Below are 72089 nucleotides of genomic sequence, written 5' to 3' on the forward strand. Positions count from 1 at the left end.
TATGAAAGTCAGATCCAGAGTGGATTTTATAAAACTCTAAGAGAACATAAATGCCAGCCCAGGCTACAGTCCCCTGCCAAACTATCAATCAACACAGTTGGAGAAACCATGATATTTTATGATAAACATAATTTACACAGTATATTTTCACAAATCCTGCCCTAAAAAAGATAATGCATGGGAAACTGCAACACAAGGAGGGAAATTACACCCTATAAAAAGCAAGAAAGTAATCCTCTTGCAACAAACCCAAAAGAAGAGAGTCACACAAACATAATTCCACCTTTACCAATACATAATATCAGAAAACCACAATAACTATTGCTTAATATCTCTTAGCATCAATGGTCAATTCTCCAATAAAAAAGACATAGACGAACAGACTGAATACAAAAAGAAGAACTAGAATTTTGTTGCATAAAGGAAACACAGCTCAGTGACAAAGACAGATATTATCTCAGAATAACAGACTAGAAAAAAATTTTCCAAGGAAATGTTCTGTAGAAACATCCTGGATCTCACATTCCAGTATCTAATTCAACCAAAAGTTATCAAAAAAAAAAAGATAATGAAGGACACTTCATTTTCTTCAAAGAAAAAATTCCACCAAGATCAATTCTCTATCCTGAATATCTATACTCTACATCCAAGGGCAGCTAAGTTTATAAAGGAAACCGTACTAAAGCTCAAACCTAATGAAATAGTAGAGGGAGACTTCAACAACCAACACTCAGTAATGGCCAGATCATGGAATGGGAAACCAGAGACAGAGAGAAATTAAAAATTTTGAACCAAATGGATTTAAGAAATATCTATATAATATTTCATCCTAGTACAAAAGAATACACTGTATTCTCAGGAACTCATGGCACTTTCTCCAAAACAGATCATACAGTTGGTCATAAAAGAGGCATCAACAGATACAAAAGAGTGAAATAATTCCATGCATTTTCTCACACTACCATTACCTTTGTTTTCAATAAAAACAAAAATGTCAGAATGCCCAAATACACGTGGATGTTGAACAATATTTTACTCAGTGATAACTTGGTAGAGGATGAACTAAAGAAAAAATTTAAAAGTGTTTTAAAATTTTAGGAAATATAAGGCACAACAAACCCAAACTTATGGTATAATGAAAGTAGAGCTAAGAGGAAAACTCTTAGACTTTAGATAGCTCTGAGAGCATCCAAAGTGAAACTGGAGAGAGCATACATTAGCAGCTTGACGACAAATATAAAATCTCAAAAAACAAAAAGAAGCAGATTCACTCAAGAAGAGCAGAAGGCAGGAAATAATCAAACTCAAGTATGAAATCAACTAAGGAGAAACACAAAGAAGTCGACAAAGAATCAATAGAACCAGGAGCTGGATCCAAGGGTAAATCAATATGGTGGATAAACCTGAGTGAGAATAACAAAAGGGCACAGAGAAAGTATCCAAATAACAAAATCAGAAATGAGAGGGAGACAAAACAACAGAATCTGCACAAATTCAAAACATCATCATACCATATTACTGAAATTTATATTCAAGAAAAGTAGAAAATCTGGATCAAATGATCAATTTTCCATACAGGGAGCAGTTACCAAAGTTTAAATCGGGGTCAGAAAAAATATCTAAACTGTACCATGAATCCTAAAAAAATTGAAACAATTATTAAAATGCTCACAATAGGGAAAAGATCCCAGGACCAATTGATTTTAGTGAAAAACTCTATCCGCACTTCCTAGAACCAAATACCACTATTGTCCAAAATATTCCACAAAATACAATCAGAGGAACACTATCCAATTCCATCAATAAAGCCACAGTTATTCTTATACCTAAAGCACACAAAGACCCAATAAAGAAAGTGAACTTCAGACTAATTTCCCTTATGAATATTGACAAAAAATATTCAATCAAATCATTGCAAAACAAATCCATGGACACATCAAAATGATCATCAGTACGATGAAGGAGACTTCATAACAGGAATGCAAGGATAGTTTAATATGGAATTCCATCAACATAGTCCACTAGAAAATCAAAGTGAAAGAAAAAAATGACACTTTCATCTCATTAGATGCTGCGAAAGCATTAGACAAAATAAAACACCTGTTCCTAGACAAAGCCTTGCCATGATAGGAATTGAAGGCCCATACTCAACAATAGTAAAGGTAATGGACAGCAAACCAGTAGCCAAAAATCAAACTAAATGAAGAAAAACTTGAAACTCTCCCTCTAAAATCAGGGACTAGACAAGGCTATTCATTCTCTCCCTACTTATACATTATCTTACTCAATGTGCTAGTCTGACCATCAGACAACAAAAGGAGGACAAAGGGATACAAATATGAAAGCAAGAGGTCAATATATCACTATTTGCAGGTGATATGATTGTATACTTAAGTGACTCCATAATTTATACCAGAAAACTACTGAACGTGATAAACAACTTCAGCAAATTCCTGGATATAGATTTGACTCAAACTTATCAGTGACCTGCCATGAATAAACAGACCGAGAAATATATTAAGGAAATGACACTCTTCACATTAATCACAAATAACAAAAAATACCTCCGTGTAACTCAAACCAGGCAAGAGAAAGCGCCATATGAAAAGAACTTAATGTCTCTAAAAGAAGAAAATGTCAGAAATTGAAAAGACCTTTCCTGCTCATGGATTGGCAGTATTGATATAGTAAAAATGACCCTTTGCCAAAAGCAATCTACAGATTCAATCCAATCCCCAAGAAAATATGCAAGTTTGTTTAGAATATGAAAAAAAAGGTAGTGAAAATTATTCTCAAAATAAAAGAAATTCTGTGGAAATCAACATCCCTAACCTCAAGATTAATACCCAGCAATAGTGATAAAAATTATATGGTATTGGTACAGAAACAGGCAACTAAATACCTGTGTTGGTTCATATAGATGTCAGTATGTTAATTATTATAAATCAATCCATTCTTATCATGTTATACAAAGCTGAAGTCCAAGTGTATTAAGGGCATCGAGAAAAAAGAGATAAACAAAAACCAATAGAAGAAAAAGTGGGGAAAAGTGTGAACACGTGATAACTATGGAAAATTTCTTGAACAGAACCCCAAACCAGTGGCTTATGCTCTACGATGAAGGGTTGACAGATTGGACCTTGTAAAATTGCAAAGTGTGTGCAAGGCAAATAACACTGTCATTATGACAAAATTTCCACTAATATCTTGAAAAAAGGTCTTTGCCTTCCTATATCTGAAAGAGAACTAATATTCAATATGTACAGAGAACTCAGGAAGTTATGCTCTAGAAAGTCAAATAACCCTTTTAAAAATGGGGTGCAGATCTAAACAAATAATTTTCAGCAGAAGAATTGTGAATGGCTGAGAAATACATAAAGAAATGTTCAATGTCATTATTCATCAGGGTAATGCAAATCAAAGGATACACCAGGCAGAATGGCTAAGATCCACAATTCAGTTAACAACAGATGCTGGTCACAATGTGGAGAAAGGGGAAGACTCCTCCATTATTGGTGGGATTGAAATGAGGTACAATATTCCAGAAATTACTCTTGGCTTTCCTCAGAAAATTGGACAAAGTATATGCTGAGGACTTAGCAACCCCACTCCTGGGCATATTCCCAAATGATGCCCCTACATATAACTAGGGCACATGTTGTACTATGTGTACAGCAGCTGTATTCATGATAGCCAGAAGCTAGGAAGAACCCAGATGATTTGACCACAGGAATGGGTAAAGAATATGTGGTTCATCTACATGATGGAGAGTCACTCAGTAATCAAATACAATCACATCATGAAATTAATAAGAAATGAATGAAACTATAAAATACCATCCAGAATGAGGCAACCAAATCACACACACACACACACACACACACACACACACACACACACATATACACACAAAACGAAAATAACACACACACACACACTACCCCTAAAGCTTGAATTACCCAACATACAATTCACACACCGCAAATAATCACACACACACACACAAAACAAACAAAAATAAAACACAAACACACACACACACACACACACACGTCCCCAAAAGCTTGAATTACTCAACAAACAATTCACATACCGCAACTAATTCACACACACACACACACACAAAATACAAAAATAAAACACACACACACGCACACACACTCAATACCCCAAAAGCTTGAATTACCCAGCATACAATTCACATACCGCAACCAAAACACACACACACACACACACACACACACTCAATACCCCAAAAGCTTGAATTACCCAACATACAATTCACATACCGCAACCAAATAACACGCACAAACACACAAAATACAAAAATAAAACACACGAACACACACACACACAAACACACACACACACACACACACACACACACACATACATCCCCAAAAGCTTGAATTACCCAACATACAATTCACACACCGTTTTAAGTTCAAGAAGAAGGATGAACCAAGGGAGGATTTTCTGTCTTAAAAGTGGAAACAAAAATATTCATAGGACGTGATATGGAGATTAAACTTAGAGCAGAGACTGAAGGAATAAGCCATTCTTAGCCTGCACCACCGGGGGATCCAGTCCACATATATGAAGGCCCTAATCCTAAACAATATTGATGACGCCAAGAAGTCCATGGTCACAGGAGCCTGATAGAGCTGTCTCCTCAGAGGCTTTTCCAGGTCATGACAAATACCGAGGCTGATGCTTCCAGCCAACCACAGGGTCCCCTTTGGAGAAGAGAGAGAAAGTATTAAAGGAGCTGCAGTGCCTTGCAACCCAGGAAGGCAACAGTGGTCACGATTCAGAGCTCCCCAGGTCTAAAGCACTTCCTGAAGACTGCACATGGACAGACTGGCGGCTCCAGCTGCATATGTAGCAGAGCATTACCATGTTCTGCACCAATGGGAGAAGCCCTTGGTCGTGCCAAGGCTGGGTCTTCCAGGAAATAGAATGTCATGCTGGGGAGGCTGCAAGGGGTTGTTTTTGCGGAAGGGGAAACACCTTTGAAGAAAACAGGGCAGCGGAAGAGGATGGGGTAGGGGGCTTATGGATGGAGGTCTCACACATGCAGTCTTTATATTTTATATGCCTTTACACAGCTCAATGGCAAGACCATTTCCTAACCTCCGAGTGGGTAAACTATCCGGCTCTGATATTCCCACGTTATTATTTGCTAAAATCTATGTCCCATCTTTCCCTGGATATCATTGGGCAGCTCTCCTGGGTCTGCTTATTCTCATGCTCTTCTATATCAGCTGCTTCTCTGTGCTGAACCACTCTCCTCTGCTTCTGTCCTGGAGAATCTCCATGTCTTCTTCCTCTCTGGACCTTTGTCCAAGCATCCTGAGCCTCGTACTCTGTTTGCCCTGCCTAGACACTGTCTATCAATATCTCTATTTACCAATCAGACCATCTGAGGCCGGGTCCCTGATTCCTAAGTTCAGGACACTATGAGAAGCATGAGAACAAAATCAGATACAATAACTATTTGTGTGTTTTTCTGAGAACAATATTCCCCAAACTGTAATATTCTGTTAAAGTACTAGAATCTTAGAAAATACCAAGTGGACACATAATAATAATAATAATAATAATAATAATAATAATAATAATAATAATAATAGTTATAATAAAATAATAATAAATATAATATAATATAATAAAAATGATAATAAAATGTTATAAATATAATAAATATAATAATTATAATGATAAATAATAATAAAATAATCATCATCATCATAATCATCATCATCATAATCATCATCATCATCAAAGCCTAAGTGTACAGAGAAATAAAAATACAAAAACTGAGAAGGAAAAAGACCAAGTGTCACGTAAAGCTTATCACATTAGACTAACACCTGAATTTTCAGTGGATATTCTAAAATATTTATGGGCGTGGATCACCTTTCAACACGTTGTCAGAGAATACAGATACCAGCATCGAATTTATTACTGAGCAAAAGTATCATTCACATCAACCCAAGAGGAGAGACTTTACATAGCATAATCACCAGGAAGCCATGTCTCTTCAGCAATCTTAGTCTAAAAATGGGAAACCGCATTCTAAAAATAAGGGACATTCTCAAGAGGACAGAAATGGTAAATAAACTTGTAGTAATTCATCAGAAGAGGGAAAAAGTATGTGGCAACAACAAAATAAAAAAGACCCATAAATACTCCTCATTAATAACGCTAAGCATAGGGGTTGGGGATTTTGCCCAGTGGTTAGAGCGCTTGCCTCACAAACGCAAGGCCCTGAGTTCGGGTCCCCAGCTCCCAAAAAAAACAACAACAACAACAAAAAAAGATAACGCTAAGCATTAACTGTCCCACACCAATAATATACAGGCTTTTAGTTTGTATAGGAAAACAGGTTTCTTTCTCCTGCATCCAGAAAGTACATTTGTTTCAGATACAATTGCATACTCGTGTTTAGAATGCAATTGACCATATTTCTTCTTCTTTTTTTTTCTTAGTATATTTATTATTCATTAGTTTTTTCATAAAAATCTAGCAGATTTTCTTTTTAATAGTAAGTATAGAATTTTCATTTAAATGTATTTCTTTTTCTTTTTTTGGGGGGGGGTGTTCCCCTCCCATCCTCCCCCTATTACCGCCCTCCCCCCAACAATCACGTTCACTGGGGGTTCAGTCTTAGCAGGACCAAGGGCTTCCCCTTCCACTGGTGCTCTTACTAGTATATTCATTGTTCCCTATGAGGTCAGAGTCCAGGGTCAGTCCATGTATAGTCTTTGTTAGTGGCTCATTCCCTGGAAGATCTGGTTGCTTGGCATTGTTGTACATATGGGGTCTCGAGCCCCTTCAAGCTCTTCCAGTTCTTTCTCTGATTCCTTCAACGGGTGTCCTATTCTCAGTTCAGTGGTTTGCTGCTGGAATATGCCTCTGTGTTTGCTTTATTCAGGGTGTGTCTCTCAGGAGAGATCTACATCCAGTTCCTGTCGGCCTGCACTTCTTTGCTTCATCCATCTTATCTAATTGGATAGCTGTATATGCATGGGCCACATGTGGGGCAGGCTCTGAATGGGTGTTCCTTCTGCCGCTGTTTTAATCTTTGCCTCTCTATTCCCTGTCAAGGGTATTCTTGTTCCCCTTTTAAAGAAGGAGTGAAGCATTGACATTTTGGTCATCCTTCTTGAGTTTCATGTGTTCTATGCATCTAGGGAAATTCAAGCATTTGGGCTAATAGCCACTTATCAATGAGTGCATACCATGTATGTTTTTCTGTTATTGGGGTTCCTCACTCAGGATGATATTTTTAAGTTACAACTATTTGCCTATGAATTTCATAGTCATTGTTTTTGACAGTTGTGTAGTATTCCATTGTGTAGATTTACCACATATCATAAGGCAATATTTTATATGCTAGAAAGTATTCTTTTGGGAGAACATCATTTTGGAAATTTAATTCATCCCTTTTCATTAGTTTTATCTGAATGAACATTATTTGCTAATGTGTTTTACACTTTTAGGTAACTGTGTGTGTGTGTGTGTGTGTGTGTGTGTGTGTGTGTGTGTGTGTGTGTGTTTGCTAATTCAACTATATTATGACTAGAGAAATTGCTTGAGTGATAATGATTATTTATGGACACTGAGAATTCTTGTATGTGCTTTATATATAAACTTGAAAATATGTTCTGTATATTTTTTCAAAGCACTGTTTAAATATGTATGCTACATTAAGCCTATTAATTGCAGTTTTAGATTTTTACAACATTAATTTTATCTTATTCGGTGTCTAGAAAGAAATACATGTAATCATGAATCATCTCTTAACTTCAAATGTAGATACACTCAATGATATATCTTCCTTTTAAACATGATTGCTCATCTTTTGTCCATAAAATATATATATATATTTAATTTGTTCTATTTATATTAGAAATATGTGCTACATTGTATATATATATATATATATATATATATATATATATATATATTCGTTGATAACTTCCTTCTCTCAACAAATTTTAAGAATAAATGATTTATGTACATTATTATAAAATCTACGATCATTGAGTTTCTTCCACAATCAAGTACCATAATGCATAAATATAACAAGCATTTCCTGACTGTAGCTATTAACAAAAAGTATTTGATGTACAATTCCTATGAACTTATTTTTATTTTATCCATTAAAGTTTCTTCAAGGAGTTGTCCATCTTTTATTAAAGGGAAGTCATCAATTATGTCAATAAATATTTCATTCTATACTCCTTTAAATTGTAAAATACATTTTATTTAAATATGTCATAACAAAAAGGGACATAGTATATAGACAGCAAAAGAGACCAAATGAAATTAATACCAAACTTAATATTTGTGTCAATATCAGAAATGGCAAATGATAATTACTGTATTATTAATTTAATGAGAAAAGATATCATTTTTATTTAATAATTTTTCCTGAATATTTTAAGCATTTATATTTCAAATGTTATCTGCTTTACTCCCTCTCCAATAAAATCCCTGCCCGTCTTCTGTGTGGATGTTCCAATTCCCACCAATCAACTTCATCCTCAATGCCCAGGCATTACCCTACATCGGGGATACAAGCCTTCACAGGATTAAGGGATTTTCCTTCCGATAATGTTAGACAGTGCAATCCTCTGCCACACACGTGGCTGGAGTCATGGGTCCCTCAATCTGTACTCACTCGTGAGTGGTTCAATCCCTCAAATTTCTGGTGGGTCTGGTTGGGTGATATTGTTGTTCTTCCTGGGTTTTGCAAACCCATTCAGCTCATTAAGTATACTCTTTAACAACTCCATTGAACCCCCCCCCCCCGTTCAATCCAATCTTTAGCTACAACCATCCTCACCAGTGTCAGTAGGGATCTGTCAGAGTCTCCCAGGAGACATCCATATCTGACTCCTGTCCTCAAGGACTTTTTGGCATCAGCAATAGTGACTGGATTTTGTGACTGCATATGGGACAGATCCCCACATGGGGCAGTCTCTGGTTAACCCTTTATTCAGTCCCTGCTTAACTCTTTATCCTTGTATTTCCTCCCATGAATATTTTATTCTCCCTTCTAAGAGGAATGTAACATCTGCATTTTGGTCTTCTTTCTGCTTGGGCTTCATATGACCTGTGAATTCTTTCTTATGTATTCCACTCTTTTGGGCTGATACACACTTCCAATAAATGTATACCATTTGCATTCTTTTGAGACTGGGTTACCTCACACAGAATGATAAATTCTAGTCCATCCTAAGCATTTTATGCAAACATTGTTTTTGATGGCTAGAAGTACAAAAGTGTGTAAATGTACCATATTTTATTTCTCCATTACTATGTTGTGGGACATCTGATTCCTTTTCAGTTTCTGGCTATTATAAAAAAGAAAGGTTGATCTAAACCTGTAGCATCATGTGTCCTTCTTATATGTTGGAGCATCTTTTGTGTATATATCCAAGAAGTGGCATTGTGGTATCTTCAGGTAGTACTATATCCAACTTTGTGAGAAAATTCCAGACTGATTTCCAGAGTGTTTATACCAGCTTGCAATCCCACCAACAATGGAGGAGTGTTCCTCTTTCCCCACATCCTTGCCCGAATCTGTTGTGAATTTCTTATCTTAGCCATTCTGAGTGGTGTGCTGTGTAACCTCAGAATTTGTTGATTTGCATTTACCTGATGGCTAAGGTTGTTGATATTTGTCAGTAGAGAATTCTTTGTTTAGCGCTATAAGCCATTTTTGAAACGATAATTTGATTCTCTGGAATCTAACTCCTTGAGTCTTTGTATAGATTGATTTTAGCCCTCTATCAGATGGAAGATTGGTAAAGACCTTTTCTTAATCTGTTGATTATACCTTTTTCTAAATGCCAGTGCCCTATGCCTTACAAAAGCCTTATGAAGTCCCGTTTGTCAATTCTCGATCTTGGAGCAAAAGCCATTGGTGTTTTGTTCAGCAAATTTTCCCACTTTTTCTTCTATTACTTTAGCATTATATATTTCTGGGTTGGGGATTTAGCTCAGTGGTAGGGCGCGTGCCTGGGAAGCGCAAGGCCCTGGGTTCTGTCCCCAGCTCCGAAAAAAAAAAAAAGAATCAAAAAAGAAAAAAAAAAGAACCAAAAAAAAAAAAGATTATATGTTTCTTGTAGAGATACTTGATCCACGTCGACGTGAGCTATACAGAGTAGTAAGAATTGATTGATTTCCATTCCTCTATACGCTAACCTCCAGTCGAATGAGAACCATTTGTTGAAAATGTTATCTTTCCATTTGATGGTATTGGTTCATTGTCAAACATCAAGTGGCCATAGGTGTGTGCCTTCATTTCTGGGCCTTCAATTATACTCCATTGATTTTCCTGCCTGTCTCTGCGCCATTCCCATTCACTTTTTATTATTATTGTTATGTAATACCGCTTGAAGTCATCGATAGTGATTGACCCAGAAGTTCTTATATTGTTGAGTATACTTTTTATATCATGGAGTTTTTGTTATGCCAAATAAATTTTCAAATTGCTCTTTTTAACTCTATGAAGAATTGAGCTAGAATTTTGATAGTGATTGCCTTGACTCTGTTGACTGCTTTTGGCAAATGGCCATTTTTACAATATTAACCCTTCCATACATAAGCATGGGAAATCATTCCATCATGTGATACCTTTTTCAATTATTTTTCAGAGACTTGAAGTTCCTGTCATACAGAATTTTCACTTGCTTGTTTAGGGTCATCGAGAGTTATTTTTTTATTATTTGTGACTATTGTGAAGGCTGTCATTTCCTTAATTTCCCCTCAAACTGTTTATCCTTGAAGGAGAAGACTACCGATTTGTTTGAGTAAAGTTTACATCCAGCTACTTTGCTGAAGTTGTATATCAGCTGAAGGAGTTTTCTGGTGGAATTTTTGGGGTCACTAAAATATACAAACACACCATCTAAATATCGATATTTTGAGTTCTTGCTCTCTAATTTTTTCCGTTATGCTTCGTGTTTTTGTCTAATTTGTGTGGATAAGACTTCCAGTACCATATTGAAGGAGTAAGTAGAGATTAGGCAACCTTTTCTACTACGTGATTTTTGTAGTATTACTTCAAGTTTCTCTCCAGTAAGGTTTTTTTTTTAATATTTAGTATGTTTATATATGGGCGTTGAATTCCTGATATTTTCCAAGACTTCCAAGATGAAAAAATATTGACTTTTTAAATTCTTATCAGCATCTAATTAGATGATCATTTGTCCCCCCCCGGGAGTTTGTTTACATAATTGATTCTTCTATATGCTGACCCCCAGTTGAACCATAATTTCCTGAAAATTCTGTCTCTTTTCCATTTCATGGTTTTAAAACCTTTGTCAAAGACAAAGTGACCATAGGTGTGTGCATTCATTTCTGGATCTTCTGGCTAGGATATCTGGTGAAACTTTCAATTACCATGGATGGAGAAACCAAGACATTACATGACAAAGCCAAATGTACACAATTTCTTTCCACAAATCCAACCCTACAAATGATAGTAGATGGAAACTTCCAACACAAGGAGGGAAACTGCACCTCAGTAAAAAGTAGGGAATTAATCTTTCAACAACACAAAAGACGATAGCCACACAATTGTAATTCCAATTCTAACAACAAATATAACAGAAAGCAACAGTACATTTCATTTAATATCTCTTACCATCAATGGACACAATTCCCCAAGTAAAAAGACATAAACTAAGAGACTGAATACATAAAGAGGACCCAAGATTTTGCTGCATACAGGAAATACACCTTAGCGACAAAGACAGAGTATCTCAGGGTAAAAGGCTGGAAAAAACTCTTAAGCAAATGTTCCCAAGAAACAAGCAGGAGTAACCTTTCTAATTTTGAATAACATTGACCTTCAACAAAAAGTTATCAAAAATGATAAGGAAGGTAACCATACTTGTCAAAGAAAAAATAATACTAAGATGAATTTTCAATTCTGAACAACCATGTTTCAAATGCAAGGACACCTAAATTCATAAAAGAAACATAAATATAGCTCAAAGCAAATATTGCACCACAACAATAAATTGTTGCGGACTTCAATTCTGCACTCTCATCAACGGACAATTTATGGAAACTGAAACTAAACAGATATGGTTAAAATAACTGAAGTTATTTTAATAACTTAAAAAATAAAAATGGATTTAACAGATATTTAGGTAACATTTCACCCTAAAACAAAAGAATATACCATATCCTCTGTACCTCATTGTAACTTCTCCCAATTTGACATATACTCATTCACATAACAGGCCTCAATAGGTACCAGAATATCGACGTAATCCTATGCATCCTATCAGATCACCATGGAATAGGGCTGCTCTTCTATATATCATTATTTTTGTATTTGTTTAAATTATCAATGATTTCTTTATGTGGTTTGTTTGAAACATCATCTTTCTTGATAGTTTGTCACTATGCAATAAAGACTGGGTTAAACCTAGTGGTAGTCCTTCCATTTTGGCCTCTACAGCAACAAGAGTGAGTGCTCCATTCCAATCTTCGTTTATATACTACATTTTAAGTTAACTCTTTGTACATTGCATTTAATGTTTTGCTTTTTGCTTAAATATATATATATATATATATATATATATATATATATATATATATATATATAATTTGTTTTGTCTAACCTTACAAATTGGTAGTTTTATAATGAAAATTTAATTTCATAATTTCTGGCTATAACTTTTGATCGAATTTTGTTTATATTTTTTCTCCATTTTAAATGCATTTTTCTTTGTGAATACTTTTCCCTCTTTATGTATGTTCGTGCCTTTATGGGATTTTATTATTGTTTATCAATGGAAAAATGCAATTTATTCACAGCAGCAGCCATATATGAAGGATAACACAAGAGTTAATTAGCTATTTCTATAGGATGGATTACTTATTAAAAATAAGAATCTCTGAAACAAAGAACAGTGATGAATTTCACACTACCCTTCCCCAATGATCCCAGCATGCAATAATGCCAGGTAGTGTGCTGTGCTCCTGTGGTGGTGGGAAATAATTTATGGAAGAATAAAACCACATACCACAGAAAACTTAAAGAACCCCTTTCCCCCTACACACACATACAAAATGGGATTATAGGGTGGTCAATACAAGTAATTGAAGAGGAAGTAAAGAATTATGTTGCAAGAGGGTGATGGCAAGGATCAAACCATGGTCAACTATATAATTGTGAACATTTGTTCCCAAAATTGTGATTTGTTCCCCAGGACAATAATAGCTGGACTGAACCCACCTTTTATTTTTATTTTAAGATGGGGAACCATGGCCCTAATGGGAATAATTAAGACAAAAAATCAAAAAACAATAACGAAAGGGTAAATGAATAGAAGCAAACCATTACTACAAACTACCACAAACAACTGCATGTTTCCACCATAAAAGGCACCAAAACTAAAGTACCTTTTAGCACCGTATGTGAAGACAAAAGTGAGTGGACGATGGTCTTTCTCCCTTTCATTTTTTTTTCAAGTACTTTACAGAAACAGGAATCTCAGACTGCTTTTTCCATGATTTATTAAAGGGTTTTATAGGCCTCATGTATTAAAGTACCATTTGAAAGTATTGATAGCTGCTGCCTATGTTTTTTTTCAAGTTCACAAACTTCTTTGACTAAGATTCCAAAGTGTAACTAGGCCCAACCCTGAGCTGTAAAACTATGACAAGGCAATAATAACAGATATTTTCAAGGCCCAATCACTATAGTATTCTATTGAGTACAGTGATCCAAATTAATCCATACTGCTCAAGAGAGAAGGAAGATACATCTAAAAAAGCGTTAGAAAAGTGGTGAAGAATCACTATCTTCCTCGTGTATGCCAGCATTTATGGTTCTGCAGTAAGTAAGTAAGTAAGTAAGTAAGTAAGTAAGTAAGTAAGTAAATCTTAAGAGGAAGTATCCAAGTAGCAATGCGAAGAAAGAACTCAGGACAAGACAGGGAGATAAACTAGCATGGTGGGTGTATGTAAGAGAAAAACTTAGACATGAAAATGTCTTGTAAAATTAAAAAGAGATTTTTTCATTATTTTCTCATTCCAATCAAACCAGACATCCATGAATGATTCTCCTCTAAGGCTTCCATAAAAGAGATAAAACAAAACCAACATAAACATTTAAAAGTTTGAAAATGAAACAAAAGAAAAAAAAAACTTGTGTATGTTTCAGAGCAGGATCACTGGAAAATGAGCTTTATCTGGTCAAGATGAAACCTAGAATGGAAAGCAGGACCTAGAATTAAGAGCTGCATGAGAAAAGTAGGGGATCAGTGACAGGAACATGGCCAGGCTTGAGAGTTAAGGTTGGTCCTTTACAGGGGCACAGAATGAGTTATGAAAACAGTTCAAATAAAGCAGCACCTTTCCTTTCTGCTCACCTCAGTAATCCCATCCTTCAATAACCCCCATTTAGGGACTAAAACAGAATAGTTATGGTATCTATGTCACTCACCTCCCATTTACTTTTAACCCTGCTCCAAAGTCAGGAAATTCCAAACTTTCTAACTTCCCAGAACAAAAATACAGCCCCAGGTATAAGGAGGTCCTGAGGACTAAGTGAAAAACTGCAAAATGTGAGAGTACAGAAGGTGGAGACCTCTCATTCAACATAGCAGAAGTGTGACGGCCCAAGCTAAGAAGGAAAAAGGAAACCATATCAGGAAAACCAGGTCTGCTTCTAATAACATTAAACTCATTTATATTATTCATTCCTTTATAAAAGAAATACTTTATTTGGGCTTATATGCCAGAATATCAGAGTCAGTGATGGATGATATCAGAGCAAAGATACACAGGCAGAGGTTGCCGACAGGTTACATCTCTGTCCACAAGTGGAAGGTGGAGAAAACTAGATTGAAATAGCTTCAGTCCTTTGAAACCTCAAAGCCTACCCCAAACAACATATCTCCTGCAACAAGGGCATACCACCTTGTGAGATTGCCATTTTTGGGCATTTAGATTATTCATAACTATACTTAGTTCAAATCACTTTCCAGCTCAATCTTCATTTTGAATGAAGCTGATTTATCCTGACATGTGGGTGTACCATCTTCTCTTCCTAATATTGGCTTTCATCGTGGGGATAATAGATGATTCTGGATGCATATGGGATGTTTTTATTCCTATATACACTCACTTTACATACTATATGCGTAGTGACACTTCAATGAGTTTCATTTGGAGAAGGTATAAATGGTTCAGCTTACGCATACCTCTATTGACATTTTTTTAGAAAATATCAGGTATCCATTCTTTGTTAATAATTTTTTCACTCCTGTGATAAACAATCAATAAAATTTTACTCTAATCAAAATAATTCTCTATAATTTTAATATCCAAAGATACAGAAAGTTATTAAGATAATGTGGAATATTAAATCCGCTCAACTGCATGTTCATTTAATTAAGAATAACCAGAATCATTGATATGTTTCTGGAACATAATATAGGAACAAATACCAAGCATTGAATAAATAGTTGCAGAAGACGAGGTCATTTTATAAAATGTACCTTACCTTCAGATCCAGTGTTTTCTTTCATGTAGCAAGAATTCAATTTATCTACTCTTCCTCAGTATTTTTCATCCTCTTATTGACTCTAATTTCAAAGCTCTATCCTATAACTCGCATGATTGTTAAATTTCAAACCAAGAACAGTGCACGTGTCAATCATTTTCTTCCTTTCCTTATTTGTCTTTTATTCTGTTCCCAATGGCCATGTTGTGTTGAAGTCATGAACAATTTCTCGCTCATTTGATGAAAATTTTCTGAATGCATATATTATTCGTAGTTCTAAAATACTGTTGATATGTTTAGTAGTACTGTATATTATAGTTAAAATCATCTGGATTAGGAATTTTTGCATGTATATCATAACATACGAAAATACTAAAGAGAAAAAGTAGAAGAACTAGAATTTATTACATATTTTAATTCTTCTAGGGTTTGTAAATTTACAAAATCTGAGCAATTGTCTTCTTTCTGTGAAATTCACATTCATGAGCTATTAAATTCTAATCGAACAGCATGTCATCACCCATAAACTTGGATTAAATTCTAATTGCAATCCAAAATGTTTGTAATAAGTAAATGGGCAAATAATTTGTCTGAATATACTAAATAAGCATATAGTATAATCATAGGTTTGCTGTTAATTAAATAAGAACTCCCAGATATAATTTGAAAAAATACAGATATTAAAGTAATTTTTTTGTTATATAACAGCTAATAATGGTCTGAGTAATGGCTTAATACACCAAAGCATGAACAGTAAGTTGGAATGTCTAGTGAGTTAGACGTTCTTTCAAACATCTTCAAGTAAATCGATCTAAAATAAATTCATTTATAATTCTCCTAAACCCACTTATCATGAAATTTTCCATATCAGAGTAAATAACACCAACATCTTTTCACTTGCTCAAAAAAAAGACATTGGCTTTCTTTTCTTCCTGCCCACCCCACCCTCATTCTACTACAAAACAGTTCAATTTCCAACATAGCTCTCTGACATGACTCTTTTTCATTATCACTGACACTACTTGAAGTTTGACTTCAAAAACATCCTTCAAATCATTCTCTGTATCATTTTATAATTCATAGGTAACAAGAGTCCCTTCCTGGATACAAAGTGAGTTAAACAAACTTATTCAATGATTTCTAATACATTTTGAGTAAATAAAAATTGTATTTCTAATGTTGTTGTTATATACACATATGTGACATTGCCTAAGTTTCAGCTTTATTTGGACCACTCCTCTATCTCTTAATCAATACAAACTACTTTCACATTTACTTTTTGGATATGTCAAGGTCTTCGTCCTTTTATTGACCTTATATTTACTGTGATTTTGCCCAAAATATAGTTCAATTATTTTTCATCTATTTTAACTTAAATGTCACTTCCTTAGGACAAACTCCATGACCTCCTTATTTCTAAAATAGATTCTTCAATTAAATAAATAAAAATTTTTCTGAGAGTGGGTTAAGCTATGTTGGATGATAAGCCAATGATTCTTTAACCAATAAAACCAGCTGTCCATTTTTCTTTCCAATGACTCTGTGTTTTCATATAAGAAAATGGAACTATTACTTTAATAATATTTTTTTAAAAACATGAATCACTATAATCTGCTCACCCTTACATTTCATACATAACAAAGATTCTTGAATCTTTTAACTTAAACCAGCATTTAGAAGCTCCCTCATTCCTTTGAGGTTAGCTGCCTGTTCCTATCTCCCTCAATCCCTTCTTTTTTAATTGGATATTTTATGTATTTACATTTCAAATGTTATACCCTTTCCTGGTTCCCCTCTCTCCCATCCACCCTCCCCATGCTTCTGTGAGTTTGCTACCGATCCTGCCTGCAAACTCACACCTCAACACTCTGGCATTCCCTTCACTAGTGAAACTAGACTTCATAGGACCAAGGCCTTTCATCCTATTGATGCCGGTCAATGCCACCGTCTTCTATATATGAGGTTGAAGCCATGGATGCCTCCATGGGTACTATTTGATTGGTATTTAGTCCCTCACTTCCTTCTTCATTCGCTGCACAACAGCTTATTATGATTCACTGCCCTCAGCACTGTCCTTGCAGCAGGAAAACAATGGTCAGTGAGCCTGGACCTCAGGAAGCTGAATGTTCACACAAATGCCTGAACACATGTAACCAGAGCTAGGTTCCCACTGAAAAAAAAAGGATGCAAATATTTTCCACATACTGTGCAATAAACACCTGCCGTGTAATTCAATGCTGTTTCAAAATACTATTGTCAATATTACGTGGTGGCCAGCTCCATGAGTGAGTGGGTCATCATTTATATTACATTATTTATTTAGTATTGAATATTGAGAGCCTCAGACAAATTTCTTCCATCAGATGTTTATACACACTCATGGTTCTTTATTTTACTTTTTTTTGTTTTCTTTGGTTTGGTATGGTATCAAAATATATACAGCACAAAACTTAGCACTTGATCATTTTGGTATAGTGCTCAGCATCTCTGGAGTGTGCCTGTCACTCCCTCTCTGACCCAGATCTCTTTGAATTTATGGAGATTTGATGCCAGGCATTTTACACATAGTTTCCATCTTCATTCTCTTACCTCCCAGACCCAAACCTCCTGCTTTTTACCACTGTTGATAAAAACTTTTTATACACTGATATATGCAGCACCAGAAAATATCTGTCTTTTTGCTGTTAGCTTGGCATCTTCAGTGTCCTTCCATGCAGCATACGTAAAATGCCTGAGTGATATTACACCCCATGGATGTCCCTCAGCTATAACTCTTCAAACTAAAACTTTATTTTTTTCCAATATCAATATTTGCTGATGACTCTTAAAAGCTTTAACCTCCCTGTAGCCCTCCAGGCACCAGAGGTAAAAGAAAGAATGGGGAGCATTGGGGGGTGGGGATGGAGGCCCTGTTTAGAAAGGTTCATTGGAGCAACTCCCATCTGTGTTGTCTGGAAAGCAGAATTTCAGTTCTCAAGTTGGAATAGGCAGCTTGTTCCATTAGCAAACATTTCATGAATATACTAGTAGTTCAATTCTCTAGAGTTGTCATAACAAACAGCAAACAGCAGCAGTGGCACAATCTAGTAAAACAGCCAGGCTTCTGTCAGTAGCCTGGACAGAGAGAAGTTCTATGCTGTGCTTCTCTCAGGGAATTGAAGATCAGCAGAAACTCAAGTTGCACAAACATTGTTGCTGCTGCTTTATTTGTTTGTCAATGTCTGTATAGCCAGATTGCCCTTGGAAAAAATATAAGATGTTTGAAACGTTTGCTGCTGCTACAAATATATTACTGTAGCTGAGTAATCCTGTACATCATTTTCTCCTCAGAGGGATAGAGATTATTCCAATCATTTACAGCTATTGCCGCTAATGTTGAAATGGTAATCCAAAATGTGATCAGAGGAGAAAAATCAAGAGAGTGTAGATCCTTTGACCATGTTTCCAATATAAAAAGTTTAAAAACACAACCTATGAGCTGTAATGGTATTGCAAATTCTTAAAACCACCTCAATAGCAGTTACTTAATCTTACTCTTGTATGAAATAAAATACAGTTAGTTAGAAAAAGGTGAATGTGTAGCGCTGATGTGCCTTTGGTCAGGATGATAATTATCAAAACTATTATTTCAAGCAAGTTTATAAAATAATGTTTATAAGATATGAAGCTCCTTTGTTAATTTTCCTATTATGTTTGGCTAAAGGGACATGCCATCTAGTTGTAGGGATAAGGAATCACTTATTTTTGGGGAAAGTGTATGAGTGAGTTAGAGAAGCAAAGGACATCATTTCAATCCCCAAATACATAGAAGTCAGATTGGTAGAACCATCATCATGTTAAACAAGCAGAAGTGAGTACTCAGACAGAGCCATTTAGCAATAAAATGATTATTCTTATTTCGCTAAACCATATACATCATGTCTAGGCAAATTCTTTTAAAAGCAATGATTTTGCTCTGTAAAAGTATGTATGTATGTATGTATGTATGTATGTATGCATGCTTGCATGTGTATATATGTCTCTAACTGTATGTGTATGTGTACATAAGGACATATGTTTATATGTTGTATATATGTATATATATGTTATGTATATATGTATATATGTGTATATATGTGTATATATGTGTATTTACCCCATGTATATATGTGTGTATAAATATATATATATACATATATATGTGTGTGTATATTTGTATGTGTATATATGTATATATATATGTGTGTGTGTGTATATGTGTATACATGTAACATACAAATGCACTCTATTTTCTAATTTTAAGAAACAATTCTGATGAATACATTAGTATTCAAGAATATTAAAATCTGCTTTATAAATTTTGATTCATTTTAAATTTACAGATCAGAATACAGATTCCATAAAAATAAGGAAACCAAGAACTTTGTAGGCAAAGGGATGGACCTGGAAATCAGTGAAGTAACAGAGATCGAAAAGGACATAACATGGGATTTACTTAGTGAGAAGTGGATGTTAGCCCCCTAAGATCAGTATACCCAATACACAAATCATTTATCACATGGAGTGTAAAATGTTAGAAGGCCAAACTGTGGATTCTTGCAACCCACTTAATGTGAGAACAAAATGATAATGGGAGACAGAGGTATAGAGGGACCTTCCTTGAAGTAGAGAAGGATGGACAAAATGGGGGGAGTAGAAATAACAAAGAGAAAAGAGAGACACCTAGAGGAAAATTGGAATAAATAACAATAAGCATCAGTGGTGCATGGTGATCTTGGGTATACCCAGATGCCAGGATGCAAGAGTGTCCCTTAAATTTCCTGTGATGGTGGTAGTTGAAATACTAACCATCGAAGAGATAGAACCACAAGAGTCTGCCTCCTGTAGCTAGACATGCCCACCTGTGAAAATCAGGTGATGCCCACACAGTTCAAAATCTTTAACTTATAAGTGTCCAAAGTCTAAAAATATGCAAAGACAAAAAAAATGAGCAGAGACTAAATGAAAGGCAATCCAGAGACCAACCAACCAGAAGAACAATTTCATCCACAATCTCCAAATCCTCAAAATTTTCCTGATGTCAATATGTGCTTACAGATAAGACCCTAATATGTCTGTCCTCTGAGGTGGTCTGTCATCACCTGACTGTGACAGATTTACATACAGATAACCATTGGACAGAACCTGAGAGCCAGAAAAGAATGGTTAGGGGATTGCCTGATGGATCTGAAGGGGATTGGAACCCAATATGAAGAACAACACTATCAATTAAGTTTACCCTTCAGAGGCTCAGGAAATTTATGACAAACAAGTGTATACTTGGGCCAGTCCATGGTTTCTGCTATATAGATCGTAGAGCATATGGAGAAGACAACTGCCTCATCTTCCATCTTTGGGAAGGGAGTCAATTGGTCATGTGGAGACATGGTATCCCAGAGAAGGGGGATGGTAGAGGACTAAAGTGGAAGTGGGCATGTAGATAGGGGAGCACCATCTTGGAAACAAAGAGGATCAGAATGGCTTAGGTGATTCAAGAAAGAAAGAAAAATTTGGGAAATGACATTTGAAATGTAAACAAATGAATAGATTATTGTTCACATATAATGTTTGTAATATAATACATTTATGTTTCCAACAGGGACATTCACATTTCACTCCTTAAGGACTATACAGTCATCATCTGTACTACAGGTTTACTGAAAGCTGAAATTCATTTTTGAGATGTACTTAAAATGAAAATTTACATAGATAAACCCAACCAATATTTGATCTTCTGTCCCTGTACCTATTGTAAATCTTTATTAGCCTTGATAAAAATTTTAAAAAAGTGTTTCTACTCCATTATGTTTCCATTCTATGACGGAAATTTCACTCAATTGTAGCTGTACATCTCTATATTCCCTCCATTGTCGCCCTCTTCCCTGTCTTTTCACTTTTGACATTCCTGTTCCTGACAGTATCCCTCAGCAATTCATAAGTGCACTTGTACTTCCCAAAATGAGGACAGCTGACACTAAACTGATCATACAAATACACAGTATGCTGAATTAATATTCAGATTAAAGTGAATAAGTATCCCATTTTCCCTTTTTATCTAGGTTACGTCATCTATGATGACTTTCACAAGATCCATTCACTGTCCTGAAAATTACATGCTTTGCTTTTTCTAGTCTGTCAATGAACCATATATTCCTTATGCATTCATTTGTTAAAGAACAACATGAATATTTCCAAATTATTAAGGGTCTCTATACTAGAATAATTCAACATTTGGATATATGTCCTTGAGTTATATATTGATGTGTATCCATTTCTACATTCATGAAGAAACATCATACTGATTTCTAAAGTTGGTGTAGAAGTTTGTTTCCCCCCAGGAGAATAGCAGTGTTCTCCCCTCTCCATTACACAGTAAAGATAAGTTGGCTCATGTGTTATTAAACTAAAGTTTCTGAAAGGGATGAAAAATGTGAGAATAATTTTGATTTGCATTTCTGTAATATATAAGGATGATATATATTTTGCATTAGATTCTTAGTCATTTAAGTTTCTTCAATTGTGAATATTTTGTTTAGATACTTACCCAATCAATTTTTTTATGTATATACAGAGTTTTAGTTTTTTCATTATGATTTATAGAAGCCCATTTTTGAACGTGGACATGGAAAAAATGCTTACTATATTTGAAAATAGCCACTTTATATTTACTAAGGTCAAATCTTACAATGTGCTCTCACTATACTCATCGAATTGTCATATATGTTGTAAATAACAGAATTCATTAAGGTCACTTTATGAAACATCACTGTGTAATAAAACATTCTCTATGTACATAACATTGAGGAATATACTTTGATTTATTTTTTGAGAATTTCCACAAACACATTTTAATGATAATTTTCCCGTTTATTTTACCTACATCACTATACTTCTTTGAATCCTACCTTTGTATATCTTCTACATTAAAATACTATTTAATAACCCCATGATTCTCCCTTACAAAAAACGTACAACCCTCCAACAGAAGACACTAACTGTCCATAGTATGTCAGTTAGGAGTAACAGCTTTCACACATTTACACTGCATTCTGGATGGTTGACTGACTTGAAGCTGTGCAGGGAATCACAGCTGCTGTGTATCATGAGGTCAGCACTCTGAGTATCCAGAAGTCATGATTTCCCTATGATCACCCCCACATTTTGGGCACCAATTGTCTCTTTGCACCTTGCTTTAGGGTGGCCTTTGAGCCTTGTGGAAGGGGTATAACATGTATATCCAACTCATCACGTCTGAAATCAATAAAATGAGGAAAACAATATAATGAATGAAAGGAAGAGTTCATTCATGGAAAGTATTAACAAGATTGTCATTACCTCTGGCCAAGTTAATTAAAGAATGGATAGAATTAACAAAATTAAAGAGATGAGAGGAAACGTGGAGAAAGCACTTTTTATATTTACAGTTCCAAATCTAGAATACTTTTTAAAGCATTAAATATTTACTGGATGTATTGGATGTACCAATATTAAATCACTTCAATATGCATAATTTCAACGCCACTATACTGAACAATCACAAAGAGACAGTCATTTAATATCTGCCTCCTAAAATATCATAGGACCACATATATTCTGTTTAAAATTTTGATTAGACATTTAAAGAGCATTAAAAGTTTCTTAGACGGTTCCATAAAGTGGACAAAGGATTGGATACATTAAAATCCCATGTTGAATCTGGTATTATCCAACAATTGACAGAGAACAAGAGAGAGAAAGTGAGGCAGGGGTAAAATGAGGTAAACAGAATGGTACAGAGAGAGGGTGAAAGAATTACAGACGACTGACAGAAAGAGAGGAAGACTGAATATTACAGACAAATTTACACCGATACACACATATTCTCAATAAAATCCTTGTGAAGAGATTCAAAGTGACAATAAAAATAATCTTCACCCAGGTAAGATTTCTTAAAATACCAGACATACAAGTCTGATTTAACATACACACACATGTATATGTGTTTGTCAAATCTACTTCTAATCTGATCTTTGTGGTAGGATGTTACATCTTGACCCAGTACTTTAATCAAGATCTATTCTTTATTTTTATTTTTTTTAGTCATCTGCAGGTACGTCTTTTTTTAGGATTGAATCCTTCGCACTGGAGACCAGAGAAGAGACCTGCAGTTCCATGATTAATAAATGTCATTGCAAGACATCAAAGCAAAATGTAAAAGTGTGAATGGAATAAATAGATTAGGACAGTGTTATGCCAGCAATTTCTTTCATAGACAGTCTTTGAAGGAGAGCTCTGAAATTTTGCATTTCATATTTGAGTTTTCTGTGACTCTAACTAGAATCAACTAACAAGTGTTTGGGATATTCTTGGCAATTAAACAGTTTCTGAACAGAGCTGAATTCATCATATGTTTTGCTGTCTATATTAATATTGATACAGTGAGGAATAATTCTGCTAAAGCTCTTCATCTGATTTTCAGACAGCATCCTCATACAAGTTTTGACTTTTGTGGGTTGTGGTAGGGAAAGGTTGAGAACAGTGGCTGAAAGCTGTAAATGCAGAAGTACATGCTTGAGGGAGGGAAAAAACAGTGTGTAGATCTTAAATAACTTCACAGTATTCATTGTTTTAATAATCATTAGGAAGTGGACTTCTGCAAAATCACCTCAGCAGATTAGCATGGTAGAAAAACAGTAACTGAATCACTAGAGATTTATATGCACTGGATTGTCAAATATGTGTTTAGAGGTAGAGATATATCAGCACATGAAGAATGTGTGATCTGTTAAACTTCCTTACACCATGGTTTCAGGCAAACAGCATCAAATTTTAGCACTGAGGAATAGAATAAAACCAATTTGTTGAAAATCGCAATCATAAGAAAATACTGACATCCTCCATGATGCACATCATCTCTCAGGTGCACTGGCTTCAGCATGATTGAATGTCTGCTGTCAGCATGGGTTTTTACTGCCATCCCTTTCTTAACTGCAGAGCTCCAATCTGCTTCAGCCATGTCATCAGCTGCCCATTCTATTGGAAGTAGATTAGATCACTGTGTCTGCCTATGCAGACTTTCTTTACCTATGAAGACCCAAGGAACTGTTCTCACTCCACTGAGCTGTTGTAAGTAATCTTGAATCGCATTGGTGTTGTTAGTGGCTGTGATGTCTACAAGTCCCAGAACAACATATTTGAATGGGAGATGATTGAGAATTTCTTGCATATTTCTGCAAAAGGTACATGTGGGAATCGATGAACAGGACCGCCTTCTCAGACTGGATCTTGCAGTTCACAAACACATGAGCCATGCTGACAGGCTGCAGCTTCCCAGAAAAGTAAGTTCAGTTGAAGATACTGGTCTGTTTGAGAATTGAAATCCCAATGTATTCTAAACCATGCATTATTCTTGAAGTCTATAGAAAGCATGGAAGAAAGAAGCTTTTCCTTTTTCCTGCTTGCACTCACATTGCTACCAAACATTCACAGACATTAGAACCTGCATCAGAAGAGTTATCCATATACTAATGACAAGATTAGACATCTAGACTTTTGGATCAATAAATTAATCGATTCTAGGACTTTCCAAATTGTTAAATTATGTGGGCCATAGCCTTGATCATTGAGACAAACTCCTTTTCTCTCTACAGAGAGATTTATCCTTTATGATCTGTTAGGGAATACAGGCTTCTGCACCAAGAATCTAAAGAAGACCTTTTAGAGCTGTTTGTGTCTTATAAAAGGTTCAGCTCAGTTACAACTTTTCAATGGCCACATTCCCTTAGCATGATTTTAATATGATGCTTCAATACAGTCCTTCTTATTTTGTATAGTTATTGGCAACAGAATAAAATAGAAATAGTAATCTGTCAATGCACAGTAATATATTTGCATGAGTGCATCATGTAGAATAATTACAGGATAAAGAAGAATTGGAAAACCAGATGTCTTTCCTTTTGTGGACCAAGACCAGGAAAAATGAACTATATAAAAATCTGAGACAGGTTGTCTGAAGTTTGTTTTTTTTCAATCACGGGTCTCCTAGGGAAGGATTTCATGTATCAAGAATCAGCAAAAATTACATTTATTGCTGACTCAACTCACCTGCTGAATCGCTCATTCTTGGAAATGAAGAAACTCTGTATCCATCCTGGTATAATGTGTATATATCTATATATCATTCACAGAATGGATACTTTTGACTCTTAGTTTCAAAGCAACAGTCTGGGGAGACACAGAATTAATTCTTTCACACATTAATTCTCAGGCTGATGTTTGGTATCAAAAGTTCATTTCAAGAGTTGCTTTACAACAGTCATTTACTGATCTGGAAGAAACGCATTTTAAATGTTGTGAACTCTATTAGAAGAATATCAACTACCTGTCTCCCTTCCCATTTTTGAACTGAATCCTTTTCCACCAAACGTCTATTGTCTCCACTGCAGGCTGCCTCCCCCCAGACTAGTCTGAATTTTGCTCTTAGCAGTGCATTTATGATATATCAATGTGATTTCCTTTCAACTTTCACCACACGAAGAGTGTTAATTCTTCCTTACATCTGATGGGTCTAATCTGCATTGTCAACAAGGAAGGGATTTGAGAGTTTAGAGATGCTGAGGTATAATGCAGTATGTACGAATAACCTACATGGATGACTGGCAGTTTAGAGAATGACCATTTCTATACCATATTTGTACTCCTGTAGGTATCACAAAACTTCTCTCTTTGGTTGAGTTTGATGCAGTTCAACTAAGACAGTAAAAAAGGAAGGAAAAAAGTCATGCACATTGGATGGAAACATAGCTTATGTATTTTGAGCATTTTCTAAGCATAGTACCAAAAGGGTAATCCATTTCCATGTGGAATTCTCTCACTCAACTGGCTTCAGTGGGAATTGCATGCATATGGTGCATAGCACTTAAAGCAGGCAAAACACTTATTTAAAAAAAGAAACAGTAACAGTGTCCTTTGCCTTACATAACCTTTGCAGTTTTATGATATCCCCTTTGTCGATTCTTGATCTTAGCGCATAAGCTATTGGTTTTTTGTTCAGGAAATTTTCTCCATTGCCCAGGTGTTCGACATGCTTCCCCATTTTGTCTTCTATTAGTTGGAGTGCATCTGGTTTGATGTGGAGGTCCTTGATCCACTTGGACTTAAGCTTTGTACAGGGTGATAAGCATGGATTGATCTGCACTCTTCTACATGCAGACCTCCCATTGAACCAGCACCATTTGATGATAATGGTATCTTCCATTAGATGGTTTTGGCTACTTTGTCAAAAATCACGTGGCCATAGGTTTGTGGTTTCATATCTGGGTCTTCAATTCTATTCACCTGATCTTCTGTCTGTCTCTGTAACAATATCAAGCAGTTTTATCACTATTGCTCTGTAATACTGCTTGAGTTCAGGGATAGTGATTCCCCCAGAAGTCATTTTTATTGTTGAGGTTTTCGTTCTCCTGGATTTTTCGTTATTCCAGGTGAATTTGGAAATTGTTCTGTCTAACTCTCTGAAGAATTGGATTCGTATTTTGATGGGGATTGCATTGAATCTGCAGATCACTTTTGGTGAAATGGCCATTTTTACTATATTAATCCGGCCAATCCATGAGCATGGGAGATCTTTCCACCTTCTGAGGTCTTCTTCAATTTTTTTTCTTCAGAGACTTGAAGTTCTTACCATACAGACCTAAACACAAATGCTTCACTCCTTCTTTAAAAGGGGAACAAGAATACCTTTGGCAGGTAATAGGGATGCAACTTTAGAACAGAGGCAGAAATAACACTCATTCAGAGTGTGCCCCACATGTGGCCCATACATATACAGCCACATAATTAGATGTAATAAGGACTTCCAAGGTTAATATGAGACAAGTACAGAATTTGGTTTCTAGATTTTGAATTTCTCTTGACTGATTTCAAATAATAAACTTGAAAGTCCCTCAGAACAAGAATGAATTAACACTCTGAGACTCCTCCTGGATGCCCAGGAGTTTTTGATGTGCTTCAAAACTTCATTGAAACCCTCTCATGTTCATGTTCAGTGTGAAGGGTATTCCAATGTCAGAATGGAAACTCACTTCTCCTTCCTACCTGGGCTACAGCATTTACTCAGCTCAAATATTTTCACTCCCAAGGACATTAAGATTTTAAAAATTGTCCTCTCAATGTGTACCACTAAATTAATAGCATATAACTTCTACCATTCAAAGTCTTCCTAATGCATATTTCCTGAAGCCCTCAGCATTCTTCATTTTAGTAACAGGTTCTGCATTAGGAAGTCCTTATTTAGATACAATGTTTCTCCTTGGCTTTGACCCAGCTACTCAGTATTAGGTACTGGATTTACCCAAGCACAAGTTTCTCCCTTTTGAATTTAGCTGTTTCCAGTATGGTTTCTTAGGTTTTTCAACTTGAAGAATTGTCAAAGCTCTTACTGCCCCTACAGTGTTATGTCTAGTAATGGCCTGGTTCAATCCTACAATCATGAGAACTGAGCAATTACAGTTCCATAAAATCAAAATTGAGTCACTACACATCTCTGAAATGCTGTTTTCAAAGTGGGATTCAGTTGTTACTGTTTTCAAATCATTCCTCTTAAACTTTAAAATGTAAGAATTGCTCATGCACACAATTCTTTCTCAAGAAAGTAGGAGGAATTCTGAATTCTTTCATTGACATTGGGTTTGACTTACTTGTGCAGTATACACCTCATACCTTGGATCAATCCAGCATGCCCCAACAGCACAGAGCAAGTCATTTATTTGCAGGATGTGTGTGTGTGTGTGTGTATGTGTGTGTGTGTGTTTGTGTGTGTGTGTGTGTATGTCTGTGTGTGTGTGTGTGTATGTGTGTGTGTGTGTTTGTGTGTGTGTGTGTGTATGTCTGTGTGTGTGTGTGTGTATGTCTGTGTGTGTGTGTGTATGTCTGTGTGTGTGTGTCTAGTTCACTCCACTAGAACTCCTGCTACATGTTGGAGAAGCACACTTCTTCAAAGATACCATGGCCTCCTTTGTGTTGTATGCCCTTTTAACATATTTAATCACATCAAATTGCGTATACTTCCGGGTCACAGATTAAACTCATAATATTCTCCAATCTCCACAGGGATTCAGAGCTCAATAATAAATAATTTTTGGAGACTTTAGATTCAAATTTTGTTCTAAAACTCATTAAGTATTTATTGTTCTATAAATGCAAATTCAGGTGGTATTTGGACATTTGAGTTTCATGGCCAGAAATCATCAGCTAAATGCATTCCCTCTATTCTTGGCAAGTTCAGGCTATGCTTCCTGAATGTCATGTTTGCTGTGACTACCTAGTTATACAGTCTTATGATATGCAAGTGAGTCCTAATATAGCTTTCTAAATACTCAGTGGTTCTGATCAGAATCTGTAAAGTGGAAAATCAATCTCTTTGTGCTAAATGTAGGTTGCAACTGCCTCTTTTTACTTTTGAAAAGCATCTTGTATATATGCATGTGCTTTTTAGATGGTTCTTCATAATCTATTAACAGTATACATACAATAGCATCAGATTATTTTACGTTTCCATGTGAAGTGATTTCTTGTCCCTCCTGGCTTAGAATTGTGAGGGGATACGTAAATCAATCTGTGTAGCCCTACGCAATTCTTCTTGATATATTTTCATATACAAATGGTGTAATATCTACAACCTTTGATATACTGCCTTTGATACACCTTCCTTCACTTGTGTAAAGGAAAATATTTTCATGTATGGATTGTGTAATATCTTCAACCTTTGATATACACACTTTTATGCAACTTCCTTCACCTGTGTAAAAGAAAAATATTTACAGTGGACAGATCCTGTAATAGTTTGGATACTACATGATTCCCTTAGTTAAAATATGACTATAGATGCTTATTCTGGCTCATACAGATCCATGGGTTGATGTCACTGACTAAAAATATCAACTACTACTCAGATGTCCTCTATGTATACAGTCAGAGTCACAGTTACTTCAGTTCAGGTGTGGAACTGGTGCATTCTCAGCCATTTTCCAAATTGAAAAAAAATATTACTAAGACAGGATTGAGGGAATGCTTTCATCTATGTAGAACATTAATTTCAGCCTCACATACAAATGTGTGATGTGAAGTATTTGCAACACTGTACTGCAGAAGAAATAATATATTTTTGTGTATGGTCTTTCTGGACTAGAATATTATATCAATACAGTCTTCTGTGACAGATTTTCAAGTACATCTGAATATCTGAGAATTCCAGCAGAGTAAATCGTGCTCAAGATATTACCCTTCATGTTATTTGTGACCCTCCTCGGGACCAATTATTGCTAGGTATTAGAGCTCTGACTCATTTTTAAGTTTTTTTATCTCATGCTAATTTTTGATGCTTTCTTTCCCCCATGGAATAGTTAGTCAATAGCCTATTTACTAGATATCAGATGCATGACGAGAGGTTGGTAGCAATTTACCTCATTGCTCAATTCATAGGTACAAAGATTTTTTTTTTATGAGAAAGCCTTGATCTTCTAGAATATAGAATGTTGTTGTCTGTGGTTTTCCTTGGCTCCCTCCATTCTCACAAGGTTCATATCAGTGAAGAAAATGCATACAGAATGTGAAAAACACTTGCTAGGCCACAGGATAGACAAAAGAAACAAAACTTTCCTTGCATGGGATTTGAACATAGTCGATAGGAGATACATTAAACTTAGTCAATGAAATGCTCACCCTGTATACCTAATGTACAAATGTTTTCCCACCTGGATTAACTTTTAGCTATGCCTGCTTACCCTGTTTACCAGTTCCCAGGAGACTTTATTGTCAGCAAGGGATAAGGAGGTGGACCAACATCTTATGCTTCCTCAGTATTTCCCAATTACTCCAAGATAAGCAGAATCCTCCAAAAGGAGCTCCCATTTCCATAGTCTACCTGTCTTCAGGTCTGAAGCTATGAGCCCAGTCAACAAGAAAATCTCCATAACTAAGACAAAGTAAATCTTTTCTTTCTTTAGTGCTGGGGAGGATGGGCAGCTCTGATGATATCTTCCTTATTGTAGGTTCTTCTTGAGACAGCAAAGGGGGAAGGGCATTGGAGGAGGGTAAGTCTTGATGCATTTAGATTTGCAGAATAATAATAACAATAATAATAACAATAATAATAATAATAATAACAACAACAACAACAACAATCATCATCCTCATCACCATCATCATCATCAATACAATCACCATCACCATCAAAAGTAATTAAGGCTGGTAAGACGATTCAGCATTTAAGAGCACTGGCTGCTTTTCCAGAGGACATGGGTTTAGTTCCCAGCAAAAACATCGTGGCATACAACCATGTATAATGGCATCTGACTCCCACTTCGGTCGTGTCTGACAGTTAAAGAATACTCATACAAATCAAATAAAATAAATCTTTAAAATAAATAAATAAAAGTTTATTTATCAAAGTTTTAGTTACTGTGCTTCTGTAGCTGATCAGCTTTTTGTATTCCTCTGAGCACAGAAAATGCATTCTCTGTCTATTAAAATTCATGATGACAACTCTCACATTACTTGCCATATCCCAAGACTTTTATTCAAAACACTGTTATAAACTCTGAATAAAGCTTCTGTTTTTTTGAGAGATTAAATATTTTCTTATCAAACTTTTTTCCTTTCTTCATGTCCTGCCTCTGTGAGCCAAATATGAAAATTAGTTTGTCCAGAGGATATTACAGTTGCATTTTCCTGTGGTGTGAGAAAACTGAGGTTAACACAGAGGGGTATGAAAGTCAAAAAAGAAGTGGACATAATGGCTATTTTTTGTCCAAATGCTGTTGGTGCAATTGGTCAGTATTCCTGGGAGTTTACCCAACTCACATGTCATCTTCTGGAGCTCATTAGTCAATTTCTCCAACTTCTTAATCTGTTGTACTTGCTCACTGATGGTGGACGGTTGGGATGATGCCTTCCCACCAGACCCTGTAGAGAAACACAATGGAACATGCATAGTAATGGCCATGACACAGGAGAGAAAATGCTAGTCCCCCAATGAAGCATGACGAAAGGGGAAATCTACAGACACTTGGAAGCCCTGAAATAGGAGGAAAGCTCTCTTCAAGCTGGTCTTATTAGCTATTTTCTTTCTTCCAACCACAATCGCCAGACATATACCTCACTCGCTTCTGCAGTCCCCCTGGCCCTTAACAATAAAATATGGCTAAGACATGAAGAAATGGAGGACATTTTCAGTGCATATCTGATGGGATGCAGGTAAGTCTTGGCGTCCATAGTGCTTAGTACAACCAAGCCTTAATCATGTTTGTTCAAGATAAAGAGTCAGAGACCTTGATGCATGTCCAGGGGAGAAGCCCTTGTCATAAAATTACAATGGCATGTCCAGGAATCCTCTGAAAATAAAATGCAATACTCTACACTGAGAGACAAAGCATTTATCCCTATGGCTCTTATTGGTATTCTTCCTCATTTAGAATAAAATTAAAGAACTCATAGTAGACCAGCTGCATGCTTGACAATTCCTGGTTCTCTGCTAAAAATTGATCAGATATTCCTGAAACTGGGTCTCTTCTTTAGGAATCCAGAGCCTTCAGGTCATTAGTCCTACTCATAGAAGGCCTGAGCCAAGACAATCTCCTCTAGGAAGCTCCTCCGAACCAGCCGACTGCTCTCACTCTCCCTTTTCTACCAGATAATTTATGTTTTCACTTCTATAACAAGAAAGTATCTTAATTTCTTCTTCCTCTCTCTTTTGTCTCTCCATGATCTCTCTTTTCTCTGTAAACAGTTTAATCATCCTGAAAAACATTTGTGTGGGTAACCAATAAGTACTAAGTAAATGCCACAGGGCAGTTCCTGTTTCCATAACACTGGTGACATCACAGATATTACCATGGAAATTCCAGCATACATTAGAGTATCCAGAAGAGAATCCCCTTCAAAAGCACATAACTACCCATTAACTAGATCTTATCCAAATAAACAAGCCAAGTTGCCCTTTCCAGGATCTTTGCCTGAGAAACAAGGGAAGACTTTCTATCAGTATCCCTTCTCACCCAGAGACATCACTGTTCTATTGTATTTACCACCTTCATGCATGAATAGTGAAGACTCAATTTTCAAACACAGCCCACAAATGTTCCTCACCACATTAGGTGGCGCACTCAAAATGATGAAGAAGAAAATAAACTGAGAATATACTTCAGAATGCTTGTCATTGATGCGTTGATTCGACACATTTAATCCATCTCAGGGGACAACTTCTGTAGCTAAATGACCAATTTCTCCAAATTCTTCATCTATTCCTCCTGCTAATTAATATTGGAGGGTTCGGATGATGCCTTCCCAGTAGGCCAGGTATAGATAAATACAATTAAGCAAAGACTTGGGGAAGATCCACAGACTGCAAAAGTTTGGAAAAGGTAGTAAAAAAATACAGAAAACATATAAATTCTGTTAAAAACTTCCCCCAGAGCCTCAAAAACTACTTATTTTACCCATGAGACAGGTTGGGATGTGATCAGTGGTACACAGCTCTGGCTACAGGTGAACTGATTAACACAGGTGTAATTTGAGTCATCAAAAGCAAACACTCAGAGAAAGCATGTTGGGTCAATCTTGGAATGAGCAAATAAGAAGTGAAACTGAAGTATAGAGAGGTATCATGAGGTATAAACAGACAGAGACAAAGTCGGAGAGACAGACAGACAGACACACACACACACACACACACACACACACACACACTCACACACAGAAAACAAAGCAACAGTCATAGGGAAAAAGATGTTGTAGATCATTGGTAAGGAGCTTCAGCCAGGGAAGGAAAGCCAAATTCTTCATTTGGGTGCCACATGTGACAACTTCTATACTCCTGAAAGGCAGTCACTACTACATTTATGTACAACATCCATTAGGAAAATACAGACAGGGAAGGGTAAAGTAAGGGAAGAGACCAGGTATTATTACAAGATGCATGTTTATTAAATCCCCATTTTACCTTTCTCCTGGTGCTGGCAGTCCATGTAAAGAGAAGCCAGTCCATGGTCAGCCTGGCATGCATTTCTTGGATTTCTGAAAATTTTCCTTCCATACATGATCCTTGCCCCTAGGCTTGTTGGGAGTTTTTGAATATTCTACATCTTCTGAGTTGTTAAAGTTCTAGTCTAGTAGATTTGGACATCAATTCTATTTTTAATTGTGGGTCTCCACTAGACACAATTTCAGATCACACTTGGGTTTATGAGAGAAGCAAGTGCCTAAACTGACATGTAATATGTTATCATTAGTAAAGACAGTTTTGGGAAAGCTGAAAAACAGGAAAGAGAGGCAAACCGAAGGAGAAAGTGATATGAGACAGAGAGACAGTGAGAGACACATACAGAGAGAGAGAGAGAGAGAGTAAAAGAATACTATGCCTTGAGTATATGAAGTCAGAAAATAATTTGTGTATCTAGAAGACAAGGTATAAATGACTGCTGTAAATCCCACTAACTAAGAATGAAGCCTGGAGCCAATTGTGCTATTGAGAATTCATACCAACGTGAAAGAGTAAACTACCATGAGCAAATCCTTAGACTGGAAAATGTAATTATGGTGGTCCAGAAAAAAAATGACAGATTTGTCCCCTCTGTCTGCCTCTCATTACTCTGATCTCCCATGTCACAAGAAGCTGAATGGTCTTCCACATACCGTGAAAAGTAGTTCACAAGGAATAGCAGCTATCTTGAATGGTGCTTCATCTGAGCCTACCCTTGGGTTGTGGATGGTACTCAGGAAGCTAACTGACAGGTTACACTTTGCCTTGCTGAGTGTCAAAGTTCAGACATGAGACCCCACTCTGTGATTGTCAACACTTCCATGTTTCCATTGGGAGGGCAGTGACACAATGGCCTGATACTCTCTTGTCACGCCTCTCATATGCTTCATGTGACCAATTTGATAGCCTCCTTCAGCTTATTCACAGAACAACAGGATGCAACTTTGCATCAGAGCCTTCATGTCTGGCCACAGTTAACAGTGATAATGTAGCTATGCCAGGGCATTTCCTCCAAGTTTTACTTTCAAGTGTATTATTTTATTGCAGATTATGCTACTCTTTCTAGAAGGTCATGTTATGGGAGAACATTTGGATGCTGTCCCATGTACAGTTTACAGATTTCTTACATAGATTCCTTTCAGTGACAAGGTTTCTGTAAACATGCATACAGACTAACCATTTAAGCACACAGAAACACACACACACACACACACACACACACAAACACACACACACACACACACGGTGTATGGATAATAGAGAAGAGCTTATTGAAGAAAAGTTAGGTCAGTTGGTCTAAAATATAAAATGTGAAGGGTTTCAGTAAAACCTATTAGCCTAGAATGGAGGATGGGAAATGGGAAAGAATTGTGATTTTTGCTTACCCCATAACTTGGCCACATGAACAATGAAGTATGAGACAATAAATCTCCATGATCAAACGCAAAGACCAGGAACATACACAGTCAATTGAATGTGAATACAGCTCATTTCTCTGAATTCTAATGGAAGAGTTTAGGTGTTTCCCACCCCTCTCCTGCACAGTATTTTATTGCACTCCAATACTAGCACACTGAAGTATATTCAAGACCATTCCAGAACTAGGTATGATTAATGAAGCTAAGAAGTGCATCCTGCCCAGAATTTTTATAGATCTTCCCTGAGAGACACAGCTAGAGCATGTCAAATACAGAAGTGAGTGATAGTGGCAAACCAGTGACTTTTAAATGCACCTCTTTTTGGTAGATTTTGAAAAAGAATTACAAGTTGGGGACAAGCAATGTGAAGAAGGATGCCAAAACAATAGTCTGAAACACGCATCAATTTTATTTTTCTCCATGGCTGAATTTATACCATAACAGGGGTAACAGAGGGAGGAGGGAAGTAAGAAACATTTATGCAGGCCAAGGACACAATATGCGTGGTCAGAAAATCAGCCGATGTTGACAGGATGTCAGAAAGTTCACAGATTTGTCATATTATTAGTCATCCGGATAACTTTATCATATTATTAATTTTCTTGACCACCAGACTTGTAATAGGCTCCTGCACCTGGCTGGGGATTTTCCATTAATCAAGTCATACTTAATTCTAACCATAATAATAACATCAACAATGTAAGGCTTCAATGGCATCACTCCCAACATCTCCCCCTTACTTATAGTCAAATGAATAGGTGTCAAATGCCCGTGCTTTTCCTGGAAAGAACCCCTCCAGAACTTTGTCTGTCTTAGGTTGGAGTGATATTTGTCACATGGCTAAGAGAATCTTTCAGCCAGGGTCCGTCATGGCATAAGGTATCAACTAATGCCGCCCACCCATTCCCATGTATTTGGCCCTATATTCATGAATATATCACTCTCTTCCTGGTCATTGATTGTCCAGCTTAGCACACAGGAGTGAGAATTTCTTGCTTTTTCGGCAGAGGCATCAGGACAGTAGGCAGAAAAGAATGTTGGCCTCATTGGGCTGAAGGACAAAATTATCCTTACATGGGCTAGGAGAAGATGTGTAGGTGAGCTTGTCCCTCATCAAAGCCACTTCCATAGCTAGTCTATGATAATATACCTGAATAGAAAACTTCCAGCTAATCATATTTATCTACTCAGAAATCTAAAGGGTCATTGTCAGGGAATGATACTTAGAGCAGTATAAGAGAATATATATGCACCACAAAACAAGATAAGATTGATGAAGCTAAGAAGTAGTGCATGCTGCCAGAAACCAGATATAGATTTTTCCTGGCAGACACAGCTAGAGCATGTCAAATAGAGAAGTGATTGCTAGTGTCAAACCAGTGAACTGAAAATGGACCTCTTCTTGGTAGATTTTGAGAAAGGATTATAAGAGCTGATGGTGCGTTCAACCCCATAAGAACACCAATGTCAATGAACCAGAGTGTTCTGGTCCTAAAACCATAATCAAAAACTGTTCATGGACAGACCTATGGCTTCCAATGCAAATGTAGCGGAGGATGGCCTTGTTGGGCACCAATGGAAAGAGAGGCCCTTAGTCCTCCCTAGATTTGACTGATAGTTCAAGGGAATGTCAAGGGACAGTAAGGGGGATTAGAGAAGAAGGGGAGTGGGACCAATTAGGGATCTTATGGACAGAAAAGTGGGAAAGGAAATAACATTTGTAATGTAAGTAAAGAATTATCCAATTAAAAAAAGCAATAATTTTTGTTAAAAAATAATGAAAGAATAAAAGAAAAGAGAACTTCCAGCTAACCACATCTATGGACTCAGAAATCTGAAGAATCATTGTCAGGGAAAGGTAGTCAGACTAATACTGGTCGAAAGGTTGAGATGATGAAGTCTCAACTAGAAGCACTTCTCTCTCCCAGATATCGGTGTCAGACACAAACTGCACTATAGGTATCCAAAGTATGGAGGAGTTTACTCTGAGGTGAGGACACAATACTTGTCTTTCTCTTCTTCATTAGGAAGTATTTCTTCTAGACTAAAAGAGTAAAAGCCATGAGCTGTCAGGAAAACAAATGTGCCAAGATGAAAACCTGTCTTTTGGAAAAAATAATATAATGATATAGACTCTCTGATTTCCAGAAACCATAACAAGCAGGGAAGTCCAGATGCTTCTGAGAGGCTCCAATCCCCTTACTCCCATATGTGGGAGGCTCAGATCTAGGCTATCTCTTCAGCGATTCCATTCAACACCTACACAGGACTCACTGAGCTATCCCATGGACCACATATTTCTTCCTTTTTTAATACCAAGAGAGAAGGCAAGGATCCTTCTCCCCATCTCTGATCTTTTCATCTTCTTTTTTCTCCCTCCCAAATGGTTGTTTACTCTGAATTAGAGGCCAATATGGAAATCCTAGAGGTAATGAAAGAGTATCTGAGAGGCAGTTGTTGTCACGACAACACTTTGCTTCCTCACTTTGATCATTCTTCTTGAACTTCATGTGGTCTGTGGATTGTATCTTGCCTAATTCGAAATTGGGCAAAAATCCACTTATCAGAGAGTGCATACTATGTATCTTTTTTCTGTGATTGGGTTACTTCACACTGTGTGACGCTTTCTAGGTCAATCCATTTGCCTATGAGTTTCATGAATTCATTGTTTTTAAAGCAAGTAGTAGAACATTGTACAGATGTATCACATTTTATGTATCCATTCGTCAGTTGAAGAGCATATGGATTCTTTCCAGTTCCTGGCTATTATTAAATAAGGCTGCTATGAGCATAGTGGAGCATGTGATTTGATGTATGTTGCACCATCTTTTGGGTGTAGGCAGAGTACAGGTACAGTTGGGTCCTCAGTTAGGGCACTATCCAATTTTCTCAGGAAAATTCAGAATGATTTCCAGAATGATCATACATGTTTGCAATCCCTCCAAAAATGGAGGAGCTCTTTCTCCATAACCTCACAACCAACTCTTGTCACCTGAGTTTTTTAACTCGACCATTCTGACTGGTGTGAGGTGGAACCTCAGGACTGCTTTTATTTTTATTTCCTTGATGACTAAGGATGTTGAGCATTTCTTGACACACTTCTCAGCTATTTAATATTCCTTAGTTGAGAATTCTCTGTTTAGCTCTGTAGCCCATTTTTCATAGGATTATTTTGCTCTCTGATGTCTAACTTCTTGAGTTCTTTGTATATTTTGGATATTAGTTCTGTATCAGGTAAAGGATTGATAAAGATCTTTTTCAAATCATTTTTTTGCAGTTTTGTCCTAATAACAATGTCCTTTGACTTACAGAAGCTTTGAAGTTTTATGAAGTATCATTTCTGATTCTTGATCTTACAGTACAAACCAGTTGTGTTTGGTTCAGGAAATTTTTCCCAGTGCCCAAGTGATCAAGACTCTTTTCTACTTTTTCTTCTATTAGTTTCAGTTTATCAGGTTTGATGTAGAGGTCTTTGATCCTCTTGGACTTAAAGCTTTGTATAGGGCAATAGAAATGAATCGATTTGCAAACTTCTACATGCTGCCCTCCAGCTTTTGAAAATCCTATCTTTTTTTCATTGGATGGTTTTAGCTTCTTTGTCAAATATCAAGTGACCATTGATGTGTGTGTTGGTTTTGGAGTCTTCAATTCTATTCCACTTATCAACATATCTGGCTCTGTACAAATACAACTGTTTTTTTGTTTTTGTTGTTGTTTTTGTTGTTGTTATTGTTTGTTGTTGTTGTTTTTGTTGTTATTTTATTCGCTATTTCCCTGTAATACTGCTTGAGGTAAGAAATGGTGATTCCCCCAGATGTTCTTTTATTGTTGAGTACAGCATATGTATGTTGTGCCATCACTTTTATTAAATTCTAAAAAGTCTTTAAATTTTCTTTATTTCTTCCTTGACAAGTTATCTTTGAGTAGAGCACTGTTCAACTTCCATGTATGTGTGGGCTCTCTCATGTCTTTGTGGCTACTGAAGACCAGCCTTAGTTCGCATGGTTGCATAGGATGTATGGACTTATTCAGTCTTCTTTGATCTGTTTAGACCTGTTTTGTGACTGGTTATATGATCAATTTTGGAGAAAATACTATGAGGTACTGGGAAGAAGGTATAATCTTTTGTTTTAGGATAAAATGTTCTATAAAAATCTGTAAAGTCCAATTTGTTCAAAACTTCTGTTAGTTTGTCTAGGTCGCTGTTTAATTTCTGTTTCCATGATCTGTCCATTGATGAGAATGTGGTGTTGAAATCTCCCACTATTATTATGTTCGTAAGAGTGGGTGCTTTGAGTTTTAATAAGGTATCTTTTATGAATGCAGGTGCCCATGTATTTGGAGCATATATATTTAGGATTGAGAGTTCCTATTGGTGGGTTTTTCTTTTGATATATATGAAATTTCCTTCCTTTCCAGTTTGGAATACTTTTGGTTGAAAGTCGATTATTTTCCATAGTAGAATGGCAACTCCACCTTCCTTCTATCAGACCATTTGCTTCTAAATTTGTTTTCTAGCCTAATACTCTCAGGTAGTGTCTGTCTTTGTCTCTGAGTTGTGTTTTTTATGTGCAACAAAAGCTGGGGCCTCTTTATGAATCCATTCCGTTAGTCTATGTCTTTCTATTGGGGGATTGACTCATTGTTGTTAAAAGATACTAAGGAATAGTGATTGTTGCTTCTGTCATTTTTTTTTTGTTAGAGGTAGATTCATGTTTGTGTGTCTCTTTTCTTTTGGTTTCATTACAAGATTAGATTGTTGCTTTTTCTAGGGTGTAGTCTCCCTTCTTGTGTTAGAGTTTTCTACCTATTGTCTTTCGTAGGGCTGGATTTGTAGAGAGATAATGTAAAAATTTCATTCTGCCATGGAATATCTTCGTTATTCCATATGTGTTAATTGAGAATTTTCCTGGCTACTAAGACTGAAGTGGCATTTGTGATCTTTTACCGTCTAGAAAATGAATATGTTTCCATGATCTTCTGACTTTCATAGTATCTGGTGAGAAACCTTGTGTAATTCTCATAGGTCTGACTTTATATGTTACTTGACCTTTTTCCATATTGCCTTTAAACTTCTTTCCTTATTTTGTGCATTTGGTGTTTTGACTATCATGTGATGTGAGGAATTTTTTTTCTGGTAAAATCTATATAGAGCTATGTAGGCTACTTGCATGTTTTTAGGCATCTCTGTTTTTAGGTTGGGGAAGATTTCTTCAATAATTTTTGAGGATATTTACTGGCCCTTTAAGTTGAGAGTCTTCACTCTCATTTTATAGCTATTATTCTTACATTTGATCTTCTCATTGTGTCTTTGAGTCCAAACGACAGGTAACTTGGAGCAAAAAAGTTGGTCTTACCTCTGCTTTCAAGTGTGTCGGCACTTTTACCAACTGGTTTTCAGATCTTAGCACACCCAGAAAACAATAATGTCTCTCAGCTGACTTCTGCTAGGTCCCTGTGTCAAAGGTGCACAGATGGCACTAGGTGATTTCCTCTTTGTTCAGGAATGTAGGCAGAAAGTATTTGTCTCCTCTGTATTCTCAGGAGTTTCTGCATTTCTGAAGATCCAGCTCTCTTCTCCATGGGGTTGGGTGCAGGGAGCTGTGGTACTGATTTTGTTCAGTTCTAGGAACGGAAAGAAAGCAACCAGTTCCTGCTACTGGCTGCTCCTATGTACCCTGAGTGTCCTTTTTGACAGATATCGCTTTTAGACTGTTTCCTGTCTGTAATTATACCCCAAATATTTGTCTTCTCATCAAAGGATCGCAACCCTGCCTATTCAAATAAAACTCTACTGACCTCCACAATCCAAAAGGCTTTCAGACCTTCTACATAATATCTTGTGGGAGTGCTCTTACTTAGTCAATTTAATTGGGCCTCCAGTCCTTCTGATGTGACCAAAGGAATTTCTATTTTTTACCTCTGAATATTTTCAATGGCCCTCAGATTTTATTTTTCTTAAGCAGTCTTCAAATATGCCTTTCTGACCAAGGAGGAAGTCGTATTGTCCTCCTGTGATAAAGTAATTTTTACACAAATACACACAGACACACACACACACACACACACACGCACACGCACACGCACAAACACACACTTACACACACACACAACTCTAAATTTTGGACCTATAATATTTCGATCCTCCAGAAGGAGACTCTTTTTTTTTTTTTTTTTTTTTATTAACTTGAGTATTTCTTATATACATTTCGAGTGTTATTCCCTTTCCCGGTTTCCGGGCAAACATCCCCCTCCCCCCTCCCCTTCCTTATGGGTGTTCCCCTCCCAACCCTGCCCCCATTGCCGCCCTCCCCCCATAGACTAGTTCACTGTGGGTTCAGTCTTAGCAGGACCCAGGGCTTCCCCTTCCACTGGTGCTCTTACTAGGATATTCATTGCTACCTATGGGGTCAGAATCCAGGGTCAGTCCATGTATAGTCTTTAGGTAGTGGCTTAGTCCCTGGAAGCTCTGGTTGCTTGGCATTGTTGTACTTTTGGGGTCTCGAGCCCCTTCAAGCTCTTCCAGTTCTTTCTCTGATTCCTTCAATAGGGGACCTATTCTCAGTTCAGTGGTTTGCTGCTGGCATTCGCCTCTATATTTGCTGTATTCTGGCTGTGTCTCTCAGGAGCGATCTACATCCGGCTCCTGTCGGTCTGCACTTCTTTGCTTCATCCATCTTGTCTAATTGGGTGGCTGTATATGTATGGGCCACATGTGGGGCAGGCTCTGAATGGGTGTTCCTTCAGTCTCTGTTTTAATCTTTGCCTCTCCCTTCCCTGCCAAGGGATTCTTTTTCCTCATTTAAAGAAGGAGTGAAGCATTCACATTTTGATCATCCGTCTTGAGTTTCATTTGTTCTAGGGATCTAGGGTACTTCAAGCATTTTTTTTTATTAACTTGAGTATTTCTTATATACATTTCGAGTGTTATTCCCTTTCCCGGTTTCCAGGCAAACATCCCCCTCCCCCCTCCCCTTCCTTATGGGTGTTCCCCTCCCAACCCTGCCCCCATTGACGCCCTCCCCCCAGGGAGGAGTGCAATCAATGTATGATGTATCACTTATCAATGAGTGCATACCATGTATGTCTTTCTGTGATTGGGTTAGCTCACTCAGGATGATATTTTCCAGTTCCAACCATTTGCCTACGAATTTCATAAACTCGTTGTTTTTGATAGCTGAGTAATATTCCATTGTGTAGATGTACCACATTTTCTGTATCCATTCCTCTGTTGAAGGGCATCTGGGTTCTTTCCAGCTTCTGGCTATTATAAATAAGGCTGCGATGAACATAGTGGAGCACGTGTCTCTTTTATATGTTGAGGCATCTTTTGGGTATATGCCCAAGAGAGGTATAGCTGGATCCTCAGGCAGTTCAATGTCCAATTTTCTGAGGAACCTCCAGACTGATTTCCAGAATGGTTTTACCAGTCTGCAATCCCACCAACAATGGAGGAGTGTTCCTCTTTCTCCACATCCTCGCCAGCATCTGCTGTCACCTGAGTTTTTGATCTTAGCCAATCACACTGGTGTGAGGTGAAATCTCAGGGTTGTTTTGATTTGCATTTCCCTTATGACTAAAGATGTTGAACATTTCTTTAGGTGTTTCTCAGCCATTCGGCATTCCTCAGCTGTGAATTCTTTGTTTAGCTCTGAACCCCATTTTTTAATAGGGTTATTTGTTTCCCTGCGGTCTAACTTCTTGAGTTCTTTGTATATTTTGGAAATAAGGCCTCTATCTGTTGTAGGATTGGTAAAGATCTTTTCCCAATCTGTTGGTTGCCGTTTTGTCCTAACCACAGTGTCAGAAGGAGACTCTTGATCACCCAGGATTAGCAAGGACAGCCCAGAACAGAAACTCACTGTCTCCAGGAAGAAAAGAAAATGGTAATTTCTCCACCATTCATACCTGGGCCTAGCAGGGGAAGATATGGTTGAGGAGGTGAACCAACATGTGACTGTCACTTAGAATTTTTATGTACACTCAGTCTGCAACCTGATTGTGTAGCACTTTCACTAGAGTGGGAAGATGCTCTAGTCTCTGATCTAGTGACTGAAAAGACTATCATTGGAATGTGCTCCAGTGCATGAGGTAGTCTGTGTCTTTGATCTCTTGTCAAGGAAACAGTATGCAAATTTGAACTCTACCCAACATAATATGCTGGTTCACTCTACAAAGGTCTTTAGATTTCCAATATCAACCCCAGAGACCCTCTGACACTCGGATTCTTGTAAAATTTTAACGGCTCTTCAGGCCTAATCTCTGCCCAATGCTCCTTGCCCTTTCGTCTCTCTCCAGTAGTCAGTCTCTGACTAGTGTTTGGTACATTTTCAGTCTGTATATGAAGACATCAACAGTGACCACATACTCTAATGGAATCTTAAAACTCCATCTCTAGCCAAGTAAACGTCAGACATTTCTTTATCATTACATGGGATCTCTATACCCACATCTTTATTCAACCGACTCCAGTTTTCCCTTCTGTCCACACAGGTCAACACTTTGCTCAAATAGGCACCCCATTTTCACAATGTGCACAAAGAGGCTTTGGCCATTCTCCTGTTCATCAATAAAACATCCCTTCACTCATATTTGAGGTCTTCAGGGAGACAAGGTGCTTGAATTGCACTCATCATATTCAGGGCATTCATCATTATTGGAATGGTCCCAAACACCGTAACCATACATGGATGGTTGAATACAAACCTGCCTGGAAGACAAAGCACTACATACTAACCCAGATCTTGGAACCATGTTCAGGTTGATGCACCTCTTCCTGAAGACTCCACAGATGACATGGTTACTTTGATTGTTGTTGTGTTCTTGGTGATGTTGTTTTCTTGTAATTTGAGAGGAGGACATCTTGTAATTTTGGTGTTGTGATAGTCATCTACTGGCATTAAAAACCAACAACTTGCTGGTGAAATATTTCACATTTTTCTATTCTATTTGGAAATCACAATGTATACATATCTTTTCCCCTAGTGTTCCAAAGACATAGCACTATGTAAATATCTTTTACAAATGTAATCATATTAAACAATATTCACTTGAGTATATATTTTATATACAAATCTTTTTCCTGTTATGTGCTTTTTTTCCCTGGGGGACAGCTTCATTTGAAATCATTTGGAAGATCATTTCTTACTGATGTGTCTTTAAAAGATGTGGTTTGGAGCTGAGAGTATATTATTGAATATCTCCAGCACCAAGAACAGCTTATGTATCAGTGGTCTAAAAGTATTATTTAGTACACAGCAATAACTGAAATAATGAACAAGTATGGGAAAGAGTTTTTAGGGTACAATCCATGGAAATAGCCAGAAACAAAGGAAACCCTAATTTACTTATCAAATCTATATCCATAAACATTCTGTGTTTTGTGAAGGTGTTTGTAGAAGACTTTGAAATTTGAATGTCCCAACTTTATGTTTTAATTAGGGATAATAAACTATGTTCAGCGTGTGTGTGTTTGTGTGTGTGTGTGTGTGTGTGTGTATGTGTGTGTGTGTGTGTGTGTGTGTGTGTGTATGTGAAGTGAAGGGAATAATTTTTAGATTGTCATTAAAGGGAATAATTTTTAGATTATGATCACTTTTATGTGTCTGTCTATCCATCATCTGTGTATATAAGTGTGTATGTATGTATGTATGTATGTATGTATGTATGTATGTATGTATGTAAAAATGCATGGATGAACTTAGGTAGTTGTGTTTCCAAATACCTATCATCTATATATAACTCTCTCTGTTTATTTCCCTCTTTTTTTAGTTGTTATCTATGAATATATGTATGCATGTAGCTAGGTATGTGTTGTAGTTTGAATGTAATTGGTCCCCATAGGACTATAGCCAGTATAAGGATATGTAGCCTTATTGGAGTGGTATGGGGTTTGGGATCACATGCATGTTCAAGCCACATCAATAAGCATTTGTATGTATGCCTCTTTGTCTAAGATTAGCTAGGACAATGTGTTCAGTGATTCATGGAGGAGATATTGGTTTGGTAGCATGTAAAGTAGTTACATATTCATTTACAGACTTGGTTGAAGAAGGAACCTTTAAGAGATGTAACAATTTTTAATAAATGCATACACATCTACACATTTGGTGGATAAAGTAAAACTTCAACCACTTTGCATACATGCTATTATTTGTTGAATGGAATATTTCTAAACTTTATTATTTTCAAGCATTTCTTATATATTCCTTCAAAAGAAAGTAGTATAAAAATAAAAATATAATTATATTCTATTTTCTTCTAGTGTAATATGAGTACATGTAAGAAAAAGCATCTCCTCAATATCTCACCATGATCAACAGTTTATAAATTTTGGATTTAAAACAATGAATTGTTGCAAAGAAGCCACACACATTTCTAAGTAATAAACTTGTTATAGATTTACAAGGTATAAGCAACCAAGGTAATTTTGTAAGCCAGTTTCTCTTACTGGCAGTATGCAATTTGCAGTTACAAAGAGAGGATCAATTACTTTATTGTTTATCTCAAAAAAGCAATCTTATGAAAATCTTAAAAGAATTATAGAACTAAACGTTTATATAAAACAATTAGCCATTTCTTCATTGAATTCTCACAGTACACATCTATTCATTATTTTTTTTATCAAGTCATATCATTAAACTAATGGGAAAATGTGTACAAGAAACTAATCATCCACTGATTACCAGGCCAGCCTTTGCAAGAAAGGCATGCTTATTGGTAGGAATGAGGATGCCATTGTTCTTATTTCCTGAGCTTAGAAAAATCTGGAGATGGAGAGGAGTGAACTGGGGACCTGTGGGATGGTTGCCAAGGAGGGAGGCAAACACTTGACTGTTTAAAAAAATTGAAAATTCAAAAAAAATTCCTTGTTCTATACTCAAAATTGTGCTGCTTTGAACACTAAAAGCAACTTTAACACTTTCTACATGAAAACTTCTATACAAAAACATCTCTTTTTTGTATTGGAAAGGGTTTATCTGATGTATTCTTCCACATCATTGGTTATCACCAAATGGAGTCAGGACAGGAGTTTCAGCAGGACGGGAGTATAAGCAGGGCAGGATCCTACAGTAAAAACTGGTGCAGGGAGAATAAATGGGATGATACTTACTAGTGTGAGTCACATGGCTTACTCAGCCTGCTTTCTGACCCATGGACCCAGCACCATGAGCCCAGGGATGATACCACCCATAATCCCTCCCAACATCCATCATTACTTAAGAAAATGCCTTCCTGGCAAAAGACATTGTCATTAGAACAAAAAGCAACCAACAGATTGGGAAAGGTCTTTACCAATCCTACATCTGAGAGATGGTTAATATCCAAAATATACAAAGAACTCAAGAAAGTAGACACAATAGAGCCAATAACCCTATTAAAAATAGGGCATAAAGGTAAACATTCTCAGCTGAGGATTATCAAATGGTCAAAATGCACCAAAAGTAACGTTCGACATCCTCAGTCATCAGGGAAATGCAAATCAAAATTACCCTGAGATTACACATCACACCAGTAAGAATGGCAAAGAAAAACAAAACAAACAAAAAAAACCCTCAGGTGACAACAGATGTTGGTGAGGATGTGGAGATAGAGGAACACTCCTCCGTTTTTGGTGGGATTGGAACTTTGTAAAACCACTCTGGAAATCAGTCTGCAGTTTCCTCAGAAATTTGGAAATTATACTACCTAAGGACCCAGCTATACCACTCCTGGGCATATAACCAAAAGATGGTCCAAGATATAAAAAAGACACATGATCCACTGTGTTTTGAGCAGCCATATTTGTAATAGCTAGAATCTCGAAAGAACCAAGGTGCCCTTCAAGAGAGGAATGGATTCAAAATAAGTGGTACAACTAAACAATGGAATACTACTCAGCTATCAAAAACAACGACTTCATGAAATTCACAGGCAAATGAAATGAACTAAAAACATCATCCTGAGTGTGGAAACTCAATCACAGAAAAACACACTTGGTATGTACTCATTGATAAATATATATTAGCCAAACAGCTCGATTACTCAAGATGCAATCTACAGACCTAAGAAAGCTCAAGAAGAAGAATCAGCAAACTGCAGATGCTCCCACTCCTTCTTAAAAAGGGAAAAACATAAATAGGAGTGGATATGGAAGCAAATGTTAGAGCAGGAACTCAAGGAATGTCCACTGAGAGCCTGGCACACATCTGGCATATATATATATATATATATATATATATATATATATATATATATATATATATATATATATATATGCATATATATATATATGTATATATATATTTCCATATCCATATCCATATCTATATCTATCTATATCTATATCTAATCTATATCTATCCATATCCACCAAAACTAGATAGGATTGATTGAGCTGAAAACGGATAGTGAAAGGGACCAGATATAGATCTCTCCTGAGAGACACATCCAGAGCATGTCCAATAAAGAGGTCAATGGTAGTATCAAACCACTGAACAGAGAAATGAACTTACTGGGAGAATTAGAGGAACCATGAAAAGAGTTGATGTAGATTGCAACTCCAGAAGAACAAAAATGACAACCAAACAGATTCTAGGTTCTAACTCATTACTTAAAGAATACACGTGGACTGGCCCTGGGCTCCAAATGCATATGATCCAAAGAATAGAATTGTTGGGTCACCAGTGCAAGGGGAAGCCTTTGGTCATGCCATTGTTTGACCCCAGTGCAGGGTAATATGGGGGGGGTAAGAAGAATGTGTGGGCTATTACCATATGGGGGAGTGTGAGGTGAGTGGATGGGGGATTTAGGACATGAATCTGGGAAGGGAAATTAAATTTGAAATGTAAGTAAGAAAAGTACCTAATATTTTTTTTAAAGTGTCTTCCTTAACTTTGTAGGCAAATGGATGGAATTATCCATTTTGTGTTAAAAAAATTCACTTTGTGTGGTAATTCAGACCCAAAATAACAATCACTGTATATTCTCAATAATATGTAGATATTAGAAAATAATAGTAAAGAATAATAAAGACGCAGGCCACAGAACTCAAAAAGTTAATCAATGGAATGGGTCAAGTGACAACATTTCTAACCAATTTGGACGGAGAAGGAAGAAACCAGAAGGGGAAATGGAGAGTGGGACTGAGAAGGGATAAAGGATAAAGGTTTGGGGAGAGGGGACAGGGTTTTCTACTAGGTGGGAAAATAGGACTGAAACCAGAGGGCCAGCCGAAAGAAGGGAAACAGGCGACCCGATGAGGATGGAGTTCTGGAGTGTTGGGAGCGTCTAAAGACGTCACTGACATCTAGTGGTCATTTGTGGTATACAACCATGCCCTACAGTGGAGAGAGGGAACTTATTGAACCCACCTACAGCAACAACTTCAGCAAAGTGGCTGGGTATAAAATTAAGTAAAATAAATCAGTTGCCTTCCTCTATACAAAAGAGAAACAAGCCAAGAAAGAAATTAGGGAAACGACACCCTTCATAATAGACCCAAATAATATAAAGTACCTCGGTGTGACTTTAACAAAGCAAGTAAAAGATCTGTAAAATAAGAACTTCAAGACACTGAAGAAGGAAACTGAAGAAGACCTCAGAAGATGGAAAGATCTCCCATGCTCATGGATTGGCATGATTAATATAGTAATAATGGCCATTTTACCAAAAGCAATCTACAGAATCAATGCAATCCCCATCAAAATACCAATCCAATTCTTCAGAGTTACACAGAACAATTTGCAAATTCATCTGGAATAATAAAAAACCCAGGATAGCTAAAGCTATCCTCAACAATAAAAGGACTTTAGGGGGAATAACTATCCCTGAACTCAAGCAGTATTACAGAGAAATAGTGATAAAATCTGCATGGTATTGGTACAGAGACAGACAGATAGACCAATGGAATAGAATTGAAGACCCAGAAATGAACCCACACACCTATGGTCACTTGATTTTTGACAAAGGATCCAAAACCATCCAATGGAAAAAAGATAGCATTTTCAGGAAATCGTGCTGGTTCAACTGGAGGTCAACTCGTAGAAGAATGCAGATCGATCCATGCTTATCTCCCTGTACAAAGCTTAAGTCTAAGTGGATCAAGGACCTCCACATCAATTCAGACACACTCAAACTAATAGAAGAAAAACTAGGGAAGCATCTGGAACACATGGGCACTGGAAAAAATTTCCTAAACAAAACACCAATGGCTTATGCTCTAAGATCAAGAATCAACAAATGGGATCTCATAAAACTGCAAAGCTTCTGTAAGGCAAAGGACACTGTGGTTAGGACAAAATGGCAACCAACAGATTGGGAAAAAATCTTTACCAATCCTACAACAGATAGAGGCCTTATATCCAAAATATACAAAGAACTCAAGAAGTTAGACCGCAGGGAAACAAATAACCCTATTAAAAATGGGGTTCAGAGCTAAACAAAGAATTCCCAGCTGAGGAATGCCGAATGGCTGAGAAACACCTAAAGAAATGTTCAACATCTTTAGTCATAAGGGAAATGCAAATCAAAACAACCCTGAGATTTCACCTCACACCAGTGAGAATGGTTAAGATCAAAAACTCAGGGGACAACAGATGCTGGCGAGGATGTGGAGAAAGAGGAACACTCCTCCATTGTAGGTGGGATTGCAAACTGGTACAACCATTCTGCAAATCAGTCTGGAGGATCCTCAGAAAATTGGACATTGAACTGCCTGAGGATCCAGCTATACCTCTCTTGGGCATATACCCAAAAGATGCCCCAACATATAAAAAAGACACATGCTCCACTATGTTCATTGTAGCCTTATTTATAATAGCCAGAAGCTGGAAAGAACCCAGATGCCCTTCAACAGAGGAATGGATCCAGAAAATATGGTACATCTACACAATGGAATATTACTCAGCTATCAAAAACAACGACTTTATGAAATTCGTAGGCACATGGTTGGAACTGGAAAACATCATCTTGAGTGAGCTAACCCAATCACAGAAAGACATACATGGTATGCACTCTTTGATAAGTGGCTATTAGCCCAAATGCTTGAATTACCCTAGATGCGTAGAACAAATGAAACTCAAGACGAAAGATCAAAATGTGAATGCTTCACTCCTTCTTTAAAAGGGGAACAAGAATACCCTTGGCAGGGAAGGGAGAGGCAAAGATTAAAACAGAGACTGAAGGAACACCCATTCAGAGCCTGCCCCACATGTGGCCCATACATATACAGCCACCCAATTAGACAAGATGGATGAAGCAAAGTAGTGCAGACTGACAGGAGCCGGATGTAGATTGCTCCTGAGAGACACAGCCAGAATACAGCAAATACAGAGGCTTATGCCAGCAGCAAACCACTGAACTGAGAATAGGACCCCCGTTGAAGGAATCAGAGAAAGAACTGGAAGAGCTTGAAGGGGCTCGAGACTCCATATGTACAACAATGCCAAGCAACCAGAGCTTCCAGGGACTAAGCCACTACCTAAAGACTATACATGGACTGACCCTGGACTCTGACCTCATAGGTAGCAATGAATATCCTAGTAAGAGCACCAGTGGAAGGGGAAGCCCTGGGTCCTGCTAAGACTGAACCCCCAGTGAACTAGACTGGTGGGGGGAGGGCGGCAATGTGGGGAGGGTTGGGAGGGGAACACCCATAAGGAAGGGGAGGGGGAAGGGGATGTTTGCCCGGATACCGGGAAAGGGAATAACACTCGAAATGTATATAAGAAATACTCAAGTTAATAAAAAAAAGAGAAAAAAAAAGAGAAAAAAAAAAGAAAGACAGGTCATCAAGTGAGGGATGGGGTTGTTACTCTACAGACAAAGCTCTGACTGATGATTATTCATGTCTGAAAGAGATGCAGGGATGGAAATGAAGAAGAGCCTGAGGAACAGAAAGCCAAAATGGGATCCAGCTCAAATGGAAGCACCAACACCAGACACCAGTACTGATGCTATTGGGCATTCACATAAAGGAACTATCATGACTGCTCTCCCACAAAAAACATCCAACAAGCAGCTGTAAGAATCAGATTCACATATGTGTACCCAACCAATGAACATAAGCTGCTGAGTCTTCTGCTTGAATTCGGGAAAGATGGAGGGAGGTGAGGAGGAGGGCATCCCTCCAGGAGGAGCAGCTAGACCCTTAATATCTCTCAGACACTGGCTCACCAATCAGGCAGCATCTGCCAGCTGAGATCAGGCCTCCAGCACACATACAGTAGAGGACTCCAGGTTCTGGTTTCAGTTAGAAATGATGCAGCTAACCATTAATTGGGGGGAAGTGTGGGATGTGGAAATGTCAGGGAATAAACAAGGAGGGGAATAAAATCTAAAGTGTAAGAATAAAAAATAATAAAAATATTGACCACGACCCAAAAAGTGCACATGGACTGACCCATTGCTCCACCTGCATATACATATACATATGCAGAGGATGGCCTTGTGTGCACCAATGAGAAAAGCAGCCCTTGCTCCTGCCAAGACTATAGCCCACCAGTATTGGGGAATGTCAGGGTGCGGAGGCTGAAGTGGTGGGGATTGGAGAGAACACCCTCATTAAAGAAGGTATAAGGGGGATGGGATAAGGGGCTTAAGGATGAGAAACTGGAAAAGGGAATAACATTCGAAGTGTAAATAAGAAAATATTCAAAAATATATAAAATAGAAAGAAAATGCATTAGAGTTGGAAGTTTTAATTTTTTAACATTTAAATTGGATATTTTATGTATTTATATTTCAAATGTCATCCCTTTTTCTGAGTCACCCTTCTCTCATCTTTCTTATCCCACTCCCCTCCTTCTGTGCAGATGCTGCCCTTTCCACCCACCCACACTCACCTCAATGCCCTGACATTTCCCTACACTGGGGAAGCAAGCCATCACCAGGTCAAGGGCCACCCCTTCCATTGATGCCAGACACCCCCACACACACCCACACACACCCACACACATACTTTTGGTGGCTACTACAACTATGAACTTTGGTGGTATATTTACACAGATTCTGCGCAACTAGGTCAAGAATATAGGATCCACATATGTCAATGCAAAAGAGATTCCCTCCTGTCCTTATGAACCTGTTGAAGTTGAGATTTCACTGCACCTCAGGCCATACCCCTGGCTGCACATCCCCCTGAAACTGATGTTTGGACTGAAGAAAGAATCATGGTAAAATATCCAAAACCCTCATGTCTTGCCCTGGGAACACAGGAAGGTAGATATTAGAGAACTGTTATCTATTCGAACTACAGAACTGCATACTATAGTCCATGTTGTCTTTTTTTAACTGATGCCTTGTAATTTTTGGATAAAATAAGGATTTGGGAGTTGATCATTTGAAGTATGTACACAATATTTTCACTGTTATAGTCACTCTATAGCTGGGCCAAGTTTGTTGCCAATTTATTGAAAAGAAATGGAATTGGGAAAATCAAATTATGAGTACACATGTAGGAACATATATAATGTCCCCTGCCAATGAATGTACAATTCAAAACTGTAAAACAATATTCCCTCAATTAAAGGACTGTGGGGAAAATACTGGCATATGGGAAACTGAGAAAACCTAGGTATTTGAACGGTTTTCACAGGATTGGACCTGGGAATAAAATTAATCACCATAAGAATCTCCTTCTCTCCATGTTCCTAGATCTTTTCTACCCATGACAAGCCCCTGACTAACTTTCTCCATTAAGAGCATGTAAACACTAATGAAGCAGAGAGAAGTCTCTAGCTTTAGAGAGATGTAGCATGTACAGGTTTCCACTGTGTCACAAGAGACTCTCCTGGAAAGGGCACGTGCAAAACTGTCAGTCTAGGATCATGGAATGGAGGAGATTCTTCTGGATAATATTTGTATTGCCAGGTCCATTCTTGTGACATACAGTTCAATTTTCTAAGTTTTTTTTTTTATTTTTTAAAGGCCAGTACTTTACCTAAAGACCTTTCCTTGAATGAATACTGTATTTCAATTTCCTATTGTACATTCCTTGATAGGGGACTTTATAAATATTCCTGAATATGTACTCAAAAATTCTGTTTTCCAATTCCATTTTCTGCAATGATTTTGGAAACAAAGTGGACCCATCTATAGACTGAGTATAACAGTGTAAATATTGTGTACCTACTTCAAATATAACCTCCCAAATCCTTATGTTATCCAAAGATTACCGGACATCAATAAAGCAAAGGACCACATGGAGTATACAATTTGTTTCCCTATTCATATTTGATATCTGTACTACACTATCTACTCCCTGTGTTCCCATGGCCAGACTTGAAGGTTTTAGATGTGTTACCATGATTCTTCCTTAAGGCCAAAAAAAGAAACAGGAGGATTGGCAGGGCGAAGAAAGGCTTAAGGAAGAGGGAAACCTCAACTCAATACCTTCATAAGTACCAGAGGGAGTCTATTTAATATTATCATTTTTAAATTCTACATTCTTGACCTAGTTCCGCAGTATCCATGTAAACATTCCACCTAACCTAATAGGTGTAGGAAGCACCAAAAGTAATATATATATATATATATATATATATATATATATATATATATATATATATATATATATATATATCACCAAAACTGGATAACATTGATGAAGCTAAGAAATGCATTTTCCAGGAAACAGATATAGATATATCCTGAGAGACACAGCTAGAGCATGTTAAACACAAAAGTGATTGTCAATGGCAAACCAATAAACTGGAAATGGACTTCCTGTTGGTAGATTCTGAGAAAGGATAACAAGAGCTGAAAAGGCTTTCAACCCATAAGAACAACAATGCCAATGAACCAGAGCTTTCTGGTACGAGACCAATATTCAAAGATGGAAAATGGAAAGACCTATGGCTCCAACTGCATATGTAGTAGAGGATGGCCTTCTTGGGCACCAAAGGAAGGAGAAGCCCTTGGTCCTCCCTTGGTTTGACTTCCATTTAAAGGGAATGTGAAAGGACAGTAATAGTAGGGTTTATAGAAGAAGTGAAGAGGGACTTTTTAGGGATATTTTGGGAGGAAATTCTTAAGGGAAACAATATTTTAAATGTAAATATAGAAATATACATTTTAAAAAAAGAAATAAAATTTTAAAAATAAAAATATAAGAAATAAAAGAAAAGAAAACTACCAGCTAATCACACCTATTGACACAGAAATCTAATGAGTCGCTATCAGGGAATGATTGTCATAGAAATAATAGTTGAAAGACTGAGATTATGATGTCTCAAATAGAAGCACTTCTCCCTCCCAGATATCAGGGTCAGACACAAACTGCACTATAGGAATCCAGAGTATGGAGGAGTTTACACAGAGCTAGGGATACAATACTTCTCCTTCCCATCTTCTTTAAGTCCTTTTTCTTACTGTCAAAAAGAATAAAGGCCATGAGCTCTCATGAAAACAACTGTGCCCTTCCCAACCCTTGGCTTTTGGAATAAAGAAATGACTGATATAAACTCTCTGACTTCCAGGAACCATAAGATCAGGTATGTCCAGATGCTTCTGCGAGGCTCCCATCTCCTCATTCCCATATGTGGAAGGCTCAGATCAAGATTGTCTCTTAAGGGAACCCACTGCACACCTACCTCAGACTCACAGAGCTCTCAAATGGACCAGGTATTTCTTCCTTTTCTATACCAAAACAGAAGGGCAGCTTCCTTCGCCCATCTCTGATCTCTTTATCCTCTTTGTTCTCCTTTCAAAAATGGCTGTTTATTCTGAATTAAAGGCCAATTAGTAAGGTATAGAGGTACTGAAGGAAAATCTGAGAGGCAGGTGCTGTCAGGACAACACTTGTGACCTCACAAAAGGAGCTAGGGCTCTCTAGGTTACAAGAGATTTTTCATGGAGGGCCTAATGATGATATCTATGAGAACTACCATGGCCTACCTGCTGAACAGCTTTCCTAACATTGACCAGTTTCGAGAGTGCCTTTTCCAGGAGATTCTCTTGTGACACAGTGGAAACATTTACGTACTCCATCTCTCTAAAGCTAGAGACTTCTCTTTTCTTCATTAGTGGTTACATGCTCTGAATGGAGAAAGTTGGTCAGGGGCACGGCATGGGTAGAAAAGATTTAGGAAGATGGATTGAGGAGATTCTTCTAGAAAATATTTTTATTCCCAGGATCATTCCTTTGAAATACAGTTCAATTTTCTAGGTTTTCTGTGTTTCCCAATGGGCAGTATTTTCCCTATAGACCTTTAATTTATTGAATATTGTATTACACAAATGTGATCATGTCCTAGTTTTCTTCTCTTGCTTAGTGATGAAAAAAGTGATACCCAAAACTGTATTAGAACAAATATTACATAGTACACCTAAAGAAATCAAAATTCCCCAAGGTCAATGTAACTTCCTAAGTAAGCAGTTTGAATTTACAGAGAAATGGTTAAGTATTGTATTATTTATCTTTAAAAGTATTCTTATAAGAATCTTTTAAAAACAGAAATCTAAACATCTGTATAAAATTGTCATATCTGCTTTAAATGATCAGAATGCACATCTGTGATTGGCAATCCTTATTAAATCCTATCGGGAAGCTGAGAGTAAAACTGGGTCAGAAATCAGTCATCAACAGTCCAGCCTTTGTGACAGTCACACAATTAGCCTGTGCCAGCACTGTTCTTGATACCTGACCTTAAAAGGTCCCAGCCTTTCTGAACTTCAAATTGTTCCATACATTGTTTTTTACATCAGAGTCTGTAGGGAAAACATCTTAACCAGCTTCATGAACAATTTTATTTTTCCAAATGCTTTTTAAGGGTTGTGGTCATCGCTGATCATTCTACATTTCCTCAGGCAATGGTGAAAGCATTGATCTGCCCCAGAGGCAATTACTAAAGACCTTGACCACTGTTATTGCAAATGCCAATGGCCCTGCCCTCTGAGTGTTGGGAAGCTCCATGAGGATTTTCATGCACTTCTTAGATTAAAAGAGATATGAGTGCAATAACCGAGCGACACTCGGCATGAAGTTCTCATTGGGTTCCTGACTCACCAAGGTCCAACGAGACTGTGCTGAAGAGTGGTCCATACCCCAGGTATTCTAAAGCTCTGTGCCAAGGCTGCACAGGCCTTGGCCATACTCCATGTCAGAACAAAATGTGAATCATGCTTTTACCCTGGATAGAATTTCAAATACTATGGTGAGTAGGGAGTGTGGGCATCCTTACATTGTCTTTGACTTTAATGGAACTGCTTTATGTTTCTTTCCATTTAGGTTGATGTTGGGTACTGGGTTGCTGACCATTGTTTCTATTATGTTTCTTCACAGGACTGGTATTCCTGATCGCTCTCATGCTTTTAACATGAAGGGGGGTTGTAATATTTTTGCAATCTTTTTCAGCATCTAATGAGATTATCATGTGATTTTTTCTTTCAGTTTCATTATATAGTGGATTATATTGATGGATTTTCAGAAATTGAAACATCCCTGACTCCCACTAGAAATTAATAATGGCACAGCATAACCTACAGAAGGGATCTCATATTCACATGCATACTCTAACAGCTCCCCAAAAAAACAAAAACAAAAACATGCAAACAAAAACTATGCACCCTACAGAACAGATCTAATACTCACATACACACTCAAACATCCCAATCAAAAAAAAAAAAAAAACAAAAAACAAAAACCAAAAAACATGCAAGCAAATAAACCCTGCTCCTGCAACATCAAAATAGCATGAACTAAATTTCAATTCTCAATAATATCTTTAAGCATTAATGGCCTCTACTCAACAGTAAAAGTACACAGGCTAACACAATGGATTTAAAGACAGGATCCATCAACTCTTGCATTCAAGAAACACAATCCAGCAACCAAGATTGACAGAACCTCAGACTAAGGGGTTGGAAATTTTTTTTTCCAAACAAATGGACACAAGAAACAAGATGCTGTTTCCATTCTAACATCCAGCAAATCATAGTTTCTACCAAAAGTAATCAAAAGAGATGGGGAAGGACACTTCATATGAATCAGAGAAAAAAACCACCAAAATGTCATCTCAATTATGGATGTGTATATGCCAAAGAGAAAAGCAGCAACATTAGTGAGAGAAACATTGCTGAAGCTTAAATATCACATCAAACCTCACAAATTAATAGTGGGGGACTTCAGTGTTCCACTCTCACCAAGGGAAGGTCATTGAGACAGAAACTAAAAAATAAATAAATAAATGATGTACCTAACACATGTTTTGAATAATTTGACCTCATTGATTTCTACAGAATATTTCACACGAACACAAAAGTACACACTTTCTTTTCAGTACCTCATGGAATCTTATCCTAAACTGACCATGTTCTCCCTCACTAAGCAAGCCACAGCAGATACAGAAAGACTGCGCTAACCATTGGATCTTTGCTGATTGCCAAGGATTAAAACTGGACTTCAACAATAACAAAAAGTATATAAACTCATGGGAATTAAACAGCTCTCTACTTAAGAACTACTGGTTTAGAGAAGACATGAAAAAAATTTAAAAGCGTTCCTTAGAATTCAATGAATATAAGACACAGAGTCTCCAAACTTGAGGGACCCAGGAAAGCAGTGGTAAGAGGAATGTGCACATGCAGCACAGAGCGCTTTCATAAAGAAACCAGAGAGAGTGCACACTAACAACTTCCCAGCACACTCAAAAGCTCTAGGATAAAAAGAAGCAAATACATGTTAAAGGAGGAGAAAGCAATAAATGATCAGACTTGTGGTGAAAGTGATCCATCAGAAACAAAGAGAATACAAAGATCAACAAAAACAATAGCTGGTTCCTTGGGAAAATCAATGAGAGAGACAAACCCAAAGACAGATAATGTACTAGGAGGAGAGACAGCGTCCAAATAACAAAATCAGAAATGAACAGGGAGCCGTATCAGTGGACACTTATGAAAGATGCAGAATCCTTAGTTCTCACATTAGAAACCTGCTGTCTACACAATTAGAAGCTCTGAACGAAATGGATGACTGTGTAGATGCATACCACTGACCACAGATAACGGAGGTAAGATAAACTATGTAAATAGCTCTACAACCCCCAAAGAGACACAAACAGTAATTAAAAGTTTCCCCACTGAATAATCCCCAGGGCCATATTGATTGAGCACAGACTTCTACCACATTTTAAAGAATTCAGAACTTACTCCAAAAAATAGAAACAGAAGGAAAATTGACAAACTAAATCCATGACAGCGAAGTTGCCCTGACACCGAAATCACAAAACGACTCAGCAAAGAAAGAATTTCAGACGAATTCCTTTACAAATATTGGTGGAAAAAATACTAGGTAAAATGCTCGAAAACAAAATCCAAGTACATATGAATCCACTATCCAGCACCATCTAATGGGCTTGCTCCTGAGGATGCAGGAGTGGATCAATCTATGAAAACCCATCAAAGTGATCGACCATATTAACAAACTGAACTGAAAAAAAGTATTCTGCCCTCAGCATTTCACATTACGTGGGAGCTCGCCTTGGATTTAACTTTGTGTTAGTTCCATGTCATGCAATGTAAAAATATATAAATGTATAAATATGTATAATACATATATATTTTAATAAAGTAACATATTAAATTGTTATATCCTATCATTATAATATATAACTAATATTAATATATTATATTAATATTAACATATTGTTTTTATACATTAAATTAATATATTAATAAGGTAAATATAATTAATATTAATATATTATGTTAATATATTAAATTAATATATACTGATATAATAATGTAACTGATATATTACATTAATATATCAAACTCAATTTGCTAATTATTAATATATTTAATATGAATTATTTATATCTATTATTATACAATGGTGTGAAGGAGCAGAATTGAAGAAACAAGGAAAAAAATGCAAGACTATCTCATTAGATACTGAAAAAGCCTTTGACAGAATGCATCATCCTTCCTATTTAAGGTCTCCGGGAGACCAGGGATGTCAGGAGCATACATAATGCAATGAAATACTAAAATAAATACAAAATATATTACATAAAATGCAATATAGCAGGCCTACAGTTAATATCAAAATAAGTGGGGGAAGCGAAAGGCAATTCGACTAAATTGGAGAACAAGAACAGACTGCTCATCTCGCAGCATCCTTTCAGTAAAGTCCTTAAATTCCCAGTCAGAGCAATACGACAACCAAAGGAGGTCGAGGGGTTGATATCGGAAAAGGAGAACTCAGTGTATCACCATTCACACATCATATAACAGTGAACATATGTGATCTCAAAATTTTAACAGAAATGTCCTACATATGAAAAACACATTCAGTCAAGTGGACGGACGAAAAATTAAATGAAAATAATCTCTCAAGCAAAGGACTGAGAGGCTGAGAAGAAATTATGGAAGCAGTTTCAATCACAATGGAGATATATATACATATATATATATATATATATATATATATATGTATACATATATGATATATATTATATAAAATGTGAAATATAAAATAACTCTAACCTAGCATGTCAGAAACGTGTCTGGTGTGAACTCCAAGTCTCTGAGGAGAGAAACTGAGGAAGGTAGAAGAAGATAGAAAGACTTCCATTGCTCACGGTCGGGTAGGATTAAGAGAGTCAAAGAGGCCATCTTACTTTAGGGTATAGATTCAAAGTTGCTATCTCACAGTCAGGTGTGACATGATTGCCAAGGTGCATGCAGGACAAGAGGCAATCTTGCAGTCACGTGCGGAGTCAAAGATAACATCTTGCTGTTTGGGTGTGACATGGTTGCCCAGTGGGCACATGTGACATCATTGGCTGTGGAAGCAAGGTCCATGTAAAACATCTCTACCTTTCAAGCATGCAGATGGTGTCACAATTCCTAAATCACATCAGTCTCCAAAAATAACCAGGGTAAAAATCTCTGACAGAGGGAGGCAGCCATTACTGGAGAAGGAAATGGCTTTGATGTCCTTAAGAAGAAACTGCTTATGCCACGGCCATACAGTCAAAGCAAGTATCATGGGATGAGGAGATCTAGATGTAGAGACTGAATGTTAAAAGTTTTCTTGGGAAATTTTAGCCTGCTCACGACGCTTCACTGTTATCAGGAAATATTTGAAGTGGAATACTATGAAGCTATGAAAATGTGGTTCATTTACACAATGGAATACTACACACATTTAAAAAATAAGGACATTTAGAAGCTGTGGTGAAGAAGATGGAATGAGAAAGTATTGTCCTGAATGAGGTAACTGCGACCCAAAATAACATGTACATATTCATTTAAAAGACGGTATTAGCCAGAAAGTACAGAATTCACACACTAAGATCTACGGAACCAAAGAGGATAAACAAGTAGAAAGGGCCAAGAAAAATGCTTGAATTTCACTCATAACAAGGAATAAACTAGTGAGAGGAGGCAGATGGAAGGAAAGGATTGGGTGCTTAAGGGGATGGGAAGGGAAATGGGGTTTGAGAATCATTTCTTGGTAGAGACGAGCAAGAGGGACAGAGGGTCAATAGAATAAAGTGAAATCAGTGACTGTCCAGGGTGGGTGTATCTCTATGATTTGTAAGAAATCTGGGATGGGTGAGGCTACCCCGACATCCATGAGGGTGAGTTTAGCTGAGACTCGTAGCAGTGGGGATACAAAAACTGAAATGGTCACTTTCTGTAGCCACAGGGGACCCAAGGTGGAAGGATAAGGACCCAAACATACCCCAAAATTTTGACCCAGAAATTGCCTCCACCATGAGAAACACAGGGACAGAGATGGAACAGGATATGAGGGAATGGCGAAAGGAAAAGTGGGCGTATGTGAGACTTATCCAATGGGCAAACGACAAACACTGACATTATTAATGGTCCTTTCTTATGTTTGAAGATGGGAGGGTAGCGTTATTGCCCTCTGCAAGGCTCCACCGAACAGCCAACTGATACAGATGCACAGGCAAAAGGCTTGATATCAGATGGAGCTCAGTGAGTCTCAGTGACTCTCACTGAAAAGCTGAGGGAAGGACTGAGAGAGGCAGAGGAGCACAATGGTCTTCACGTGGGTTCACTAAACCCGTTGCCTGTCTGTGGATCCTGTTCTCCTACCCCGCTGCGTTTTCAGGACCTGGTGGGAGACGATGAATCTAGTCCTGCAGAGACTTGATGTGCCAGGGGAGGGGATATACCCAGAGTGATCCTCCACTCTCTCAGTAAAGAAGGGGAGAGGATAGGAGGAGGGACTGTAAATGGGGGGAGCCTGGGGGAGTGTGGTGCCAGGGCAGCATTCAGAATTTTACCTGGTGAATAGATACAAACATTCCAGCAAGGGGCGCAGACATGACATCATGGGGGTGGGGGCATGACATCATGGGTGTGGGACATGGCATCATGGTGGTGGGGCATGACATCATAGGCATGGGGGAATGATATCATAGTGACCGAGGCATGATATCATGAAGCTTAAGAGAAAATAGATGAAACTAGGAAAAAAAATCAGCCCAAGAGGGAACTGAGACCTAGAGACACAAACATGGCGGGCGTTTACCTATGCTTGGTATCAGCTGTGAGATAAATCTTATTCTGTCTACGATCCACAAATGTGGAGAGGACTCAGGAAAGGAGAAGACTGGTGAGGGGGAAAGCATCGACCTCTCTGAAAGGAAAACTGGAACAGATTCTGTGGGTGAGTGAGGGTGACTGAGGACAGGAGAGGAAGGTTGGATAGTGCGGTGCAGAGAGAACCGGCCAGAATTAGGGTACATACGGGTTAATGCAGAAACTAGTTGGATGCACTGGTTAATTCATGGAATCGACAGGGCAAACTCCCGAGGATTTAATCTGATAGAGAACGCAGAGTCCGAACCTTCAATCCTTTGAAATCAAGCAATTGGAACCTCAGGGTTGGGGATTGGGCACATTCAGTAGAGTCGGTTTCTGAGGAGGTCAAATGAGGATCACTGAACAACAGTCCGATGCTGGGACAGAGATTATAAAAGCTCAAGCAAATGAGGCCTTCCTGGTACCTTAAGCCTCCATTGATGTAAATGTACCCGAAAACCCCTTCCCGCTCTCCAAGGTTCGTATAGCCTTTGTTCAACCTGAGTAAAACATATGCACACAGCGCCTCCCTGAATACCTTCCAACAGAGATTTGACACTGAATACCTTGGAGCAACCCATAACACACTTGCAGGCAGACGAATATTCTGTTGACCGACTAGGTCCTGGGGCCACTTCATCCTTTTGCACCTGGACACTCTAGGAAGCATACATAAGAGATGTGTGTGTGTGTGTGTGTGTGTGTGTGTGTGTGTGTGTGTGTGTGTCTGCCTGTCTGTCTGTCTGACTGTATGTCTGTGTTTGTGTATTTTTATGTTTGTGAGTGTTTGTATGTGTGTGTGTCTGTGTGTGTCTCTCTGAGTGTATGTGTGTGTATGTGTGTGTATGTGTGTGTTTCTCTGTGAGTGTCTCTGTGTGTGCATTTTTATGTGTGTGAGTGTCTGTGTGTGTGTCTGTGTGTGTCTCTCTGTGTGTATGTGTGTGTATGTGTGTATGTCTCTGTTTGTGTGTGTCTCTGTGTGTGTGTGTCTATCTGTTTATTTGTCTGTCTGTTTCTCTCTGTGTGTGTCTTTGTGTATGTGTGTGTGTTTGTGTGTTTTTGAGTGTGTGTGTCTGTGTGTCTGTGTGTGTGTGTGTATGTTAGTCATGCAAAAGCTAACCATCCTCACACAGAGGCTATCTAGATTGCTTTTCTTTTTGGAAGGTTGGGAAATCTTTCTCTTGTCCTAAAAAAGACCGCCCTGGTTCTCAACTCTCTCTGTAAAGTCATGACAGGTTGGGTGATTTTCATGTATGACGAGTCTGTCCAAGCGAAAATTGCTTTCATGGATACAATAACCCTTGAAAAACACATCTCAGCATTTACTTACCTTAGTCTGTGATCCCTTGAGGGGATTATTCCATTATTATTATTACTATTATTATTATTATTATTATTACCATCATCATCAATCATCATCATTATATATTGCTATTATTACAGACATTATTATTATCATCATCATTACATATTGCTATTATTACTATTATTATTATTATTATTATTATTATTATTATTATTATTATTATTATTCCAGGATCATTCCATTATATTTTTGTCTGGGCTGTTACCAGTGTGCTAATGTTCACTGATGGCTGGAAGATTTTGGTTCACGTGGGCCCATTGGATGGCCATGTTTTGGTTCTTGAAGCTGAAATTTTTATTTACGTGTTCCCAAGAGCAAATACATTCAAAGACAGAAAGTTCCTTGGTCTTCTTCATGAGAGTGACACCCTCATGTAGTCCTCTGATCTATTTGAGAAACAGAATTTAGACGACCAATCAAAAGGTTGGTGAGCAAAAACCCAAGTTAGGGAGAAATAAGACAGATTTTCACAATGTTTCAGACTTTGGGGATTGGTAGACATTACATAACCATGTTTTCTTTCATAGCAGGAATAGTCATAATTATGAAATTATAGCATGCAGAAAATTTTAACAACATATGTATGCTGGCTAATTTAAATTCCTGTATTTTGTCTCTGGAACATTATATATCCTCTTTCAGGTTCTTCTTGAAATTCTTTCAAGACGTGAAAACCGGTATGTGTTTATCTGTACACATTCATAAAGCATGACCATCGCTCTAGTGATGGATAGATATGACTGTCAAGAGACAAAGTGACTTTCTTGCCAAAGGAAAAAAATCTTCATGTTCACGGAGGCAGTTTTGTTCTTAGGTGCAGACATTTAAAATCCCCTGAGAATGCTTCCTACAGCTACTATTTCCTATATGTGGTAATATCCTAGGATGTGCGTTTGTTCTTTGCATTTTGTTTCAAGATCTACAAGAAAGTTTTGATTGTGTATACTATTTGGAAATATTGTCTTTTATCTTTTCTATCGATGTATTCTGGGTTGTAGACACTCAGGGATTTTCTGATACATCTCTCACAGCAGGGGCTGCAAAAGAGATGTGTCTTCATCAGGAATAAAGGAAAGATGACAGGTAAGGTAATAGAGTACTCCCTGATGTATTTATCCCCTGTGAATCTGAGATGACTGTTGTCATCAACCTGTATATATAAACTAAATTTACAACAAAGTACACTAACATGACTTTAAACCTTTGTAATTTTCATTGTGCAAATATTTGAAATAAACACAGCTTTCAAAGTAAAAGAGTAATAAAGTTGTGTGATGTCTGTAACATTTTTAAGAGATTCCCTTGTATAAATTAATAGAATATATAAATGGTTTTGCATCATGTTGAATATAATAAAGACAGTGACTCTTCTAACAATATATGTAGTAATTTTGGCCTGTTTAAAATTTAATATCTTCATATCTTGCCTAAACATCCACCAGAATTACTTATGTGATACTTCTTATACTTATGAAGTGTTTTTGCAGAATAGATATTGAGGCGGATGGAGGGATGGAGGAAACTGAATGGGAGGGGAGGAAGAGAAAGCAATGGGTAGGAGGAATTAGGTATAGTGTGTTTGGAGGAATTAGGTATAGTGAATTCAGGGAAAAGGGAATGGAAACCACAAGTGTGGGGTGCACATCGCTAAGAAGTGCCAGAGACCTGGGAAAGGTAAATCCCCAGTGTGACTATTGGGGTGACTCTAGCAGTGTGGATACAGATCCTTATTTGGCCACTTCTGTAGCCAGGCATTACTCCCAGTGATGTGACAAGGAAAAATACCCACCCACAAAACCTTCAATCTAAAATGAACAGAGCCTACAAGATCTTCAGAGACAAAGATAGATAGAGCAGACATGAAAGGAACGTTCAACCAATGTTTTGCACATACTGAGACCTACCCCATGGGGAAGCACTGATTCTGACACTAGTAAAGATACTGTATCGTGCTTGGAGACAGAATCCTAGCCTAACTGTCCTCTGAGTGACTCCACTCAACAGCTGAGAGTAACAAGTGTAAAGATTCACCACCAACATTAGCTGGAGCTTGGGAAATCTTTTGAAAAAAAAACATAAAAACAAAAAACAAACAAACAAACAAACAAACAAACAAAACAGGTGAAGAATGAATGCCCAGACAGTATAAGGGACTCCACAGGAAGACCAAAAGAGTCAACTCACGGGGACTCTTGGGGTTTGCCAAAGATTGAACCACCAACCAGAGAGTGAACATTGACTGAACCTGAGCCTCCAGGACATACGTAGTAAATGTGTAGCTTTGTTTTTTATGGGTTCCCCCGACAATGGATGTTGGCGTACCTTGAAGATGGAGCACCGATATTGGGATTTAAAGTGAGTAAATAAATAAATGAATTTTAAAGACACAGATGTCCCATCTACACACAAGATGTTTTGGGAAAGCCCATTTCTAATTGTTCGGTACTCATATGAAGACAGCCTGTTGAGTGCCTATGCCCTTAGAGGCCATGTTCCATTTCATTCTCTTCTCCCATCAGAGTCCCCAAGCTCCATCCGTGGTTTGGCTAGTGGATGTCTGCTTCTGTCCGAGTCAGCAGCTTAGTTGAGTCTCTCAGAGGGAAGCCATGATAGACCCCTTTCTCCAAGCATAATAGAGTTTCATTAATAATTTTAGGGATCACTGCTCATCCATGGCGTGGGTCTTAATCTGCACTAACCATTGGTTGATCATTCTTCACTCTCTATTCTATGCACAGCCCTTTCATTTCTTGTGGTCAGAATAATTTTGGGTCAAAAGTTAGTGTCACTATCATTCCATTTGGGTTGCTCTCTGGCGACAGGAGATTGCTTCTTCAGGTCCATATCACTGAGGCTGTGAGTCTCTGTTAAGGAAACACCCACTGATTCATGGGCATCTTTTACCCCAGCTCTCTTCCTCTTTCTGTATATGACCTCTACCTCCACACCCCTTTCAATCTAGGCTGCTGTGTCTGGCCTCAGTAGCAGAGGATGAGATCACAGAGACCAGATATGCAAGGTGACGAGATGCCTGCTCAGAGGAGAAAGGGCTGGGGGAAGGATTGTGAGAGGGGTGAACTGGAGGGTGGCAGTGTGCAGTATGTAAAGTGAAAAAATAAAATAAATAAGAAAATAACTAAGACTACTTGAAGGTAAGAAGCAGGTGTGTGTGTATGTGTGTGTGTGTAAGTAAACTTGAAGGTAAGAGCAGTTGTGCATGTCTCTGTTTGTGTGTATGTCTGTCTGTCTGTATCAATACATATATATATATATATATATATATATATATATATATATATACACACACATATTTATTCATGGCATGGATGTGTTGCACACGTGAACAAGCAGGTAAAACTCTTACATATGTACAACAAGAAGTATAAAAAGAGAAGTGTAGTTCCTGGTTGAAATTTTTTGGTATTCATGAATATTCATAGTGATGATCATAGTCAAATAATTATTGATAAATAATGCAATCAAAGCCACTAAAGTTAAAGATCACATGAGTCACTTAAAATCTATTTATTTAAAAAATTTGCAATAAAAATTTGCAATAATGATATTAAATTTTATTAATATACAAATTAATAAACATTAATATTCTCATAAACAGCTGAAAATAATACTTTCCACCTATTTGTTTGGCTTTTATAAATATTGTACTTTTTGTATAGTTTGTCGTTGGTTTTTGTAGGAGCTCATTTCCAGGTATTAGCCCATAAACTCTATAAATTCATGCAGAATACACTACAGGAACTTAGGCTCTCTTGTGTGGATTCCAGAAAGGTTGCTATATGTTTTCCTTCTTGTCTGATCAATTTTCTCTATGTACATTGCAAGGATATTTTTGTTCTTGGATTCTTCCAGTTTTGTCAAGCTGATAGCTGATAGCTGATAACTGGAGAATATTTAATTTTTGAAGATCATTTTGGAAGCTATTTCCTGATGTCTGCACTATCAGTGTTGTAGATTTTCAAATGCATGGCCAAATGAACAACTATTCAGTTACTAAGCATTCCTTATAACTACTGTTGTTTTGACTTTTTGAAAGAATAAATCAGAAAGGGATGGTGTTTGGGGTAAGGGACTCTGTGGGGGAAAACAGGAAGGAGGACAGCATTTGAGACATAAATCAATTAATAAAATAAATAAACAAATACAAAAAATAAAGCAGAATTTAAACTGTACAAGAAAATTAGATTTAATTGATGGGAAACAGTGTGGTTATATATTGTAACCTAATTCCTGAATTTTATATACTTTAATCAATCTCATGACTAAATCTCAAAAAATCAGAAAATTGAAAAAAAATGTTAAAAGTTACACAGTAGGTTGACCAAATCATAACAACAAAGTTTCTAGAACTGTACACTATCTATGCCTGTATCCAATCCAGAAATCCAGTTGACATTTAGTTATTGCATATCTTACGTCATTCTGTTCTGTTATAATTCATTACTGTTTTTACTTTCTGTGACCACACCTTTGAAGATAAATAATTATTTTGCTAGAATGTCTCTGAATTTGGATTTGGCCATTGGTTTTTCTCTTTTAGATTGAGATTACATGTAATTGACACAGATAATAAAAACTGTTTCTTGCTTCGCTTATCGCAGTTAAGCATTAGGAGGATGCTTGTCATCTTAACAACACCCAATTACAGAGCAATGAAATTATTTTCAATTATTTTCCTTTTGTAGTTAAAATATTTTTATGTATTTTTCTTTTGAATTTCCTTATGAAGTAATAGAAGTTATAGGAGAATTACTTAAAGCCCATGGAAAGACTGTGTGTCTCTTGAAAACTTTTCTCTTTGTTTTGAGATTCTCGATCACTCTTTTTCCAATATTTTGACCTGAATGGTCCTTATTGCATGTAAGTAGACTCAGTACAATGAGTCCGAGGAGAATATGATTATTGTCTTTCTGTTTAGGTGACTCATGCCTAAAATATAACTGTAATTTTAGTGTCACGGTATTTTTTTTAATTTCTTCCACATTTTTAGGAATTTTATTTTTGTTTCATTATATTCATAAAGACTCAAGATTCTAATTTTATGTTACTTTATTTTTTGTTGAATTGGAAACTGAATTTAATTATCTGACACTAGTTGACTTTTATATTTGAATTCTGTCACTTGTAAACCCACTTCAGTTCCTGTATAATGTGTGCATGCATGCATGTGCATGCGTGTGTGTGTGTGTGTGCATGCATGTGTGTGTGTGTGAGTGTGTGTGTGTGTGTTTGTGTTTGTGTGTGTGTGTGTGTGTTTTTCTGAAACTATGATATTGATGTTGAGAATCACCTGGCTGAAATTTTTCCCCCCAAACTTTAGAAATCAAAAAGTGGAGGAAATACTATTCCTGTTCCAAAATCATAGGCACTGGGTGCCCAGAACTGAAGTATGGACTGACCAAATGTTACAAAAGCCTAACAATTCACTGTATTGGGAACTACTTAGCAGTTACAGTCCAATGCAATGAATTTACATGTACTGAGGAATATGGAAATGTAGCATAACAAGCTGAGATCATTTACAAACAATTTCTGAAAGATTTCCAAATAGCTAAGAATAAATACAGAGAATTTTCAAGACCCTGAGACATTAGTATGTGGTTTAAACTCTGTCCAGATGAAACCGCTTAAGTACTGGACTAATCTACTAAAGTAATTTAGTAGCAAGTATACTTTACAATTGTTTGCAATTAAGCATGGTGGTGAATACAGAGAAGACTCTAAAAAAGAGATGTTTCTTAAAGTTTGTTTCAAGACAGCAAGAAAGAGCACAGTTTTTTTTTTGTTTTTCTTTTTGTTGTTTTTTTGTTTTGTTTTGTTTTGTTTTGTTTTGTTTTTGTTTTCTTTCTTTCATAGACTTTGCACCTTTCTGAAAGAACACTTTGGGATCCTTAATTGCCTATTTATTATCAGAACTTTCTTCAGACCCAGAGTTCTTTTCAGTGCTGCCTTGACTTATTGGTTCATTTAGCTATAGATGATGGGGTTCAGCATGGATGTCACTGTGGTATGGAAGATGACCAAGAATTTTTCAACTCATGTGGATGGTTAAATTTGGGCTTCTACTAGTTTTGTCCCAACCCTACAAGGCAACATATTCCCCATGAAACAATTGCCAAATGGGCATATACCTCACTACCCATTTGTGTTGCATAGTGAAGCGAGGCCATACAGTGGCCAAAGGCCATGGCTGACAATAGGCAGCACTCAGTTATACCAAAAGTGTGAAGAAAAACATCTGTGTGGCATATCCCTCCTGAGAGATTCCTCAGATCTCATTTACAAGGCTCTCCATATCTTTGGTATGACAGATCCAGTGTAACCAATTTCCAGGATAAATCAGTTCGCCAGAGAGAAGTACATGGGGGTGTGTAGAGATGGACTAGTGTAGATAGCAAAGGCTATGAGAGCAGAATGAGGGTGAACTGGAGGAAGCATTCTCCAGGAACCTCAAAGTTCTAGGCAATTGCAAAGCATTTGACAGACAAGCCCTTTTACTGCCACAAAGAGCAATTGACACAATTGAGACTCATCTCCTGGAAGACAGCAGTAGGCCATTAGAAGAATTCTTGCAGATAAGAGATATTGATTTTTTAATACTTTTAGAAACTCACTTACATCAGAGTCAATGCCTTTCTCTGTAGTCACAAAAAAAAAAAACAAAGCTTAGAAGTGATTTATTATCACAGATTTTCATGTCTAATACTTTCTCTCTTAACACCAGAGGATTTTCCAAAGTGTGCTAACCACTGAGACAAGAGTCAAAATATTTAAAAAGATGGTGCAAACTTGTAGTCCTGGCACTAATGAAGCTCATGCAGAAGGTTTACCATGGGTCTGAGTTCAGTTTCACATGATGTATAATCACTTATTCAAATTAAGGAAAAGAAAACCTTGACTTTACCTCAATTTTTTACCCATTCTTGTCATTAACAAGTCATCAATGTTATGCAGAAAAACAGATCAACCCACTCATTTCTATGCTTTCGTGTTGCCACAGGTATAGTCTCCCCAACCACCCTGTGTGTGTGTTGGGCCCCGATTATTCCCTGACTGCTATTATGAATAATCAAACCCACACAATAAAGGTATCATTTCCTCAAGACCCATTATTTTTGAAGATAAAGTATAGTCAAATAAGCCTTTGATAAATAAATGTTTACTTGTTTACATACATAATTTTAAAACCAGGGAACATCTAGATGTCTGCACAATAATGACATGGTCAGAGACGCATCTGAGCCATGAAAGAGAAGAAGGATCAACCAAACAGGAACATAACCCTTCATGCTGGATCCTTCAATATGGCAGCTGTTATCTATAACTTAATAGTTTCTGTTTCTTTATAGAACATGTTTTCTTAGTCAAAGTATCACTGTGTAGGCATTAAATTTCTATTTTCTTAATATTGTTTATGATATTCTATCAATCAGACTATTGATTTAAATTAAAAAAAGAGAAAAGAGAGGTGTTGATATGTGCCCCGCTCTATCTCGCTAGAAAGAACACGCGGGGACACACGAATCCTTCTGTTGCATAAACGTTTATTGTATCTTAAAGAGAGGGCGCCGGGGTGCCTGCATGGCATGGCTTATATACACCCTAGTGCGGCGCATCCACACCTGATTGGTCGCTTACCCATGATCTCATTAGGCACAGCACGGAGTGGGCAAAGACCTGGCAGTAAGGCACTCTTGCACATGTGCACACAATTAACTTCCTGAAAGGAAGTTGGCTGGTGAGGGGAGGCCAGCGCCATCTTGTAAAGGCAAAAGCTATCCCGGTTTTCCACATGTGGTGCAATGGAAGCCAGCATCATCTTGTGGTGGCAAATGTTATTGTGGCTCTCCACAAATATGTATTACAGGCTAACCTTAAATTCCTTATTCCTCTCCTTCAGTCTCTTGAATGTGAGTATTCAAAGAGCAAGACATGGTGCCTGGCTTGAGAGAAATTTCTTCCTATCCTTTCATCTCAACATCTTACAATTCCACCAAATTGCCTGTATTTCTGTACATACAGTATCTATACAGTTCATTCCTCTTTGCTCACTTTTGCACCAGGTAGCTGATGTGTGCTTGCTTGGTAACTTATATGGAAAGATGTTCAATTCCAGCACAGCTTTGTCTGTTTTCAGATACCACCCTCTCTTCTTTCTACAGTTACATTCTGTTTTTCACACTGTAACTTGTAAAGTAGCTGTTAGCACTGTGGTGGTGACTACTTTTCACCTTGTTCACATTGTAGCCTTATACGGAGACAGAGTATGGACTGCAAAGCTCTTATCATTATGTTTACCATCCTTACCAATCCCTGAGCTCTCATGTAATGAGAAGCTCCAGTGTTTAGCTTATTTTGGCTCCTTTGGGATTCTGCCTGTACATTCCCATTATATCTTCCGAAGTTCAATCTCATGTCTCTCAATTATTGGAGATGTGGCAAACTCATTTTTCTCCCAGTCTGATATCATTTCCCTTCAAATGACATAACCTTTCCTGTTTTGTAGGGTGCATATGTCTTTGCTGAAGTTTGGGTTTTTTTGCCAAAAAATACTTTTTCCTGACAATGGTAGAATCGGAGATCCCACCAGGCTATTAGGTTCTCTCTCTATTCACTTGATATAATGGGTTTTCAGAGATATGTGAGTAGATCAGTCACATAGTTGGTCCACCAATCAATTGTGAATTTCAGTATTTCCAAATTATAAATATACGTTATCTATGTTTACAAATACCATATAAGATACATACACACACACATACACACACACATGCACACACACTCACATGTATGCCACATACACATGTGTGCCTATATATTCATGCAGAAACACAGACACAGTGAAACAGAATAGAGAAAGTGCATATGGAGATAGTACATGAATTAAAATGTTAGTATAAACAACAATGCAGGGTAACAGTACTTGTTTACATCCAATTTCACCATTTTGTCACTTAAAGACACAGCTGAGAAAACAATGTATTCCCAATGAGTTTGATTGTGTGTGAAATATATTAATTTCCCAAATCACTTAAGTTGATTTGGTGTTGAATGCTTGTCAGATCCATGTGTCATGAGCATGTGTGCATGTCTACCCACACACATTTCAGGTTTACCTTTGTGTACACTCTGTTTTGGGGAATTTCTCATCATCATACATAATTTTCATTT

At 37.2% G+C, this 72089-nt stretch overlaps 1 long non-coding RNA gene and 1 pseudogene across 1 annotated transcript; both read right to left on the reverse strand.

The window, feature by feature from the left end:
- Positions 24505-24848, reverse strand: LOC108353400 (glutaredoxin-1 pseudogene; annotated as a pseudogene).
- LOC134484489 (uncharacterized) lies at positions 31094-54723 on the reverse strand. The gene is made up of 3 exons (XR_010061958.1): positions 54565-54723; positions 31400-31501; positions 31094-31267 (listed from the first exon to the last, which is right to left on the reverse strand). It is a non-coding gene; the product is annotated as an uncharacterized LOC134484489 (long non-coding RNA).
- Positions 54724-72089: the final 17366 nt, after the last annotated feature.

This window comes from Rattus norvegicus, chromosome Y, assembly GCF_036323735.1.
Source record: "Rattus norvegicus strain BN/NHsdMcwi chromosome Y, GRCr8, whole genome shotgun sequence".
In the NCBI taxonomy this organism is placed as follows: domain Eukaryota; kingdom Metazoa; phylum Chordata; class Mammalia; order Rodentia; family Muridae; genus Rattus; species Rattus norvegicus.